Here is a 69,376-nt window from a genome sequence, read left to right on the forward strand (position 1 = left end):
TGCTATGGAAGGAGGGGACCAGAGAACCGTTGGGGCTTACTGGTCACCAGCCTAGCTCCAGGTTCCAGGACAGACTCTGTCTCAAGGGAATGAGGTAGAGAGGAATAAAGTAGGACACCGTATGTCCTCCTCTGGCCTCTACATTGCACAAGTGCCATGCACACATACAGAGACAGACAGACAGACAGACAGACAGACAGACAGACACACACACACACACACACACACACACACACACTGGTTCATTTGATACACTGTTTATTTCACCAGGCCCTAAAGAAGCTTCTCAGAGTTTCCACTCTCCCACCTGGTCCAGCCTATGCTAATGTCCCGGGATCTAGGCCCAGGCTGTGGCCCCATACAAGAAATATCCAATGATGCACGTGCCATAGCCAAGTCACTATTGTGATTTCAGTGTGAAATGTCCCCCATGCCCATTTGAATTACTTGCTCTCCAGTGGGTGGAGCTGTTTAGCAAGACTGTGGAAGCTTTAGGAGGAAGCGAGCCCCAGGAGTGGACCTTGAGATTTTGTATCTCAATCCTATTTCCTGCCTGCCCCTTTTCTGCTTCTTGTCTGTAGATACAATGTGACCAGCCAGCCACCATGCTTCCTATACCAGGATGGACTATACTCTCTGAAATGTAAATCGCCCCCCAGTCTTCCCTCCCTCCCTCCCTCCCTCCCTCCCTCCCTCCCTCCCTCCCTCCCTCCCTCCCTCCCTTCCTCCCTCCCTCCTGTGGCTTCTTGTCAGGTATCTCATTACAACAGCAACGGGAACAACAACTAAGACCTCTGAGATCTACAGTCACTTTCCATTACCTGTTAGAGGTTAGGTTGTGGACTCTTCTTGCCCCCAAGTCAGTCTGGTTCAATGCCTAAGCTGGAACAGTAAGCAAGAATCTGAGACAAATCTCAAGGTCCAGGGGGACAGGTTCATTTCTGAGCACACAGTAGGAACAATGCTTAGAAGTCACATAAAAAAAATTTTTTTTTCACTGCTGGGGATAGAACTCAGGGCCTTGCATATGCTCATCAAAGGGCAATGCCCTCGGACCCTCACTGGGGGCAAGGTGGTTCTAGGCAGGCTCTGTACTATTCTGTGGACCTACCCTTTTTACTTTTTATGGCAATATAAGGTTTCAGTAAGTTGCCTAGTCTGACCTTGAACTCCCTCTGAAGTCCAGGCTGCTCTTGAACTTGTGACCTCCTCAATCAGCCTACTGAGTATCTTGGGATGACAGTCTTCCACCACCAAGCTGGGCTGAGATTTCCAGACAGCCCTGTCTATGCCCACGTCTTGAGCAGAGGTGGTGATCTATCCTGTAGGGCTCAGTTTGTAGTGTATACTGTCACACAGAGCCCCTGCACACAGTAGGACTAACCGAGGTGCCTAGGCCGTAGGAACTTTTTATTTTTTTTTTACTTTGTATAAGTGTGTGTATGAGAGGCTGTATGTACGCAAGAGTGCAGAAACAGCAGGTCAGAAAAGGCCACCAGATCTCCAGGAGCTGGAGCTACAGCCAGCTGTGAGCCACTTGGGACGGGTGCTAGGAGTCCAACTCAGCTCCTCCGCAAGAGCTGGCCATTTTGTGCCCCTTCTTTAGTGGCTGTGGGAATTCAATAGGGAAACTAAGGGATACCTGAGTCATTCTGGGAGCATCTACAAGCCAGGCAAGAAGGGACTGTCTTGTCGGGCGCCAGCATGCGGTGGACCCACATGCGAGTTGCCACTGCAGTGGGAGAAGTTACAGGCACTTTCAGATTCCACCCTGCATGCTGAACAATGTGGTGAAGAGCCCCTGAAACCCAAATAAAGGCCCCGGCTGCTTCCAAAGGGTAATAGTTTATTAGGGGTTAGGTACAATAGTTGGTCAAAGGTCATCAGTGCAGTTCTGCCCTCCCTTCCGGGATGGCAAGTCAGTCCAGTGTGTGGGCCTTGGAGCCAAGGGGGAAGGGCCCAGGGAGTGTCACAGTATAGCAGCAGGAATAGGGGTGTGAGCTCCCCCTCAGGCCCACCCTCATCCTGGTCCAGAAACAGGGGTCCCCAGTCAAGGTCCTCAGGCATCTGCTACCGAGCTGGGGGTCTCCTGAGGCAGGAAGCGTCGCTGCCGGAGCACGGACTTCTCCTCCTCCTGTAGAGACAGGCATGTTATCCAGACAGGGTGAATGCCACCCACTTTGTGGCATCTACATGACAGTCACAAATAAAACTGCCCAACCCTCACCACTCAAAACCAGTTTCATCCTGGGTCTTGCTTGATACATGTCACCTCGGAGACAACTCACTGCCTGTCCCAGGGACACTAACACTCTCTGATGGTTAATTTTATTTGTCGACTTGACACAATCTGGAATACCCTGGGAATGGAGAGTCTCAATAAGGAAGTATCTAAACCAAGTTGTCGTGGGAAGAGGTGTCTACTGTAGGGGGCACCATTCCCTAGTCAGGGCTACACAGTGGGGAGAGTGAGCTGAGTGCAAGCACGCATATGCCTATTGCTGTCTTCTGACTGCAGACCTAATGTCATCATAATTTCATCAGCTCTGCCAAGCTCCTGCCTCCTTGTCTCCCCTGCAAAGACTGAACGTAACCTTGAATTGTGCGATAAGTAAACACTTTGGAGAAGTATTCTGACATAGCAACAGACCTGAAGCCAATGTGGGTTTAGTCTATCAGTTCCAAGGCATGAGTCTTCAAACTTGTGCTCTCATGCCACCCAGCACCACCCTCTGATGTGGGACTCCCCTCTGTATGCTGTGAATACCATTGGTTAATAAAGGAACTGCTTTGGGCCTATAGCAGAGCTATAAGGGAACAGAGCTAGGTGGGGAAAACTAAACAGAATGCTGGGAGGAAGAAGAGCAGAGTCAGAGAGAAGCCATGTAGCCTCCTACGGAGACAGACATGCTGAAACTTTACCCGATAAGTCACAGCCACGTGGTGATACACAGATTAATGGAAAAGGGTTAAATTAATATGTAAGAGTTAGCCAATAAGAAGCTAGAGCTAATGGGCCAAGCAGTGATTTAATTAATACAGTTTCTGTGTGATTATTTTGGGGCTAAGGGGCCGGGGACCAACAAGCGACCTCCTTACTACAACCCTCCAAGACTTCCATCATACTCTCCAAGCAGTGGCACATGTGACCTGCTGGGGACTGTCCATTCTTACCACCTCTGAGGCAGTGCTAGGGCTGGCACCCTCTGGGGAGCCCCCTTCATCCCTTGAGCAGTCAGGTCCTGCATCTTCCTCATACTCGGTCAAGCAATCCGATTCCTCCCCTGGGGTGGGAAACGCAGGGTACAGGTAAGGAGACACGGACTCTGGGCTGGTATTTCCAGTCACGCATGCTTCCCATCTCCAGGCCCAGCAAAGCCCTCACCATCAGCACAGCCATCAGAGACATAGCTTGTTGGAGGCTCAATCCGGGACACGATTTCGGCCAAGTCAGTGAAGCCAGAGCTTGGGAAGGCGAGTATCTGTGGGGCAGGGTGGGTGAGGCTTTGGAAGTGGGGGTGATCTGCGGAGTCTAAAGAACTCAGAGGGGAACCCGGAGGTAGTCCCTGAGACTCGGATGTACTGGATCATCTGAGGTTTCCAGAATAGAGGGGCTAGGGGTTCTGGAATCTCTGAATAAGATTGGCCTCAGCAAAAGCATCGAAAGCTTACATCTGCACGGCGACTTTCATTAAGGTCTGTAGACCGCCGGTCTGTGAGCATTTTCTCAATGACTTCACCTCGGGTCCAGCCTCCAAACACAGCCTTCCCATATTGGTAACCCACATCCTGTAAGACACAAGGAGGCTAGGACTATATCTGATACCATTCCCTGCCCCTGCATCTACACACAGCTTCCTTCAACATGCCTTAAGTGCTTGAGTTCTGGGAGAGCAGACATGTGGATTAAGTCTATCACGGAGAGACAGGTAGCATGCCTGCCCATAGATTTCCAGTTGTATCCCTGTCAGACATTACCAGTCAACCTCTTCACAGTCTTTCCCACTCAGCCCCATGCGGCATTTCAAGTATCCACTCACACCAGACGGCAACGTACAAAATTATTTTCAAGGTCTGCAAATATGGAGTCTATTTGTGAATAGTGTCATGTCCCATGTCCACGGTAGACATTAGTCCATTACGGTACACCCTTCCAGCGATCACAGCAGGGTATCAGACATTTTAACATGGGGCCTCTGGGAGCAACTACTGATCAATTTCAAGTGATGTGAGCTAGTATACAACATACTGCTACATCTCTCTCCAGACCCATGGCAGACATTACTAACCGATCACTGCTTTCATTCTCCACTCTGGCATTAGAAACCACTCCACAGTGCTTCAGGGAATGTAGCTACCATAGAATACACGCAGCCATATCCACATTGCATCTACTGCAGACATTCCCGTTCAATCGCCGATCAGCTTCCCACAGCCCACCTACTCACATAGATCTGGTCAAACTTTCCAAAGTCCATGGTCTTGAAGCAGTCGATGGATGGGCGCAGGTACTCGCAATAGGAGCTGGACTTGACAACTTCCAGCTGCCGCACACACGACACATATGCCAGGCGGGACTGGATCTCAGCCATGTCTGGAACCTTCACCTTGTCTGCCCAGGGATTTAGCCGTTTCCACAGCAACCACCAGCCAGACAGGCTGTCCCCATAGGTGCTGAGATCTGTCTCATCCTGGCTTCCCACGTCGATGGCAATGACTGTTTTGGCCCCCATGCTGCGGGCGATGTCCGCTGTGGAGCCAAGAGGTCAGCAGCCCAGGGTAGGGATGTCCAACCCAGTCCCACAGATACCACAATATAATACTAGGGTGAGGTGTGGGAGGGTGCATGCAAATGGCATGGTGTCATGCAAATGACATGGACATTTATGCAAATGAAGCCAGGGGGAGAAGATGGTTCGGTGAGGATGGCGGTTATGTCTGTGGCTGTCTATCTGCATGTCTGTGTACTCCAGAGACTGTCTAGTAGGCAATCTCAGCCCAAGGAAATTCCTGACTGTCTATTCAGAGTTTGTTTCTGGGTATGCATGTCACCTGCCCCTCTAGCCTGAGTACTTGTTGGAAGCAGTATGTCTGTCTCCTGCCTGCATCTCTGGCTAGGACTGTCTGAATGCATGTCAGCAAATGTCCATCTGTGTGTGTGCTTTGTGCAGGCTGGAGGTCAACACTGAGTGTCTTCCTCTTGGTACCTTAAAAATAAAAAAGATTAGGCCGGGCACATTAGTGGGGGCACATGTCTTTAATCCCAGCACTTGGAAGGCAGAGACAGGTGGATCTCTGAGTTCAAGGCCAGGCTGGACTACAGAGCGAGTTCCAGGTCAGCCAGGGCTGTTACACAGAGAAACCCTGTCTCAAAAAAAACCAAACAAACAAAAAGTTAAAAAAGAGTTATGTGTGTATGTGTGCACCTGTGTGTGTTTATGTGTATTTGTGTACAGTGCCCCCAGAGGCCAGGGAGGTGTGAAGTCCCTGGAGATGGACTTCCAGGCAGTTGTGAGGATGTGGGTGCTGGGAACAGAATTCAGGTCCTCCACAGGGGCAGTGCACACTAACTGCCAAGCCCTCTATCCAGACCTGTACCTTCTTTCTTGAGTCAAGGTCTCCCACTGAGCCTGGAACTCACTCATTTCACTAGATTGGCCAGCGAGCAAGCCCTAGGAAAGCCTCCTGTCTGCTTCCACCCCACAGTGCTGGGGTTATGGATGTCCACCACTGCACCCATCTTTTTTGTATCGATACTGGGATGAAGCTCACGTAATTATGTTTGTATCATCAACAATCATTTTTCCAGCCCATATGTGTCTGCACATCCAAGTGTGCTGGTCTCCTGTAGGTCTGTTAACATGTGCTCCACGCCAAGGGGTTGTGGTCGTATTTATGTGTCTAGCACACTTACAGCACTGGCCACTGTTAACACGTGCTCCATGTGAGGGTTGTGGTCGTATTTATGTGTCTAGCACACTTACAGCACTGGCCACTGTTGACACGTGCTCCATGTGAGGGTTTGTGGCAGTGTTTATGTGTCTAGCACAATTACAGCACTGGCCACTGTTAACACGTGCTCCATGTGAGGGTTGTGGTCGTATTTATGTGTCTAGCACACTTACAGCACTGGCCACTGTTAACACGTGCTCCATGTGAGGGTTTGTGCCAGTGTTTATGTGTCTAGCACAATTACAGCACAGGACCATGAGAAAATGATTTCAGTCCTGCCCTGAGTTTTACCCTTGTACTACGACAGAAACTGCAGAGAAGAGGTAGATCAAGGGGCATGGCTCTTCCAATAAAAGCTTAGTTTAAGCCAGGCTCCTACCTATAACCCTAGCACTTAGAAAGTGGATGTAGGAAGACTATAAGTTCAAGATCATCCTCAGTTATGCGGTAAGTTGAAGGCCAGTTTAGGTTTAACAACAACAACAAGCAGGCCCAATAAACTGGCTCAGCAGGTAGGGACATTTATTAAACCATGATGAGCAGAGTCCAACTCCCAGGACCCACCTGATGGAATGAGAAAACTAACTTCTCTAAGTTTGTCCTCTGACCACCACATGTGCTGTGGTATGTGTGTGCATGCTCACACACAAATAAATAATATGTAGTTATAAAAAAATCCTTTATTTATAAAGCCAAGTGTGGGCCCAGAAGCAATTTGTGTGCTGTAGCTGGCCAGCTCCTGGTCTATGAGACTGGAGTGTACATTTTGAGAGTGATTTTTTTATTTCATTCATTCATTCTTTTTTGTTTATGTTTTTTGAGACAGGATTTCTCTGTATAGCCATGGCTGTCCTGGGAACTCACTCTGTAGATCTACTCAGCCTTACAAGTGCTGGGATTGAAGGGGTGTACAACCACCACCCGACCAGAGAGTGGGCTGTTTTTTCAGAGCAGCACACTCATTCACTTCCCGTCTTTCCTTGCGAAGTCAGTGGGCATGCTGGGATGCAGCCTGCCTAGTGCCGTGTCTGCACAGCACAAAGGAAGCCCTGGGTTCCATCCCTAGCACCATGTCACTTGGGCATGGTAGAGCACATTTGGCATTCCAGCAGCCCAGAGGTGGAGGCAGGAAGATCAGAAGTTCAAGATCATCCTTGACTACCTATCAAGTTTGAGGCCTGTCTAAAAGAAGAAAAAAATTAAGTTGGTGGATATGAAAAATTCTTGTTTGGTCACATAGACACCTTACTCTATCTGCATGTCTATACACACATATTCCATAGAGTGTGCAAGACAGGTGTGAATGAATATACGGGTCAGTGTGGATAAATTACATCTCAAGCATATGTTTATTCATATATGTGCATGTGTTCTACCTATGTAAGCACCTGAGAGAGCAGGCGTGTGGGGGGAGCTGGTGTGCATATGTAGAAGTGCATCCTATACATATTTGCACGTGGAACTGTGCATCAGTCCTTGTTCCTCGTGGGCACACCTCTCTGTGTCCACTGTAATACCTGAGGATGGAGAGGCACTTCATTTGTCTATTTGTTTACACACAGGCTTGTCTGGAACTTGCTTTGTAGGTGAGAATGGCCTCTGATTCCTGATGCTCCTGAGTCCTGGAAAGACGGGTGTGCAGCATCACGCCTGGTTTGTGTAAGCAGGGGGTAGAACGTAGAGCTCTCCTCACACTGGGCAAGTTCTCTACCAACCGAGCTATAGCCCGCCTTTAACAATGTGTGCATATGCTGAGTGTGGGTCTCATGTAGCCCAGGTTGGCCTCAAATTCGCTATATAGCTAAGGATAGCCTTGAATTTCTTTTTTCTTTCTCTTTTTGTTTTATTTTGTTTGTTTGTTTGTTTTTCCAGACAGGGTTTTTCTGTGTAGCCCTGGTTTTCCTGGAACCTGTTTTGTAGATTAGGCTGGCCTCAAACTCAGAGATTCACCTGCCTCTGCCTTCTTAGTGTGTCATTGTTGCTAGGTGGGCTTGAACTTCTTCTTCTTTTTTTTTTTTTTTAAAGATTTATTTATTCATTATGTATACAGTGTTCTGCAGGTCAGAAGAGGGCACCAGATCTTACTACAGATGGTTGTGAGCTACCATGTGGTTGCTGGGAATTGAACTCAGGACCTCTGGAACAGCAGGCAGTGTTCTTAACTGCTGAGCCATCTCTCCAGCCCTGGGCTTGAACTTCTATCATCCTGCCTCAGCCTTCCAAGTGCTGGGATCACAAGTGTGTTCTAACATGCCTGATGTGTGTACTTTTTAAATGTTCATGTTCCTGCCCACATACACTCACCTATCTGTTTGTATGTATGAGTATACGCATGCATGTGTGTTAGTCTGCATCTCCGTGCAGGCTGTGTGTCCTCCTGAGCTTGTCCATCCACAGGTTTCAGCCCCTTCAAGCCTGCATGTGCAGGAGTCAGCGTGGGCATGTGCCTGGTGACAAACACCCATGCAGAGTGAGTGGGCAGCCACTTGCCTGGCAGGTTGTTGATGTAGCCACCGTCCATGAGCAGGTGCCCATCCTTCGGGTCGCACAGCGGGGGCAGGTAGCCTGAGAGCGTCATGCTGGCACGCACATACCGCCACAGGGAGCCTGCCCGGTGGGATACACAGACACAGACACGCACAGACACGCTCAGACACACTTGGAGGCCCGGCCAGCCCGTGGGCTCGCTGACCTGGAACGTTGTTAACGTAACACCCGTCCACCAGCAGGTGACCGTCCTTGGGGTCGCACAGCGGGGGCAGGTAGGGACAGTAGGAGGCACTGGCCCGGACGTAACGCCACACGCAGCCTGTGGGGGATGGCGGGAAGGGGTGAGGTGCCCGACAAATCTCCCAACTCCCCACCCCTGGAAATGGACATACCTGGGGCCTTCGGGACATTAGTGGGTGATGGTTAGTGGTCGTGGACAGACCCAGGTGGACGGTCACTTGTGTTAACAACGTCTCAGATGCTCAGCTGCCCCTCCCCTACAGCCCACCCACACACAGCTGGCCAGCATGGCTGTAGCAGGGCCAGGCAGGATGGCACCCACCATCTTTGTGGACACGCATGGCTGAGGCAGTGATGTCTGTGGTCACATTGAAGTAAGGCAGCCACAGGTCCTAGGAAGGGGCAAAAACTGAGGTAGAAGTGGGTAGAAAACCCATGGGAAGAGACACGCAGGGCCAGGTGTGGGGGATGGACATACCTCAATCTGCTTATCCTGGAAAACACGGTGGATACTTCGATTAAAGGCTGAGCCAGTGAACATGGAAGTCACAGGATAGGTGAGGTCCAATACGGGCTCCAGTACAGAAGTCATGCTCTATGGATCAAATGGTCAGAACGATTTGCTTAGAATCACAGAGACATTACTGCTCCAGGAACAGTCAGGTACACACAGGGATTATGAGTGTTACTTGGTACCATGATGGCTCTAGGTAGAGTGTGGGATTAGAGTCATTGGCTAAGAAGTCACGGAAGGGTCATCCGAGGTCCCAGTGATGTTTCTGAAAGGATCTAGCCAGAATCTCCAGAGCACGGAAACCTGCCCACACTACCAGATCAGGCTATGGCATCCATCATCGCAGGTCTCCCTGCCCTTGGGGCACCGAAACCCCATCTCCTTATACCCATAAAACACACCTTGGCCCACTCCCGGGCTCGTTGTTTAGTACGGCTGGCACTGCGCTCCTCCGCATACAGGGCTCCGATGAACGAGCCGATAGATGTGCCACCCACAAGGTCGACTGGTACCCCTGCCTCCTCTAATGCCTTCAGCACCCCAATATGTGAGCAGCCTCTGCAGAATGGAGGGAACCCAGTGACAAACTGGGGATCTGCTAGGGCCTATCCCGAGGAATTCTGCTCCCACTTCCCGTCCTGGCAAAGAAAACTATGACCAGCTAGCTACCAGGCTATGGGGTCTCTCCCAGGTAATAGGCTCCACCCACTGGGAATCCTGGCCCCGCCCCTTAGGATTCCCCAGTAAGGAAGCTGTGTTTTTGAACAGGACCCTGTCCCTTACCTGGCTCCGCCCCCACCCAGCACCAGGGCAATCGTGTTTCCTGTTAGCACCCGTGCTAAGCGGGAGAAGTCGCTGTGGCGGTCCGCACGCCTGGAGAAAACCTTCTCATACAGCTCATGCTGGGATCCAAGAGAGAATAAAGATGCATTAGACTTGGGTAACAGTGACCAGGTCTAGGGGATCACTCAGGCACATGCTGATCTTTGCTATCTATCCCCTCCTTGGTCCAGACTCTGTCTTAGCTCCCTAAGTCCTGCTTCTAGACAGAGGAGGGTGTGCCTCCTAGGGCCCTCTCAAGGCCCTGCCCACGCCCTTACCCTGCCAGAGCCCTGGTCAGTTATGAAGCACGCTGTACCCCTAAACTTCAACCTTAGGCAGATGAGACCTGGCCCCAAACTTCACCCATAAGCAGAAGAGGGCATGACATCAAGCTAGCCCACAGGTGAAGGGCTGTGTCCCCAAACCTCAACCCGAAGCAGCAGAGGGCATACCATTGAGGGCCCTTTTCCAAGCCATGCCCAAACCCCAACCCCAGATAGAGAGCAGTTACCCTCAAGTTCTAGCCCTGCTGGAAAGGAAAGTAGCCCCCAAACTATACCTGCAAGAAGAAGGTGTACTTCCTAAGGCTCTTATTCACACCACTCCCAAGCCCCACCCCTTTTTCAGGTTCCAGCCCTCACCAGTTTAGCTGGGCTTCGGCGTGAGAAAAGGCGGCGAGGGCAGCGCAGGTGCAGGTGCCCCGAGCACCAGCTGCGCATGTTGAGCCACTCCACTGTGCGCGTGGGACCCGGGCCTTCCTCCCGGTGCAGCAAAACCAACTGCTTCAAGGCACGCACGGCAGTGTTCTCCAGCATCTGCTCCAGCTGTGGAAGACAGAGACAAGTGGAGGTCGTGGATTCCTTCTCTACCCTCGCTTGTAAACTGAGTTCCCTCACAGAACAACACTGTGAGAGTGTACATGGACTTATACAGGCCCAGAAGGGAAAGGGACGGATCCAGAGGGAAGGATGGGGGTGCGTATTACTATACATAGATGCCAGACCTGACCAACGGTGGGTTCCTGGTCACCCAGGCCCACAATGAGGATGCAGTCGGCCTGGCGCAGACAACGCACAGTCCAGGGAGTCAGTGATGTGTCAGTTTGGTAGAGCACAATGCGGTGGGCATCTTCCTGCTGGGCCAGCCACCCTGACAGCCGGAATTCCTGAATGCTGGGATGAGATGAGTGAGTGTCAGCTAGGAGCTGGCCTGGGGACCCACAGCCTCTCCCAATAAACAGATAGTGTAATCCTACTGCTGGGAAGAGTTAGACAATCCAAGGTTCTGGCAATTAAAATTCATGCCAAAATGGGGATGGAGGGTGTCAAAATCGGGACTCAGATGTTGCAAGGGCATCCGTATGTTTGTTTTCACATATTTGTTTTGCATTACTTTGCTATGTGACATCATCTACAAAAATGCTAAGAACCATGTAATCAAGTTACAAATAATAACAATAATAAACCACTCATAATTAAGTATGCTTTGAGCCACACTATAGCTATGAGGGCTACATATGGCCCCAGGGTTTCTGGTTGGACACCCCTGCTACAAAGAGGATTTGCTCACATCGTCTCCCTACTGAGGCCACAGATGGGACACCTCGTTCATTAGCCCAGCATTCCAACCCAATCAGGAAGGATCTCCAATCTATACCTTCCACCCTTCCAGCCTCACTCCCCAGACCCCACACACCTATCCAGTGCTGAAGCCCCCAGGCGTGCCCGAATGATGTCGCTGTTAAGGAGGAGCGTGGGACCTAGTGGTAGTTGAGGAATGGAAATCAGGAACCCAGTTCAACATTTGGGAGGCCTCTCCTAGAACAGATACTTGTCACCCATCGCTGTGGCTCAGGATCTTCTTCCATCCCTCTTACCACCCACTCACCAACCAGGGTACATCACGGACGGGTGCATATACTGGACAGACTTCCCACTCACCAATAGCCTGCAAAGCATGCTGCAGTTCCAGAGTAAAGGCCATCATGGGCACCTCAGCACACACGGGGAGGATGGCTACAGTGGACAGATTGCTGGCTGGGTTGGTCAGTTCTGAGTGTTGTGGAACACTGAGCCCAGAGCCTGTTGAAACACCAATAGCAGACTGGCTGAGCAACTCTGTTTGAAGCAGTAGATGTCTTCTTCCCCCATTCTATCCCTACTTCCTTATCTGCCTTCTCCATCTCCTTTTCCACCCCCCAGCTCCTCTACTTCCTCTTCATCCTCCACCCTCTCTTCTACCCCTCCTACCTTATCTCCCTTCTCCATCTCCTTCCCTACCTCCCCTCCACCTCCTCACTTCCTCCTCTATATCTGCTCTTTGTCCCCTGCCTATGGCCCTCACTGTTCTCAGCTATAACTGTCACACTGAGGCCATGACTGTGTTACCCAACATACAATTCTATCCTTGGGTGTTTCTTGTTAAGATGCGGCCAGCACCCTTAATCTCAGTGAGACCCGTTATGCAGTTCTGTTGTTGCTGTTATTTTTTTTTTCTGAGACATGGTCTCATACAGCTGAGAATGACCCAGAAATCTGGCCTCCTGCATCCAACCCCCAAGAGCTGGGATAACAGACATGTGCTACTATACCCAGTTACCCATTATGCAATGTTAGAACCATTCAGACTCATTCCACTCTGACTTGGGCTACTGTGTCCCAACATCAAGCTAGACAAGAATCTACTTCTGACTCTCAGCTCACAGCCTAGATGCAGATGTCACTCTCAGCTCTCACCCAGGCCCCGCTTCATATGCACCTCCTGGTTGGTCCTTCTCTCCCATAGGACACACTGTAATGAGCTCAAATACTTTCCAAGGCCCTTTACTCCTGACCCCATCTTTCCCTCTCAAGTTACTCCTTGCAGTGGTTCAAAAGCACCAACCCTGGCTTGGGGCTACTGGTCAGTTAGAGTGTTTGGCTTAGCATGAGCAACACTCGAGATCCAGCCATATCACATAAACCAGATGTGGGAGCATATGTCTGTCATTTAAGCACCCAGGAGGTGGAGGCAAGAGCATCATAAATTCAAGGTCATCCTTGGCTATATAGTGAGTTCAAGCCCAGTCTGGGCAACATGAGACCCTGTCTCAAAACAGAACAAACAAAACAAACAAGAACCCCAAACCACCGAACCTTGTGTGGACCTACCTTTTTCTCACATCTAGCTCTAGGTCAACTGTCAAGGTTCAGCCCATAGGCCTCAGAAATCCTCTGTCCACCCCTCTTTCTCTCTTGCTTTCTGCCTGCAGCCCTGTTAATTGCCTTGCCTAATTTCCTTCTCTGTACTTACCACCTCCTGTCACTGGGATCTTTATGTGTGTTTTTTAAATTATGCCTTTTGTACCTACACGACCTTGACCTTTATTTCCTGAATGTCAATGTTCCTGTGGGGGAAAGGTTAGCAAAAACGTAGACCCTTAGGCCCATTCAGTGGCATGGCTTAAACAGATTGCTCTGTGATCTATTCTAGCTCACAGAAACCACACTCCAGTATATAGAACCACACTTCCTAGCAGGTCAGTTTAACTTCAAAAGCTACTTACCAACGTGCCCTAGTGCCATGTGCCACAAGCTCTCTTGTTATTATATTCTGATTCTTTCCCAAGATGCTCAGACTGCATTCTGTTGGGACCAGGAACCAACCTCCCTGCTGAAGACTCCACCCCTCGGACCTAAGAGATGGCTAACAGGTTGCCTCAAAGTCTGACTGCCTGAGGTGATCCCCGGACCCATACAGTGGAAGGTAGAAAGCTGATTCCTCATCCTCACACATGTTCGGGGACACACACACACACACACACACGATAAATAAGTGTAATAAGAGTGTTGCCCTTATTCAAAAAAGAACCTACCTACTAGTACACTTTAGACCATTCAACAAGCTGCCTGGAAACAAGGGCTATATATAGACGCACGTGTGATAAGGGCAGCCCCCACTGGGACAACTACCGGTCTCAATCCTGCCTCCAGCAAGATTTACAGTCAAATGTGGTTTCCTATCACACTGTTTGATAGAACGCTCAGGGCACAGCAGTCTAAATCCTCCACTATGCCCGGAGGCTGGCAAACTCACCTGGAAAGGGTCCTTGCAACTGCTGCAGATTGCCTAGAATTTTCTGGCTCAGCAGATGAATAAGGCGGGTCACAACCTGTCGCAGGGGATTGGGGGACGGTGAGAATTGTGTCAGTAAGACGGAAGTCCCCCACCTTAGCTTCCTTCGCCTGGGAGGCTAGAAATCCTGTTACTCGGTCTGCACCCTGATTAGGGCAGTCTGGCACAGGGAGGTTCCGCTCCCTGTCCTCCACCTTCCACCTCCCCAACTAGATGTACCTGTGGGTACCGACGTTTGATGTGGCCCAAGGTGCCCTCCGGGAGCTTGGCCAGCTCCGTGTCTCGCACGGCGTGCACAGTGGTGGCTCGTGGCTGCCGGGTCAGAGCCTCCACCTGGGATACAAAATAAGAATTCACCACAGGTGACAATGGGACCTGAAGAGACATACTGAGAGTGGAGTCCAGACTCCTCCCCCACCAGGACTGATTGCTTTTGACTCGCAAGAGCCAGGGAAGCGGCCTCGGTCGGGACTGAAGTTGGGCGTGCAGTCTCCACTTCCATCAGATTACCCGGATGATGAGCATGGAGGTGAAGCTATGCTAGGAGAGAGATGGGAGCTGCCCTTACCACACCAATGAGATCCCCGCGGCCATACTCCCCCACTAGCTCCTTCTTGCCGCTGCCTCGTTGGATGACGCTGCGGAGACGCCCATTGAGTACAATGTACGTGCAATCTGAGCGGTCGCCCTGCCTAGGGTGGATGAAGAGTGGAGAGTCAGGGAAAATTGTAGGTAGGGTCTGAACAGTGAGATGGGATCAGGATGGTACCTGTAGAGTGCACGACCGGCCTCTACAGCAGTCCAGTCGATGGCAAAGTCCATCTGGCGCACAAAGGGGGACATCCTCGCAGCCACCGTGTGCGCTGCGCTCAGCACCACACTGGGCTGTGCACGCATGATCCTGCGAGCAAAAAAAAAAAAAAAAAAGGGATTGTGGAACCAGGCATTCTTAGAACACATTAAAAAGAATGAAGAAAATGGGTGTCGGCTTGGGAGTGAAACAGGAAGGACTCGAACCTGCCCTAGGTGGTGTTGGGAGGTGCTCTCTAGGGGATCTTTCTCGCCCTTCTAGAAATGGGGTAGGGGGGTACTGTCCTGGTCTCTCTCCCCTCTCTTGGAAAAAAAATAAATGGACTGTGGTCATCTGGGTGCCACGCCCACCCCAATCCCAGTCTTACTCATAGAAGTCTGATTTGGAGATCCGCAGGAAGGTACAATCTCTCTGGGCACGCAGTGTGAAGATGAGAGGTTCCCCAGTGAGCACAGCCAGCTGCCCCACCAGCTCTCCTGGCTGTGCCACAAACAGGCACACTTCCTCAGCCTTGTCAATCATGCGTTGGTACACGTGCAGGCAGCCCCAGAGCACGAAGTGCAGGCTCACGTCCTGTTAGGACAGAGGTTGGGCCATGATGTGAGCCAGCCACAGCACCTCTCCCCAAACTCAGATAGTGCGCCTCACAGGAAAGCTTAAAGAAGAAAAGGCTGGGATAGAGCTCCTGTGGTAAATTAAAGGACTGGTCTAGCACACAGGAAGCCCTGGCTTCCATTCCCAGTGCCACATACACAGACATGGTGGTGCACACCTACAATCCCAGCACTACGGAACGCAGAGGCAGAAGTGTGTCAGGACGAAGGAGGGTTCAAGACCACCCTTGACTACAGAGCAAGTCTGGGACCACCCTGGTCTGAGACCTGTCTCAACAACACAAGTAAAAGAAAAAAAGAAAAAAGAGCAAGCAAGCCAAGAGTAGTGTCTTACCTACAATTCTAGCTAGGGCTGTTACTCAGAGAAACCCTGTCTCCAAACACACACAAACACACACAAATATTCACTGGGCTGGAGAGATGGCTCAGTGGTTAAAAGCACTGCCTGCTCTCCCAAAGGTCCTGAGTTCAATTCCCAGCAACCACATCGTGGTTCACAACCATCTATAATAAGATCTGGTGTCCTCTTCAGGGATATATGCAGGCAGAACACTACATATAATAAACAAATAAATATTTATTTAAAAAAAAAAGACCTTTTAAAAAATAGGCAAACCATATGGAGTATGAACTACTACTATTCAAAAATGGGATCCCTCTTGAAAAGATCCTCTTTGGGGTATTTGCACTGGCTCAGAGTAAAGACACTTGCTCCCAAACTCGACATCCAAGTTCAATCCCTGGACCCCACATATGGAAGGAGAGAACTGACTTTGAAAGGCTGTCCTCTGACCAATACATGTATGTTGTGGCACGCATGCCCACGTATATACCCACATACAAAAAAACAAGGATTAAAAAACTTTAAAGTAATAGGATAGGCCCCCTTTGCGCCCGTGTATCCACTCCATTTGCTTCCCAACTGCTTTTGTTTCCTCCACGGAGCATGCATGTTCCTTTCCAAGGTATTTTAAAGCATTTGTCTTTTTTCACCCCCCCCCCAACACACAAGTGCTAGGGATCAAACAGGGCTTCACCAGGTGGGGTGCTGAGGTCAGCACTCAGGAGGCACAGGCAAAAGGGGCCCCTAGACTATACAGTGAATTCCAGGCTAGTCTGGGCTACTTGAGACCTCAGAAAAGAAAAAAAACACGGGCAGGCAAGATATCTCAGCTGTACGTGTGCTTGTTGCCCAGCCTGACTACTTGAGTCAGTCCCAGGTCTCATATGGTGTAGGAAAGAGCGGGCTCTCCCAAGCTGTCCTGACCGTCACACGTGCGCCTTTCATGTACACGTGCGCACACACATACAAACACACTAACACACACAAATAAATGTAATAAAAAAAGAAAAAGACGATACTGGGCGTTCAAAAGCGAGGCGGTGACCCTAGGCCTTTTGCACAACTTGCTCCCTATCTAGACTGGCCTTTCCTCCACCCAACTCATTGCCCCACCCTTCCTCCTTTGCTGGTGGTCACCTCCTTAGAGGCACTGCCCTGCTTAAGCCAGTCTTTGTAGTATCAAGAATGTGACCTTTGTAGCTCTAACCCTCTGAGTTTACAAGGATTTATATGCTCCTCTGCGTGAAGTCCGTCAGAACTGCTGACTCACCAAAGGCATACAGATTTTTTTTTTTTGCCACCTGTCTAGCAAGCAGGACAGGTCCCAGACATGGCAAAGGCTCAGTAAATGGATGTTTCTCTCTTTTGTGGTTAGCCTGACCAGCCAGACACATCCCACCCCACCCCTTTAGAAAAGAGGAATTGAAACCACCTAGAGATGGGAAGATCTTTCTCTGTCCAACACACCAACCTGTCTGATGCCATGCATATATGCTAGGACCTTCTAAGGCAATTTCCAGGTAGTGTTTGGATTACATACAGGCATTATTAAGATCATGCTATTGGGAGGGTGTGTTCTGATGTGGGACTCCCCCCTCTGTATGCTGTGAATGTGTTTTGTTACCATTTGGTTAATAAAGAATCTGCTTTGGGCCTATGGTGGGAATTCCAAGCAGAGATAGAGGAGAAAATAAGGTGGAGTCATGGAGACACCATGTAGCTGCTGAAGGAGACAGATGCCGCAAAACCTTACTGGTAAACCATAAGCCTCATGGTAAAATATAAAATAATAGGAATGGGGTTAATTTAAGATGTACGAGTTAGTTAACAAGAAGCCTAAGCTATGGGCCACGCAGTGTTGTAATTAATATAGTTTCTGTGTGATTACTTAGGGTTTGGGCAGTCGGGAATGAACAAGCAGGTTCATACTACAGAATGGCGCCCAATGTGTTTTGGGTCTGGGCGCCCAGGAATGAACAAGCAATCTCTACTATATTATTCTTCAGGTGCTGTCATCTTTCTGCTGTGATATGAGTGCTGGAATTAAAGGCGTGCGCTACCACTGCCCAGCGGCTCAGTTGTTTTTTAAGACAAGGTTTAACCTTGGGACACAGGGCTTGCTCAGCTTAGACTGGGTGGCTAGCAAGCCCCAGGTCTCCTCCTGCCTTACCTCTGCAAAGGTTACAAACTGACAATACCCTGTTCTTTTCATGTGGGTGCTCGGGATTTGACCTCTGGATCTTAGACTTGCATAGCAAGTATTTTTACCAACTGAGCTGTCATGTTTGCCAGCTCTAGATTAGGAACTTCTTTTTTAGCCAGCTTTTCCAGACAGGGTTTCTCTGTCTCTGTGTAGCCCTGGCTATCATAGAACTTGCTCTGTAGACCAGGCTGGTCTCACCAAGACCCACCTGCCTCTGCCTGCAAGTGCTGGGATTAAAGGAGCTTGCCACCAACACTGAGAAGATTAGGAAAATTTTAGTGCAGGAATTCTCAGGGCCATGAGCATGCTACTGAAATTCACTCAGAATTCCCAAAAAAGGATAAAAGAGCATTTCTCAAAATGTGTTTCACCAGATCCCTTCTTATAATTTGGGCTGAGTATCCCTTATTCATAGTGCTTGGGACTAGAAGTGTGTGGTATTCTGGAATTCTACCACCTGGATTTTGGAATACTTGCAGAAGTAAAATGAGGTATCTTAAAAATAAAAAAAAAACCCACAATAACAAAATGATACAGATCTAAACAGGTGTCACTTCTGTCTCATATACATTCTACATGCACAACCTAAGTCTAATTCTTTTTAGGTTCATTTTTTTTTCCAATTGTTTTTTGAGAAAGGGTTTCTGTGTAGCTTTGGAGCCTATCCTGAAACTCCACTCTGTAGACCAGGCTGGCCTCGAACTCACAGAGATCTGCCTACCTCTGCCTCCCCAGTGCTGGGATTACAGGCAAATACCACGACACTACAGCCTGCATTCTAATGTGGGAATGTGGGGTCTGGAGATCACACTCATGTTCTTGTGCTTGCAGAGCACACACCGTACCAGCTAAGCCACCCTTCCACGCCCCTGAGAGGTAATTTCATACACTATTTTTATTGCTTCTTATTTGACTGTAGTCTGTCCCAGGTCAGGGGTGGACTTCAATATTTATATCATGTTGACACAAGCTTTTAGATTTGGGAGTACTGTTGATTTGAAATTTTCCATGATAGATGCTGACTATGCCTTAGAGATGGTGCAGAGAATGCACATGGGAAGATGCTTGGTACAGCAGGGTTTTTCAGCGTTGACACTATTGATACTTTAGTCTGGATGACTCCTTGCACTGCCTGGGGATTCCAGTATCCTGGTCTGGGGGGCATACACACACTTCCCAAGTCATAACAATCAACAATGTGACAGTTAGGTGGGTGGGGGGCACTAGCAAGATGGCCCAGTGGCTAAGAATACATATTGCTATTGTAGAGGACCCATGCTTGCTTCCAGTTGCTACAGTTACAACTACAACTGCCCATAACCCCAGCTCCAAGGGATCTGATGCCTCTGGATTCCATAGGCACCTGTGCTCACATGCAAATACCAAAACAAATAATTTTAAAAAGTAAAAAAAAAAAAAATTGACACAGAGTATGCTGTGGTTTGAAAGATGGCTCAGTGGTTAAGAGCATTGCTTGCTCTTCCAAAGGTTCTGAGTTCAATTCCCAGCAACCACATGGTGGCTCACAACCATCTGTAATGAGGTCTGGTGCCCTCTTCTGTCCTGCAGACATACATACAGATAGACTATTGTATACATAATAAATAAATATTAAAGAAAAGAAAAGAAAATGGACCCCAAAGGGAGTGGCACTATTGGGAGGTATGGTCTTGTTGGAGTAGGTGTGGCCTTGTTGGAGGAAGTATGTCACTGTAGGGGTGGGCTATGTGGTCTCCTATGCTTAAGTTATGCTCAGTGAGACAGTTCACTTCCTGATGCCTGTGGATCAAGATGCAGAACTCTCAGCTCCTTCTCCATCACTATGTCTGCCTGCACGCTGCCATGAGGATAATGGACTAAACCTCTGAAGCTGTAAGCCATCTTTCCTTTAGAAGAGTTGCTGTGGTCATGGTGTCTCTTCACAGCAATAGAAATCCTATACAGTAGGACAGGCAGATCATGCTGGCCTCACACTCATAGAAATTCACCCGCTTTTGCCTCCCAAGTGCTGAACTAAAGGTGTGTACCACTAACACCCAGTTAAAATAAGTATACCTATTTCTAAAATGCTGGAGTTGGAGAAGGGTGGCTTAGTGGAAGAGCACTTGCTTAGCATGTGCAAAGACCCTGAGTTACATATCACACACACACACTTTTCTTTTTTTCTTCTTCTTCCCTTTTTTTTATTTTATTTTATTTTTTATTTCTTGAGATAGGGTTTCTGTGTGGACAGTCCTGGCTGTCCTAGAACTTGCTTTGTAGACCAGGCTGGCTTCGAACTCACTGAGATCTGCCTGCCTCTGCCTCCCAAGTGCTAGCACTGAGACCTAGAGAATAAGTGAGTTGGTTAAGAGCACTGGCTGCTCTTGCAGAAGACCTGGGTTCAGTTCTCAACACTCATACTAAGAAGCTCACAACCATCTACAACTCTAGACCCAGGTGCTCTAATGCCCTCTTCTGGCCTTCACAGGCACTGCAAACAAATGGTGTGTATACATACACACAGGCAAAACACTCATACACATAAAAATTAATAAAGCTAACTAGGAGGTGGTGGCATACACCTTTAATCCCAGCACTTGGGAGGCAGAGACAATTCGATCTCTGAGTTTGAGTCCAGCCTGGTCTACAGAGTGAGTTCTAGGATGGTTAGGGCTACACAGAAACCCTATCTTAAAAAAAACAAAAAGAAATAAACAGATCCGTTTTTAAAAAGCACTGGTATGAAATGTTAGAGATAGGCAGAACATCACAGCCATTCCCAACAAAGCCAAGAAGACAAACAGAGCAAAGCCTCCTGCAGGGGCTACAGACCAGTCAGGCCTTTCCGCAGGCCAGGACTGGGTTCAACTCAAGCATCTTCCTGATCAGCAAGGCCTTGGAGTGGGGCGGGGCTGTGACTGAACTTCCTCAGCTCATCCACCTGGGGTCACACTAGATTGACATCAGCCTCATCTGACTTCCTCTCCTGAAAGGTGCCTGCACCTGCTATGAGCAGCCAAGGGGATAGTAGAACACCCCCATCACGTGACAGAACACTCCACCTGAACCCCCACCTCCATTCCAGGTTCTCAGTGCCTCTATCCCATTGCTGGCTTCAACCATCACTAGAGACACACTGAGCTACAAGCCCCTGCAAAGCTTTTCCTGGGCCATGGCCTTTGGATCGATGCAAGGAGCTGATGGGCTCTGCTTATTATCTCCATACCCACAGACTGAGGAAGCTGAGGACTTTCTAGGGTCTTTGCCTAGAGTCACACAAAGAATTGGAGACAAAGTGTACTTCAACTCAGGAGTTGGGAACTGGCTCAGATATTAAAACACTTGCTGCTAAAGTGTGACAGTTCAGATCCCCAGAACCTACATAAATGTCAGGTTACGGTATGGCAGACCACCTATAATTCCAGTCTCAGGAGGAGACTGGATCCCCAGCACAGCTAGCCAGAGACTCAGTGTATTGGTAAACTCTAGGTTGGGATGAGAGATGCTGATGGAGGATAATTCCTGACATCAACCATGAACCTGTAAATTCATGTATCCATGTGTACATGCATGCATTCATACATGCATCCACACAAATGAAAAAAGCATGCATATGTATATACACACACAAAAAGAAAGAAACACAAAGGGAAAGGAGATTTCAAGTCTCAACCATTCACCCCAGATTCTCATCTCCACATCTGAATATAAGATCCTAGTCTCACAGCTTCTTCCCTTGGTGAGCCTCAGTTCTCCACACAGAGGAGGGTAGCAGAGGCACTGTCACACCCTGATGTTATCAGGAGGCTCTAAAACAGTGCCTCAGGCTTGCACAGGAGCCACTCCACAAGCGTCTGAATGGATGGAGGCAGAAGACACAATGCAGACAGAGTCGGGGTGTTGCTCAGCCGCAAAGCACTTGCCTAGCATTGTAAAGCGCTGGGCTCAATCCCCAGTGCCAAAATGACTATAAGTAGTAGCAATAATTATGAAGAACGAAAGACCAACCTAGCTCCACGCCAACTACCACAACCACGGCAGACACAATTGATGACTGAACCCTTCCTCTGCATCCTTCTCAACACAGGTGAGAATGTATGGTCTCTGGATCAATTTTACGTACACACAAACACATATACTTCTTGGATTTTGAACTCATGTAGTTGAGGGTGACCCTGAACTTCTGATTCTCCTGCCTCTACCCTCCTGAGTAGTAGGATTACAAGCATGTTTGTTTATGCCAGTTTATGTTGTGCTGGGGGTGAAACCCAAACTTCATGCATGTGAGGAGAGCACTCTACCAATGTGAGTCCTATCCCCAGCCCTATTCCTGCCATTTAATGAGCACCTATCCTATCAGGCAGGCACCAAGGCTGGAAGGGAACAGAACATGGAGATACATCATCAAGGAGGCCTCAAGAGGAGAGAGCTAGAGGTTGGGAATTCCAGGAGGAAAAGTTCAGGCACTAAGGGTGAAGGTTTGGTAGATCAATGGGACTTGAGGTGAAAGTAGAGGGTAGAGATCATACAACCCAAGGATAGGTTATACATGATGACACACACCCTAAATCTCAGCAGTCAGAGGGCAGAGGTAGATCTCTGTGAGTTTGAGGGCAGCCTGGTCTACACAGAGATCCAGGCCAGCCATGGCTACACAGTGAGATACTGTCTCAAAACAGTACAACACGGCCTCCCAGCGTAAGAGGCTAAAAACTTCAGGTATAAGAAGTTGAACTCCAGAGAAGAACAGCAATCACTACTTAAAGGTCAGGGATCAGAGGTCAGAGGAAGAGATCTAGTACCACAGGTCAAAAGTCAGCCTTACCTGGTCCCCCTGGCGGGCTATGATGGTGCCAGCTTTGGCGTGATGGAGCAAGACTCTGCTGTTCAGTAGAGAGGGATCCTGAGAAGGGAGGGGAGTTGAGATGGACCCAGCCAGGCCTTTAACCTGCCTCCCTTATCCCCTGCCTCCCTCCGCCGTCTGCCCACCTCAATCCGCATCAGCTTGGCTAGCTCTCTCTTTGCAGCCTCAAAGATGCTGCTTGTCTGGCGGCCCTGGTAGGGCCCAAAGGGGCAGCCGCCTGTGGCCGACTCATCTTCACAGTAGCTGTATTCACAGGCACCTGCTGGCTGCTCCCGGAGCTCCTGAGTGGGGGTCTGTGGAAGGCAGGGGTGTGTGACTTCCTGCCGACCTCCCAATTGACCTTTTCAAGTGACTCACCAAGACCAGAGGTCGGAAAGGGGGGGTGTGGTGAGATGAGAGAAAAGAGAGGGCCTCACCCTAGCGGATGCTGTCTGAGGTCCTCCAGATGCCTCTTCTTGAAGGGAAACAGATATCCGGCCACGCTCATAGGCCATGTCAAAGTCAGAACGAGGGCCACCTTGTAAGCCTGTGTAGGGTGGAGAGGCAAGAAAGCCTGGAGCTGGGGAGGAACTCAACGATGAAGTATCTGCCTAGAATGTGTAAGGTCCTGGGTTCCACCCCCAGGCCCAAAGTAAATAAGTAAACAGATAAATTAGTGCCCACAGCTATAAGCTATAACCAATCTTAATTCCACACTAACTCTGGAACCACGGCAGACATGACTAATTGATGACCACCCTCTGCATCTTTCTTAACACAGTGGGGAGGAAAACAATCTCAGAGCATACCCACCAAAAATAAGCAAGAAAATAGGATCTATATGCCCATTTTGTAGGTAAGAGAACAAAATCAGGACTGACAAGCAGCATGTCCTGGATTCAAATCTAAACCCCTGACAGTCCTTTCCATACACCCACCCCTTACTTCCCACTACAAGGGCTCCAAACCTGAGATGTCTACTGGCATGGAGATGCAGCGGCTCAGCAGAGGGGCTGAGGGGGCTTCTAGAGATGTGGGCTTCACCGGATCTCCTGGGGAGAAAAATGCTCTGTATCCAGCACTCAGACCCATAGGCCTCAAGCTAGGACTAGAGAGTGAGAAACAGAAGGGGCCTGGGGAGGATGGATTTAAACCTGTAAAACTAGGCTCAGTGAGTAAGGGCATCAAGAGTTCTGGTCCCTGGACTCACATGGTAGAAAGGGAGCACTAACTCTGGCAAGCTGTCCTCTGACCTCCACTGCTTGCTATGGCATGTGTGTAATCCTCTACCCCAAAATAAACACATGTAAAAAACAAAACACACAAAACTGAGGGACCAGAGAGCACAGAGGTGGAGGCAGGGCTGAATGGGCTCAAGTCCCTAGCTGGGAAGAGGAGGAAGGAGTCGCTCAGATACCTACCTACAGGTCCAGGCAGTGGGGCTCCGGTGGGGTCAGGGGGGCGGCCAGAGGTCTCCTTCGAGGCTTCCTCGGCACCCGAGGTGCTGACTACCCGTTTAGAACCACGAACAGGGCTGGTACGGGTTGGAAGGCCAGGGCTGGGGAACAGGCGTAGGGGCTGGATCTCCTGGAGTAGGGGAGTAGAGAATAATTTATGTCTAAGTGTCCCCCCTCATTGTGTCCCCACATCCTCTTGCATCCAACTCACGTGGCTGAAGAGTTCATTTGTCAGACCTAGGTAATTGTGAAGCGCCAGGAAGGTCACTCTCTGCAGCCTCACCATGATGATCTGCAGGAGTGGGGGGCAGGACCGGAAGAGGGGAGCGGTCAGAATCAGCAGCCATCATCAGCAGCCTCCACGGAGGTCTGCTGCTCAGGAGTGATAAGCAACAAGTCTGCCTATCCACCGCCGCACCGATGCCTGGGATAGGTGGGGTGGGTCCAAGGGTGGGGTGCTCTGCCGCCCACGGAGGAGGTGAAGGGCCAGCTGACCTGCACCACTCGCACCAAGCTCTCAGGGTACTTGGTGAAGACAGCCGAGAAGGCTTCCACTGGGAGTCTCAGTACCGTAGAGTCCCGGGCAGCCCTAGCTGACACAGTCCGCTGGGGATGCTGGTGACCCTGGGAGATGGGTGGAAGAAGAAGATCTGTAAGACCACTCACTGTTCCTTGCAACCTTCCTGGTGCAGGTGACCACTAGCAGCATTGGAGCTGATGAAATGGGGCCTCCCACCTCTCTACCCAGCACGGAACTGTCACTCACAGTGATGACGTCAAGGATGCTCAGAAGGCTGTTGACGCTGTCTCCAGGAACCACTTCCTTCACCACACACTCCTTCCCGTCCTGAGACACAGGGACCACTGATCATTGCCAGCCTCCTCCTAGTGGCTGTCATTGGACCTCACCTCTGACTCATCCCAGTAATAACCAACCTCCCAACCAGCTGCTGTTTTCTGCCCATCACTCCTTGCCCATTTGTGTGGACCTCCCCAAACGGTCACTCCATCCTCTGATATTTTTATAGCATTAGAATTAGAACCCAGAGACCCTGCATGTACTGGGCAAGCGCTCACCAGCGAGCACTTCCCTGGGGAATTCTAGGTAGGAGCTCTACCATACCTGTCGCCCCTCACCAGGCAAAGGTTCTACCATTGAGCTCCACATGAAGTCATCATTAACCTGACTTCTGACCACACAAGTCCAAAAGTAGTGTCTAAGTCCAGGAGAGATGTGCAGTGCCCACCCTCCCACGGTGGCTCTGAGAGGTTCACTCACAGGCCCTGGCAGGCAGAGCTCCAGTAGCCCATCTTGAACCACGTAGATGCTGGCATCTGGCTGACCGGGCCGAAAGACGTAGTCGCCCTGGCCAAGACGCTGGAAAACCATGTGCCGGCAGAGCTCCAGGAAGAGCGGCTTCTCAAAGTGACCCAGCACCCTGTAGAATGGGCAGTGGGAGAGGGACGGAGGGGGTCAAAGCAGCCCCAGGCTGTGCAGCAACCTCAAAGCATCCAGACCCCGACACTTACCGAACGTTCTTGAGCATGTAGAGCACCTCAGAGGGGAGGTGGGAATTGGCCAGGTCGCCTTCTGTGAGGTCAGCCTCCAGCACTGAAGGTGGGGGCTCCTTCCGCTGTAGGGTGGGAGTCTCCTTCTGGATACGCAAGATCCTGATGGGAGGAAGGGTTGGGCCAGTGGTTCTCAACCGAACACTACAACCCTTTAATACAGGTCCTCATGTTGTGGCGACCCCAACGATAAAATTATTTTCATTGCTACTTCATAACTGTAATTCTGCTACTGTTATGAATTATAATGTAATATCTGTGCTTTCTGATGGTCTTAGGCGACCCCTGTGAAAGAGTCATTTGACTCCCCAAAGGGGTCTTGAGCAACAGTTTGAGAACTGCTGGGTTAGAGGAATGACAGAAAGCTCAGGCACCCATTTACCCCTTCCCTCTGGTTTATACAGAGCAAATTCCGGCCCATTGTCTAGATCAGGCCCTCTACTTACTTTTATCATTAAAGTTTTATTAGAACACTGCCGTGATAATTCACTCATGTATTACTTATTACCTCTTACTTCAAAGGGAGAGCTGAATAGCCAGCACAGAGACTATATATGTATGCCCCACAAAACCTAAAATGTTTACTATATGACATTTTACAGAAGAAATTCATGGTGCAAATTTCAGGGACTTGCTTCCCCAGTCACAGGGCTCCGGAATGAATCCTCTAATTTGTCAGGGGTTTATTTTATTCATTCACAATTTCACACATCTATCTAATGGACTTTAATCGTACCCTCCATCATCCTCTCTAGACCTCACCTCCTTCTTTTGGGGAAGTTCCCTTCCTACTTTTGTGGGGTGTCTGGTTTATTTTTGTGGCCCTTGGCATTTAACTAGGGGTGCCTGCAGGAGCATGAGTTGGAGGTTATTTACTTGAGCAAGGGCAACTTCCTGATGGCTACACCATTGAGGACTATGGCTCAAAGCATCACTGATAATCCATACTTCCTCAGGAAGGGGTGGAGCCTCATGAACCCCGCCCCCTGGCCTCAGTAGGGTCAATGACCAACTCAGATAGCAATCTGAGATTCAGGCTGCAGGCAGAAAGAGCACTTGCACAGGAGACCTGAAAGTCACTGCAGCTCACAGAGTCCTGAGCAAGCCTCGGACATGAGCGTGCTCTGAAGACCCTGGATACAGACTTCTGTTCTCTGGAAAGACCTTTCTGGGTTTTTGTTTTGTTTTGTTTTCAGGAAGCAGGGGCCAGGGCAAGGGCTCAGTGGAGAGCACCTGTTGTACAAGCAAGAAGACTTGAGTTTAATCCCCCACACCGACGTCCTTTGCCAACCTGGGCCATCTTCCCAACCTGACCAGAACAAACTAGAAACAAATAACCCTTCTACCCAAATCATAGAAAGTTCTGCAACATCATGGTTTGCCACAGAGTCAAGGATGGCCCCTGGAGTTAAATAATACACCCTTGAGAAAGACCTTCAGGTAGACCTCCTGCTGCAAGAAGATCCCAGAAACCATTTCTTAATTTACAGAGATTCCTCTAAGAGCCTTCTCAAAGACACCAACAAACACCTGAGTCAACCTTCCTGTTTCTTTTCCTTTTCCATTCCCTTCCTCCCTCCCTCCCTCCCTCCCTCCCTCCCTCCCTCCCTCCCTCCCTCCCTCCCTCCCTTTCTTCTTTCCTTTTTCTTTCTGGCTTTCTGAGGCAGAGTTTCTCTGTTTAACAGCCCTAGCTGTCCTAGAACTCACTTTGTAGCCCAGGCTGGCCTCAAACTCACAGATATCTGCTTGCCTCTGCCTCCCAAGTGCTGGAATTAAATGTGTGCGCCACCACCATCCAGCTTCTCCCTATGTTTCTAACGCAAAGGAATTACTTTCCTAAAATTTTTAACTTATATTTGTCTATTTATTTGTGTATGCATAGGTCAGAGGATGACTTGCAAGAGTCAGTTCTCTCCTTCCCCCACGTGGGTTCCAGGAATGGAGCTCATGTCTTCAGACTCAGCAGCAAATGCCTTTACCCCCTGTGCTATCTTACTGGCCAACAAAGAAATTCTTTTTTTTTTTTTTTTTTTTTTTTGGTTTTTCGAGACAGGGTTTCTCTGTGGTTTTGGAGCCTGTCCTGGAACTAGCTCTTGTAGACCAGGCTGGTCTCGAACTCACAGAGATCCGCCTGCCTCTGCCTCCCAAGTGCTGGGATTAAAGGCGTGCACCACCATCGCCCGGCTAACAAAGAAATTCTTAAAGATGGCAAACATGATAGGCACAGGACTGTCATGCCAGTTACTCAGGAGGCTGAGACAGAGGGATCACTCATTCAAGGCCTGACTGGGCTACAGAGAAAATTCAAGACCTACCTGGATAAGTTAGCAAGACCTGGTCCCCCCCCCCCCAAAAAAAAAAGTATAGCGCTTGAGTTTGGCTCACTGGTAAAACTGCTTAACTAGCACGGCCAGGTCTCTGAGTTTGATACTATGTAACAATAATTTGATACTGTGCACCAAATTAAATATGCTTAGTAAAACAGAAAAGTAGGGCCAGCAAGATTGCTCGTGGGTAAAGGTACTTTCTGCCAAGTCTTATAACCCGAGTTTCATCCCGGGGATTCACGTGGTGGAAGGAGACAACCAGTTGCCATGCACATGCTATGCCATGTGCACCTCTACATGTGAACACATATGCAATAAATAAACAAATTTTAAGTAAAGTAGGGGCTAGGGATATAGCTCAGTGGCACAATGCTTGCTACAAAAATAAATACAAATGAATGCTTACTGTAAAAATAAATGAATGAATGAATCAATGAATGAATGAACGGGGGTGTGGTTCAATTGGTAGAGTGCAAGGCCTTGGGTTTAATCCCCTGGACCATATAGACAAGGCATGGTGATATATCCAACACAAAGGAGAACCGGAAGTCAATGTGAGTCCTGACTATATAGAAAGTTCCAGGCCAGCCTGGGCTAAATGAGGCCTTGTCTCAAAAACCAAAACAAACCCAAGCAAACAACAACATACACACATACACATGATAGCTCCTAGGGAAAAAGAACTACCCCAGGTGAACAACACAGAGAACTCAAGAGAGATGCTCTCCTGTATGGAAAGAGAGATGCCTGTGGAGAAGAGAATCCTGAAACAGCCCCTCTAGCTAGCCACACAAACATTGAGAAAAAAAAAACAAACTGCAGTACGTCGCCTTCAATAAACTCTCCAATATGGCAAAACACCAGGTGTAGATACCTAAAGACATGGTAGATAGCCTTTGGAACAGGGGAACATTATCGAGACAAGTCTTAAGCCACAGGCTTGCCTACACCGTAAGCATTATGTCTGGGAAAGCAGAACTCTGAGACAGCCGCTGCCAAGTGAAAGCCTTGAGATGGCCCTCTGATGTGGAGCCTCCAACTCTGAGGTACAGGCATGAGCTGACCCCTGTCCACCACTTGATATTGTGCCCAGTGTCAGCCTTACTTCTTGGCAATGTTAAGCATCTTCAGTTTCTTCTTCATGCGGGGCCGGGAAGTGGTGGAGACTGATGTGTCCACCAGGGAAGAAGTGGATTGTGATACCTGGGAGAATTAAGAATATGAGGTCAATTAGAGAAAGAGGAAGGGCAGATCCAACGGGACCTTATATAAGGGCAGAGGTGTCCCCTAGTAAGTGTAAGTAGGAAAAGGGCCGAGTTCCTATGGTCAGCCAGGCCAGCAGGAGGTCCTGGAACTCACCTTCCGCATAATCTTCCGGCCATAGAAAAGCACTTTATCCCGCTTCCGGAACCGATACCGGGGGCCCTCCGGGGCTGGAGTTTCTGGGGATAGGTGGGAGAGAAGGGAGGGTGCTTTGAGCTCCACGCAGGCTCCAGCAAATTCCCCACCCCTGCCCCTTGGGTTCTCCGGGTATTGAAGCTCCCCTTCCATCCCTACAGTCTTTCCCCAGAGGGGCCCTTTGAATCCTCACTTTGCACCCGTAGCCTCCGCACCACCAAGAGGATGAGCACAGCGGTGACCAGCACCGCCACTCCGGCCCCGATCATCACGCCCAGCACCTGCGGAACGAACGGCACAGGCTGGGCACCGCATATCCGTCTCGCCAAGCCCTCCTCCGGGGCCTTTAGAATCACCTCTGCCCCAGAGGAGGTCGTATTCAGCTCGTGACTCGGTGTCCCCATCTGCAGAATGGGTCAATGCCGGCTCCCTTCCCACCTCCACGGGGGAAGCGACTGACTCTTCCCTCAGGCTGGGTATCCCGCGATGCATGCCGGGAAACGTAGTTTCGCCCGCACATTCATCGTTCTCGAAGAGAGAATCCCGCGGCGTATAGCAAGCCCGCCGGGAGTTGTAGTCCTGTGCACAAATTCCCCAACCCTTACCATTCCGGTTTGCAGTGGAGCCTCCATTGGTTGTTTCAGACTAGGTAGCAGGTCTGATAGCCTGCAGTCCTGGAAATCGAGGAACAGAAGGGAGCAGAGGAAGATGTCAATCAAGCCTACCCAGCCCTGATCACAGGCTCTTACCCCAGTTCTACTCACAAACCACGCCCCCTAGATACCTTTGGCCTGGATGACTTCTCCATTCGCCAGGGTTTGGGTGGGAGCGGCTAGAGGGGTTGCTGCTGGACAGAGGGATGCGGGCAAATTGACCTCTCATCCCGGATCTAGGGGTGAGATCAACCCCAGCTCCTTATTTCACCCCCTTGCTTATACATAAGGCTGACCAGACTCCCCAACATATTTATCAGCACCTAATGGCCAACGGGTAGTGGTCCAGTCAACAGCTCCCTGGCAGGTGTCCTTAGGCCATGGTCTCTTCTGAAAGTGGTTCCTTCTTTAGCCTTGGCTTTTCGTGGGTCTGACTAGTCTTGACTAACAAACCCTCAGGCTGGACGCCCTCCTACATCCTGTTAAGACTTGATGTTCCACTCCAGGAAAAGCTAGGACCCATAAGCCAGGAAGCTGAGGCGACAACAGGACTCTGGGCTCCTAACCCAAGCCTGTCCCATCGAGAAGTTTGGGAGCTGGGGCGTTGAACACTGCCATGGACTCTCTTGGAAATGGGACCCTAAGGCCCTCGGGGTGGGATGAGCTCCCAAAGTGTTATAGATTTACGCTTGCAGATCGAACTGTCATGAAACAGGAAAGTTACGGTGCGGAGTATCCCTGGGATCAAAGGAATGATGCAGGCAGTATAACCAGGGACGCCAGAATTGGGGGAGGGTAGGAGGGGCGGCGCACTGGAAAGTTACTGAGAGATCGGGAGATATACATAACTACTATCTAAAAGTCTAGGCGTTGGGAGAGCACCCGAGCTTCCTGGAAGGTACCGAGGGAAGATGGAATGCTACCGGGACTCTTTTGGGACGCTGGAGATCTTTTTGATGCCTTGAACTATTAATGCGAATTTAGAGGGATAGCAGAGCCCTGAGATGCTACCTGGAACATCGTTAGAATAACTACTCCTCTTCTGTACTCCAGGAGGCACCTGGCTATGGAAGCGGAAACACCGGCGCAAGGAACTCGGGAATGGGGGTGGGGTGGGAGCATCAGAAAGTCGGGACCTACCCGGAATCAGAGGACAAACCGATACGGGACAAAGCTGAAGCTTGCTAACGGTCCTCGAAGGGACATCCTTGCTCGGTCGATGGAAACTCGGACCACCCAGGAGCTGCAACCAGTGTTCACCCAGCGTTGGCCAACACCCCTAGCTTTCCGTCCGCAGCCGCGGCACCTTTAAATTATTCCACTGCAAGGCACGCCCCAGCTCCGCCTCCCGCCATGCTTGGAAGGTCGCGCTGCACCAGCCAAGCCGAGTGTGGCGGCCTCTTAAAGGAGCTGACTTGTGGTAAAAGGGCTGCCCTCCCACCCCAGCTACAAATTAGATCATCACGTTTATGTTCCCTTTTATTTAACAGCAACCCTACATGCCCTCCCTTTCCCAGTGTCCGATTCGACAAATCCACAAGGCCTGTCAAAAGCAAATTCGAAAAATAAATAAGCTGGGGTTCCAGCAGTACAGGGGATAAAGTCTATGGCGATGATCCTGGAGTCAGTTCACCAGCAGCGAATGGTCCTCCGGGGAGTCCCTGGAAAAGAGAAGTGGAAAGAAGGGGCTTTGGATCTCTGGCACACACGCCTTCCCCTAGGCTCTATCAACCCACAACCCACACCTGGGGCTCCAACCTTCCACAGCAGCAGAGCAGGCTGCAAGCCGAGCCACTTCCACGCCGGAACTTGCCAGAAGTGGGACTATCTTGGCACTGCTCGATGTAAGCCTGGAGCTCACTCTTCTCTGTGCCAGTACCTCCCGGGTGCTGGGGAGAGACGATGCCCCAAAACAGCATGAAAGTTGGTCCTGACTGCTAAAGCTCTTAAGGTGCAGTCAACTGGGTGCCCCACTATTTCTCCGATGGGACCGCCTTGGTCTCACTTCTGGACCTTTGCCTTGTAGCTTGCTTCACTGTAAAAACCTTTTCCATCCCTGGATGTGGCCACAGGTCTCAATTTTATTGGTTTAGTGCCCTCTGCTGTAGGCCAGGAGCCTACACTGTGTATTTTAGCAATCTATCTTGAAACAAGGCAACTCACAGCTATGAATGTGAGGCCTGAACTCCTACATCCAAAGGTGCTACAGGAGTGTGCTCCAGCAAGACTCAAGGTGGCTGCTTGGGGCCTGGGTGACAGTACTATACTTGTGGGATGGCTACAGATCATCCATGTGGGAGCGGGCACACATCTGCTATCAGTGACATAGAAGGAGGCAGGGTCCCAGGAAAACCTTCTTCTCATGACTTCCTGGGGCCACCACTATTTTTCCAAGCCCTTTCTGGCTACCACGTCTTGAATCTTCCAGTCTTGAAGTATGCTCTCCCTTGGGATTCCATCTCTCCAATCCAGAATTCTTAGGAGTAGAGGGGAATATTCTAAGCAGCCACCTGCCACAAAGGCTTTTTGGATACTTATGTATATTTGCTTCATTTGTACGTGTGTGTGCTTAGCTCCTGTGTCTTCTTGGGTGCTAAGAAAAAGTTGTTTTCCTGCAGGCTGTGGGAGGCTGAATGAGAGGACAGTGGGGTATCAGGGAGGCAGGAATCACACTCAGTGTGGAGTACACTGGGCATCAAGTGGTCACCATCCATCTAGTGCTAATGGGAAATATGAATAGTACATGGATTGATAGCCACTAGCAAGAGGTATAAAAGAAGCATGCAAAGTTACAGAAGGACCCTGATACAGTTGGTATTAGGGTAGGGCTGGAAAAGCTTCTAAGCTGGAAACGTGGCTTAGTTGGAGAGCAATCGCGTAGTGTTCAGGAAGCCCTGGGTGCCATTCCCAGCACCACATACACTTGATGTGGTGCTAAGTATCTATAAGCCCAGCACTCAGGAGGGGGAAGCAGGAGGACAGAAGTTCAAGGCTATTCTCCAAGGGCAGAACTTAACAGGCCTGTAAGATGGTTCAGAGGGTAAATAAAAGTATTTGACACCAACCCTGGTGATTCCACATCATGGAAGAAGAGAACGGACTTCCACAAACAACACTATGCTGTGCACAACCCTCTCCCACCCCCCAAATAAGAAAATGTTTGAAAAAGATCATATGGGAGAGGGAGGAGGCCAGTGAGACAGCTCAGCAGGCCTCGAGCTCAGGTCTATGACTCATGTGGTGAAAGGAGAGACCCAATTCCGGCAGGTTGTCCTCTGACCTCCACACATGTGATGAGATGTGTGTGTAAGGGTGTATGCATACACACACACACACACACTGAGGAGAGAGTAAATAAAATACACGTTTTTGTTTTGTTTTTGTTTAGCAGGACTACAGAAATCTGTCCTTTCCCACCCATCCAGCTGAATGCAGCTGTGATATGCCCTAGGCTTCTCTTTCAGGATGACCCCCACACACAACCCCAACTACCCGCAAATCCAGTTTCAGCCTGCTCTCTCCTCGGACTGTCTTTCCTGCTTGACCTACTGTGACCCCAGGTCAACTCTGTGAAGTCAGGCAGCCCTTGGAACTAATTCAGGAGGAGGGGAAAAGGAAAAAGGATTCCAAGGAAGGGAGGAAGGTAAAGATGGCTGACCTTGATGGTGTCGTAGGCTCCTGTGATTAGTGCAATGAAGAGACTCAGCACCATGTAGATGAAGAGGCTGATGAAGGAGTAGAGGTAGAGCTGGGAGAAGAGCCACACCAGGCTACTGCGACCCTGCTGGGCCTGCATGGCTGCGAATGTCACAAACATGTCGTCCCCGTTGATGAGCGAAAACAGACACTCAGAAACCATGGACAGCGAGCGGAACTGTAGACAGTGAGAGGATAGGTATGGCTGAGGTTGTCAGGCTCACCAGGGGTCAGCGGCACAATGACTGGCAGCTGGCCCATCTGAGGGTCATCATATCAATGGTGAGGTCGGGGAGTTAAAGGTCATAGGCTCAAGGACTGTCAGAGGGGCTGATAGGTGGAGTAACCCAAGTCAAGACAGTCATCAGTGACCACAAGAATGACCTGGTCACAGGGTCAATGTCAGGATCACTGGGGGTCAGAGGGGACAGAATATAAAACTGCTACAGGGTGCAGAGGAGGTGGCTCAGCTGGTAAAGTATGAGATCCCACGTTTGAATCCCAGCATCTACATAAAAAATTGGGTGTGGAAGTGTGCCTGCAATCCCAGAACTGGAGAGGTGAAGACAGGAGGATCCCTTGGGGCTCAGAGGCCAGATAATTGATCCTGATCATGGGTTACAGACCAGTTAGACCCTGTCTCAAAAGAAAAAAACCAAGATATGGCTGGACATGATGACACTCCCAGCATTCTGGAGGCAGAAGCATGCATGCCTGTGAGTTTGAGGCTAGCCTGTTTATATAGTCAGTTCCAGGATAGTCAGGGCTACACTATGAGACCCTGTCTTAAAACAAAACTATTTGGGTGAATTTTTTTTTTTAGAAATGACAGCAAAGGCTGACCTCTGACTTCCATATACATGTGCATACACAGTACATGTATACATGCGCTCACACACACGCACAATTTACTTACACAGATGGTAAAACAAAACCTACAAGTCTGTAGGTATGGTAGCAGAGGTCAAGGTGGGTCTTTCAGGTCATCAGATCAACAACTAAGAGACCAGAGGCTGGGAGAGGGGTGGGAGCCTGGGGCCCTTTGGCAGTTCACAAATACAGCCCCCAATAGCCCATACCTTCACATGGTAGGGCCCCAGGACAATCCAGCCACAGAAGCAATAGCCCAGGTAGATGACAGCCACACAGCAGCAGAAACGCATGACACTGGGCAGTGCCACACGCAGTGTGGCAATCAGGATCTGCAGAGAGGAAACAGAACCACAGTGAAGGCAATGGCCACAACCCAACTAGCTCTCAAATGGCAGGGAGGACCTCACCAATGTGATCAGAGGAGCTGCTGAGTTTAGATAGGGCAGGACCCACCTGGGAGGAGCCTAGGACATACCACAGCTGGATTCAGCTGGACGGGCAGGTAGGGACAGGCTCCCGTGGTCCTGCCCGGGTACAAAGACGCGTATGTCTGTGGTAGGTGGGTATAAGAAAGAGATTTGTGGTTTGGTAATGGAGCTCGGTTGTAGAGTGCCTAATACGCACAGGGCCTTGAGTGTGATCCCTGGCGCTACCAAAAGCCAAGAATGATGGCATACAGCTACCATTCCAGCACTTGGGAGGCAGAAACTGAAAGAACAGGAACTCAAGGTTATCTTCAACTGTGTAGTAAGGCCAGCCTGGGCTACCCAAGACCTTGCCTTTAAAAAAAAATAAAATACAAAGCTGATGGTAGTGGTGCATGCTCTTAATCTCAGCACTCAGGGAAGCAGAAGCAGGAAAATCTCTCAGTTCAAGGCCAATATGGTCAGGACTACACAGAGAAACCGCGTCTCAAAAAAAACCCAAAACCTAAAACTTAAAAATAAAGATGTGGTGGTGCACATCTTTAATCCCAGCACTCAAGAGGCAGAGGCAGGCAGATCTCTGTGAGTTTGAGGCCAGAGCAAGTTCCAGGACAGTCAGGGCTACACAGAGAAACCCTGTCTCAAAAACTTGAAAATAAATAAAAAGATAAATAAAAGGAGAAGAAAGGTGCTTGTGATGGGTCACCGACTGACAAGAATTAGTGACTGCTTTGTGTGCTTGGGTTTGTTTGAGAACTTGGGGCAGATGATACCCAGGGCCGGCTCAGGGGCAGGAGACTTACGTTGTATTTGTGGAAAAAAGTCAGGTAGCGGATGACACCAACCCAGACGAGCAGTGTGGAGGTACCCAAGAGGATGCTGCAGACATCATAGCTAGCTAGGTTCTGTAGGCAGGAGTGAGGGATCAACTCATAGGCATACTCAACAAGGTGGGGGAGGTGGTCCCCAAACAGGCAAAGACACGAAGACAGAGACACAGGACCCCGAGAGCAGGTCACTGGAAGGACTTGTACCTTTGCCTCAATGCCGATCTTCATGACAGTGCCCGAGATGGTAAGCACGTCACTGGTAACCAATAGGATGTACCAGCCATTGACAAACTCGAGCCGCTCCCACAGACTGATTTCCCGACCCCGTCGCCGCCACATGAATGCAACAAACTCCTATGGGAGGAGGCCAGGTGAGGGTCTATCTAGAAACTACTAGGCCATCACCCCCACCATGGCCCCAGGGCTGGGCAAGGCGGGCACCAGCGCTCGTGACACCAGGGCCTCACGTTCTGCAGTAGGAAGCCACGTAGCAGTGAGCGGGCACACAGCAAGAAAGACAGGGAGCAGGTGAGGATGACCACCACATCAAATAGAAGCCGGAAGCTGTTGTCTCCTACAGGAAGGAGGGTGGGTCCCATCAAAATTCACATGGGGCCATAAGAGGTTGGGGCTAGGGGTTGGGCCAAGGAAGGAGTCCTAGAGGAGAGGGTGTGTGTGTGTGTGTGTGTGTGTGTGTGTATGTATGTGTGTATGGCTGGTTTAGGGCCATCAGTAGATTTAGGGATTCCCTAGCATGGAAAGTGTCAAAATTCCTGATGAACACTGATATAGAGCATAAATCTTTTGCAGTGTTAAGTCAAGCCTCTACCACTAAAATACATCCCCACCCTGTTTTGTTTGGTTGTTTGTCTCAAAGACAGGATCTCATATATCCCAGGCTGATCTAATACTTACTATGTAACCAAGGTTGGTCTTGAATTCAGCCTCCAGAATACTAGGATTACAGGAAAGCTAATTTTTTAAAAAAAATAATTTCAAAGCACTGAGAATTGAAGATATGACCTCATATCTGTTAGGAATTACTCTGCTACTGAGCTACATTTCCAGTCCATTTCGTTTTATTTCGAGACAGGGTCTTGCACAGCCCAGAGTAATCTGGGATTCACGACATAGTCAAGGTGACCTTGAACTCCTAACCCTTGTGCTGAGAGTATAGGAAAATATTTATTTACTCATGTATTTATTTGCAGTACTAGTGACTAAATCTAAGCCTTGAGCATGCTAGGCAATAATTGTACCACTGTCATCTTTTTACTTTTTGTTTTAAGGTCTCTAAATTGCCCAGCTGTCTTTGAGTTCACTCTGAAGTCCAGTAGGCCAGGCAGATTTTGAATTTGTGATCATCCTACATCACCCTCCTAAAGAGTTGGAATTAGAGGCCTGCCTACTTGTGGTGGACTTGACTGGGCCCAGGACACTCCCAGGCAGGTTATGGTGCCTGACTGACAGTGGTCTGGGGCTCACAGACAAGGCGTGGAAGGTAAGGACGCTGGACAGTACTATAGGAGGCCCAGGAAACACCTGGGAGTTAGGACTGTTTGGGGGCAGTGTGTGTGCGGGAGTCTGAAGGTAGGAGGGTTTTTACCATGTCTGGAGACGCTGGGATGTTTGCACTCCTGGATGTGGGCCTGGGTCTCCAGGCGGATAGGGATTCGCCCACTGTGTGCTTTATTGTCAAACGTGATCTGAAGGGGTAAGGCAGAGTAAGCCTGAGCAGCCCCAAGTACCAGCTCCCAACCCCCATGACAGATGGCCCAGGTCCTAGCCTCTACCCCATCACTCTCATACCATCTTGTTGAAAGCTCTCTGATGCCCCCTAACCAGGCAGAGGGTGCATGGGAGTCAATCTGCTCACCAGGACACTGAAGGTGTAACAGTCTGGGATCTCATTGTTGATGAGGCTCTGCAGGTTAATCGTCTTCAGCTGGAAGTGGATGGTGACGTTGATCAGCCTATTGGGGGAGGCTTAGGTGAGGGTCAAGGGCTCAATGTCAGTCACTATCCTGTGCTGACTCTGCAGCTAGCAGAGGAAACAGCTGTGGTGGCTCCAGCCCCCCAACAAACTCCATGAAAATGGCTTCAGATCCAGATGTCTGGACTCTTGCCACCTCCACCCACCCCATCCTCAGCTGGGCCCTTGAGCCCCTCAAGGAATCAATCCCCTCAAGAGAAAATGGTAATACTTGTGGAATTTCAGTGTGAGGTTCTTGTAACTGGTGCTGCTATCCAAGAGCTCCAAGTCCTCACTGGGGATGTCGGGGGGTCTGTCAGGAGGATCCACCTGGATACAGTCTGAAGACAGGTAGTCACGTCACGGAAAGGACTCAGGGCGCTGGGGAGACCCAGGCCAGTTTCCCACAGTTCTGTCAGGCCTTCTTCACTGTTTCAGCTCCCACTTTATGCTTTATTGCTTTTTTCCAGCACTAGGGATCAAGCCTAGAATTTGCGTGCTAGGCCAGAGTTCACCAGAGCTATACCTTCAGCCCTCCCTTCACACTTGACCTTTTGCTGCCTCCACCCAAACCAGGGTTATGATCTACCTTATGCTCTACAGAGACCACAGCGTCCCACGGGCTCTCTGAAAGCTCAGTGAGTGGATGGCATTCAAAACAATGCCTGGCTCTTCCTGCGGTGTGCATTCCAGTAAGCACCCCGCACACGTCAAATTGTTCATGATTATACAATCTGATCACACAGACAGACAGCTGACAAGGGCAGGATTTTACACACTTTTTCCTTTTTCTCTATTTCCCTTTCTTCCACAGCCTCACCTTTAGCCTCTCACTGGGGCATTCTAGGCAGGCTCTCTAGTGCTAAGACATATCTGTAGCCCCTAGGTCAGGATTTTAATCCTGGAAACCTAAAATCCCCAAAATTAGGCCCTGCCCTGGCTACTCACCAGTGACTACCCTTGGGTCAATGTCAAAAGTATCATTGGCTGGGTCCACATGGCCACGGTGGTAGTACCGCTGGCAGAGAGCCAGAGCAGAGCCATTGGCCCAAGGACCACCCCCACCACGGACGTAGGCATACCGGCCCAGGGATATGTCAGGCAGGATCAGGTACTGTGAATAGAGAGAAGAGGGCCTGTCAGCCCCACCTGTGCTGCACAGTACTCCTGCAACCCTCTCACACCCCCTACCTGGTCCACAGCGTAGAAGATGGCTTGGTAGAGCTGTTCCCGTGTGTAGGCAGCAAAGGTGTCATCAGCGCCATCAGAGTAGCCCAGCAGGAAGAGATGTCGGAAGGCGATGGTGTTCTCTTCCCGGAATGTCACCACCAGCTGATTGCTGAGCCCAAAGAGAATGAGCTGCCAAGAAGGAGCCAGAGGTTGACGAGGAAGAAAAAAAGAATCCAAGAGATGTTCCCTGGGAGAGACAAGGCCCTACTGGCACTGCAGGGGGAGCCTGTAATTTGCTATTCAGTCAAAGATAACCTTGACCCTGACCTTCCTGGCTCTACCTCCCAAGTGCTGGGATAACAGGTGTACACCACCACACCTGGTTTATGCAGTACCAGGGATGAAACCTAGGGCTTCATGCACACCAGGCAAGTGCTCTACCAGCTGAGCTATATCCCCAGCTGTCTTGGGGTTACTACTGTGATGAAACAGCATGACCAAAAGCAACTTGGGGAGGAAAGGGTTTATTTGGCTTACACTTTCACATCTCAGTTCATCACTGAAAGAAGTCAGGACAGGCACTCAAACAGGGCAGGAGCCTGGAGGCAGGAGCCGATGCAGAGGCCATAGAGGGGTGCTGCTTACTAGCTTGCTCTATATGGCTTGCTCAGCCTGCTTTCTTATAGAACCCAGGACCACCAGCCCAGGGGTAGCCCCTTCCACAATGGGCTGGGCCCTCTCTCATCGATCATGAATTAGGAAAATACCCAACAGCTTGTTTACCACCAGATCTTATGGAGGCATTTTCTCAATTGAGGTTTCCTCCTGTCCGATGACTTTAGCTTGTGTCAGCATATAAAAACCACCAGCTCCTTGTACTTCTTCTTCTTTGCCTTGAGTAACATGGCGCTCTTCACTTCTCATTCCTTAAGTTCCATGCTACGCCCATAAAAGCATCCCCAGTACACAGCAGAAGATGGATACTGGTAAACCTCACAGCAGTCGAGTATGGTCAATATGTTTACTGATTGGCAGGTGGTGTGCTAAACCCAAGCCTCCAGGATAAGTACTGTAGGTCTACTTTTGCTGAGAGGAAATCAGGATAGCATCAGATTAACTGGATTCAAATGCTGTCTACCCAGTGCTCAGTCATGACTCTTAACCTGTGTGAGCCTCAAGGGCATTTAGGTATACAATGGAGGGAAGAGTATGGCCAGTGCTTCTGGGAAGCTACAAGGAGTTCTTGAGCACAAATCTCAGATTCCTTCCTAACTGGTAATACTACTGTCATCGTTGTTATGAGGCAGCAAGGGGCCCCTCTGAGATGAGAACAGTGGGCTGTGGTGGTTTTGGTAACATTTGGCAGAAGCCCTGCCTGACTGGTCTCACCTGCACAGTGACCACCAAGATCTTGACCACCTGCAGCATCAGCTTGCAGGGCTTACGGCCTTTGGCTCGGAACTTGTCACAGGGACTCATAAAGAAGTACTTGAGGCGGCGGCGGAGGTCTTCCTCTTCTGGGGGCGTTGTTGGGACTGGTGAAGTCCCCACCTGGGTCCCATACCCAGGATTGGGGGTCAGCAGTCTCTCAGTTTCTAAAAGAATGGAAAAAGATAGTAGAAGATGAGGGATGGACAATGCCCTTTGCGTCCTTCGCCAGCAAGTCCCACCAATCCTACAGGCAAGGGCGAATGTAGGACAAAGACTAGAGCGAGAGCCTGTAAAACAGCTCAGTAGGTAAGGGGTTTACCTCAGAGCCTGACAACCTGACTTTGATCTTCTGAACCCACGTGGTGGAAGGAGAGAACCCACCAACTCATCACACGTGCACACATACACAATAAGTAAATGTAATAAGAAGTATTTTATAAAAAAAAAAAAAGAAAAACCAGGGCTGGGATGTAACTCAGCTGTCAGAGTGTTTGTCTAGGAAGCGCAAAGCTCGGAGTCTGATCCCAGCGTAAGAGAAAGTGAGCATGGTGGTGCGCACCTGAACTCCCAGCTCTCGGGAGCTAGAAGCAGGAGGATCAGGAGATCAAGTACATCTTTGGCTATCCAGTAAGTCTGAAGCCAGCTTGAGCTACATGAGCCCCTGGTGAGAAAGGAAAGGCAAGTGGGGAGGATGGAGGTAGGAAGGGAAGAAGGCACAAACGTAATCTGAACACTGGAAAGTCGAGGCAGGAGGATTACAAGCTCTAGGCCAGCATTGGGCCACACAGTGAAAGAAAAAGAAACCTGGCAAGGCACAGGCCTATAATCCAGCACTTGGGAAGTCGAAGTGTGAGGATCAGGAGTTCAAGGTAGCCACAAGTCTGGGGCCAGCCTGGGGTTCTGTCTCAAGGAGAAAGGGGCGGGGGCGTAGGCAGTAAGATGGCTCAGAGAGTGAAGATGTTTGCTACCAAGCTTGGCAGTCTAAATTTATTCTCCTCCCTGAGCCTCAGCCTCATCTTCCAAAAGAAGTAGCCACAATCCTCCATAAATGGAGCACTCGATACTTATAAAGCTTTTATCTCAGAGCCTGGATTGAGGCTAGCCAGAAAAATCCACCAGTTTTCTTGTGGGCTGGGGAGAAGAAGGATCAGCTTGGTCTATGCTGGCTTCTTGGAGAGCTTGGCAAGGCCCCTATACTTATCCCTACTCTAGTCTACAGGTAATTAGCACATAGCAGAGCCCACATTCCAGAGTTCTCAGGACAAATCCCACAAGAATAACCTTTGAACCCATTAGAAACCAGCCCATCCCAGGTCACAGGTCTGGGCCTAACAATAAAAAAGGCTGGCATAATGACTCATGTCTGTAAACCCAGCAGAGGTGAAAGTTCAAGTTTTCCCTGAACTACATACCGAAACACAGGCCAGCTTGGGTTAGAACCTGACCCAGAAGAACCCGAAAACTGGGGCTGGCTTATTAAGTAGGTAAAGTAGGTGACTCATTACGTAGGTGACAACCTGAGTTCAATCCCGGAACCCACATGGTGGAAGAGACAGGCTGCCCCGTGCAACCAACTCACTTATCATCCCTCAGGGGACCACACAGCCAAGAGCCAAATTCCAGCCTCGGTTCGCCTCCCCCAACTCTTCCAGAAACCATTTTCCCCTAAGGCTGAGATCCTGAAACTGCTTTGAGAATCCTGCTAGATCCAGCAGGGAAGAGCCCGTTCTTCAGTGCACAGCTAGGTCTGTGCATAGCTAGGGCACAGCATGGGGCTCACACCTGCCAGGCAAACACTTGAGAGTTGGAGGCGAGAGAGCTATGAGTCGTCGTAGGCCAGTGTGGGAGAGTCAACTACGAGCACAAAAACAAAGTTCCCAGGCGGCAGCAACTGTTGGAGTCCCCACCAGTCCTGGTTCCTGGTAGCCTAGACTTGTCTCTAACAGCCTAGTCACCTCCACTGGAAGACCTTTCAGGTCTCAGTTGGTCTTTCTCATTCTCTCTCTCTCTCTCTCTCTCTCTCTCTCTCTCTCTCTCTCTCTGGAACAAAACAAACAAACAAACAAACAACAACAACAACAACAACAAACAGATGTAGTCCCAGGTGGCTTCAACTCATAGAATTGAAGATGGCCTTAAACTCCTGATTCTCCTGCCTCCACCGCCCACATGCTGGATGCTGGGATTGCAGGCATGCCTCTGCTCCTGGCTTTCATCCTCTATCTAACAAAGCTATGTAGATTTCCCCGCTTTAAGACAGGGTGTCACTGGCTGGCTTGAACTCACGGGAATCCACCTGCCTTTGCCTCTTGGGCCTCAGTGCTGGGATTAAAGGCATACACAACCAGGCCTGGTGAAAACAGATTCATTTGTGCTGCTGGTGATGGAACACAAGCGTTCTATCTGTGAGCCATTCTTCCAGCACTAAGCCTGCCAGGATGAAGCTGGCCCATGTCACTACCTGTGGTTCTTCAGGTCTGGACCTGGCCCCTCCCTATTTAATCTAGGTGAGCTTGTTTACAAGCTAGTAGGGGAAAGCCAGAGGCAGGCTGTTACTCCCCAGCTAAGATCACAGCTAACCTATCCCAGACACTACTGGCCAGGCCTCCCACAGGAGTGTCTGAAGTCAGAACACAGTGGGGATCAACATGAGACTTCACCCCAGATTTCCCCATGGCAGGTCTGGAAGCTGGGAACATACAATCTCAGTTTAGGAAGGCAAGACCGCATGTGTTGTAATTAAGATTCATGGAGGCCATCCCGCTAGCTCCCTTCCTCCCTGCATTTAGGGAAGCTGAGCATTTGAACATTGGCTGCCAGAAGCGAAGCCTTGAGTCTCATGTGAAAGTTACTGAGTTTCAGTAAACTGAGCAACTGGACCTTTACAGCTGGGGACATAGCTCTGTGGTAGTGTGTTTGCTTAGTAAGCGTGTCCCTAGGTTCAATCCAGAGAGAGAAGAGGCAGAGGAGGACTACTTGTCTAGGCCTGTAATCCCGGTGCTCAGAGGTCGAGAAAGGAGGATCGCATATTCAGGTCTGGTGTGATGGTGCACACATGTAATTCTAGCGCTGTGGAGGCAGAGGACGGCACATCTCAGAGTTCCAGGACTGCCAGGGCTACACAGAAAGACTGTCTCAAAACAACCGAAAACAAAAGCAAAGCAGGTTGAAGTCTTGCCTACAGAATAAAACACTGATCCCAAACAAAACAAAAGCATCACTAACAAAATCCTTGGGTTTCAACTACTGTCCTAATAGGAGAAGCTGGCTGCTGTCTGTGTTCACAAACTGAGCAGAGACTAGGTGCTAAAGGTAACACTCTCATAGGTCACATACTACCTGGAAAGAAATGCTCCAGAATAACAATAATAAAGCCATCCATGATGACCCATGCCTATAATCCCAGCACAAGGGAGGTGGAGGCTGGGGTTATAAGGAGTCCTGCCCTTTGAAGTTGGAGAAGTTTATGCCCACCCACAGTCAGAGTTCTCGGTACTATCTGCCTCTCTCTCATAAGACTGGCCTTCAGGATGAACCAAAAAAAAAAAAAAAAGCTCTCTGCCAGAGGTTTGAAAGGCCAGTGCCCATCCACCGGTCCTAGGAACTATCTGCCCATGTCTCCTCCATAGGGCAGCTAAGAAGTCTGCACCAGACTTAAGGGGAAAAACTGAAAGCTTAGTGTCAGCTGTTGGGAAAGACGGTGGTCACCCACCACCCAGTTCTAAGAGCTGTGGAAGCTCACTGCTTGAGGCCAAGCGATGCTGGTACCCTTCTACAACCTAGGTTCTGGGAACTATGCAAGCTCTCCACCTAAGTTAGAAATGTTGGTACCCACCCACCACCCAGATTCCCATGGGGATTCTGGGGAACTTCAGAGCTGGAAACTGGGAGCTCATCCCCCAAGTTCTCTGAGCCTTCTGCCCTTCCCTTCCCAACAGAGCAGCAGAGAAAGTCCGCACTAGACTTGAACGCGAAGCTGGGCGCTCACCGCCCAAGGTCGAGGATGTTGATGCACACACGCTGCCCAGGTTCTAGGAGGCATCTGTCAATCTCTCTCCCATAGGAATGCAGAGAAGACCTCAGAGAACTTCAGAACGTTAAGCTCGCCGCTCGCCGCCCAAGGTCAGGTATGTTGATACCCACCAGACACCCAGATTCTAGGATCTGTGGAAGCTCTCCGCCTGAGGTCGGAGATGCTGGTGCCCACCCGCCGCCCAGGTTCCAGAAACCCAATGCCCATTTCTCCCGCACTAGACTTGAGGAGCGGAGGGCTGGGCGCTCGCCTTCCCAGATCAAGGAGCCGGACGCTCCCTCCCGCTGCCCGCGCTCACCTGAGCCGCGCCGGCCCGCCGCGGTGGCCATGGCCGCACGGTGAGCGCGGGCGCGGGCGGGTCCGAGCGCGCGCCGCGGTCACTGCGGCCTCGCTCCCTCCCGGCGTCGCTTCAAACCCTCTCGCGTCAGCTGACAGGAGCCTCGGTCACGTGAGCGGGACGCCAGCGCTGAACACGTGACGAATTCTGACCCAGCCTAGGAGGCCAGGGCAGTGCTTCCCCTCCGTCCCTCCATTCCCGCAGTGCGCATGCGCCTCCTCGGTGGCGACGTGCCGGCTAAGGGCAGTCGCGCGGTCCTAGCACCGACTAGCAAGGCTAATAGGTCTGGGAAACTTGATTTCTAGCGTGTGGCAGGGACTGGTTCCGATCTGGCTCCGTGTCAGCCTCTTGACTTCTATGTCTACACTGTTACCATTCATGATGTCCGGTGATGACCCTACGTCCTAAGCCGAAAGTACCCTCCCCTCAACTCCCAGAAACTTTTCCGGTCTCCCATCCAAGTTACAAGCAAACTGTACTTTCTAAGCCAAATAAAACCATTTTCTACCAGCCCAAACACACCGGCCTTTCTGCACTCAGTCCTGCCTTTTACTGCCAATCTCCGCCTACGAGCAGCCTGAAGGACCTCCATAGAATTTGTCTCTACTAGAACCTCCTAGTGGTTTCCCGTGGCTTTGCAAAGACCTGAAAACTTCGCGCTCAAACGGAGACTCCACCTCTTTATGGCCTCAGGACGTTTGCGGTCTTAGGTTGTAAAGATAGGTTCTGTGTAAGACAAGTAGTTTAAATACGAGTTTGAATCCAAGCACTTCTAACCATCACTTCAAAACTTTCCAGAGTGCCTTAAACTATGCGATCTATTTCTTTCTATTATTAATAATAATAAATTAAAATCTTGCTGGGCGTGGTGGTTTATGCCTTTAATCCTGGCAAGTGGAGCTGAGTTCAAGGTCAGCCACAAAGCAATTTCCAGGACAGCCAGGGCTACAAAGAGAAACCCTGTCTTGGAAAAAAACCAAAAACAACAAAAATTTCTCCTCCTTTGTAAAATGGGAATCACCCACAGTTACCTGCCTCTCAGAGCGGTACAAGACCATTTTCCCAGTGTTGAGGCCGTCACCCAGTTGGTAGGGTGCTTGTTCAGCATGCACAAACTGGGATCCGTCCCCAGCACTGCAGAAACAAGGCATGATGACCAGTGCAGTCAGTAATATTGGTAAACATAGTAAGACGCCCTCAAAAGCCAGGCATGGAGGCTGGTGAGATAGCTTAGTGGCCCAAGTGCTTGTTTATATGAGTTCGGGACTTGAATTCAAGTCCCTAGATTTCATATAAAAACCTTGGCCTGGTACCTGCAATCCCAGCATTGAGGAGGCAAAGATGAGAGGATCCCTGAGGCCCAGGGTCAGGTGCCAGGCATTCTAGTAAATCTGTGAGCTCCGGGATAAAACACATAAGGGGCTGGAGATATGGCATAGCAGTTAGGAGCACCGGGTCTTGCAGAGGATTAGAGTTCAGTTCCCAGCATGGCAGCTCACAACCATCCCTAACTCCATTTCCAGTATATACTGACCTCCAAAGTTACCAGTGACAGTGAACACTTACCTGGAAGCAAAATACTCATAGATCTCTAATAAAAATAAAAAAAAAATGAAGAGTAAAAAAGAAGACATCAACCTGGATTCCTTACCTTCATGTGTACACACAAACAGGCCACACATCCACACCCACAATTACAACACACACTCATACACACACACAAGCAGGCACTCACATCCACACCCACAATTACAACACACACTCATACACACACACACAAGCAGGCATGTTGCGTCATGTAGAAGATGGTTTTTGAAACCACAGCAAGGTCTGTGTAGTGATACCCTACCCCTAAAACAAAATAAAACAAACATAAAACTCTTCCTCAGGAAAAGTGATCCCTCCATCTAAATCAGAAACCTTGCTATGCTTTAGAATGCTCCACCCTCTGTACTTAGCTTTATAAGTGTCCAAACTGTGCTGGTCTTGCTTCCTGCTGAGACCTCAATGAGCATTAGATGTTTATTGAGGCATGATGGTTTATAGCTATGCATCCAGGAAACTGAGGCAAGCCTGGACTACATCAAGTTCCAGGCTAGCATGAGGTACAAAATGAGACTTTATCTCAATAAACAAACAAATCAAGAGAAGAGATCTTTCGATGTTAATCCTGGGTCAGTACCCAGGACCCACATGGCAGTTCATAACTGCCCATAGCTGCAGTCCAGGGCATCCAGCACCACTCTGGCCTCTCTGGTATGCACCAGGTATGCACTTGATGCAATTTGTATGCAGGCAAAACACTCATACACACGAAATAAAAATAAAACTTTTAAATAAAATAAAGAAGGCTGGTAGAAGGCACTTGCTGCCAAGCCTGATGGGTTCAGTCCCCAGAACCTTCATGGTAGGAGAACCGGCTCCTGAAAGTTACCTTGCCTCCACACAAAATGAATGCATATGATGGCTCAGTGGGTAAGAGCATTACTGCTCTTACAGAGGCCCTGGGTTCAATTCCCAGCGCCAAGATCATGGTTCATAACCAGCTGTAACTCCAGTTCTAGGGGATCCAGCGTCCTCTTCTGGCCCATGTGGGCATTCCATGCACATACTACACAGATATACACACAGGCAAAACGTTTATACACATCAAATAAAAACAGATATTTTAATATAGAAATAAGCAACAATCACCAAGTAATAGCCTAGCCTTTTGGGACAGAGTCTCACTACATAGCCCAGTCCTCCTGCTACCACCTCCAGAGTGCTGGGGTGACAGGCCTGCACCCCTACACAGGCTAAGAGATGTTTGTTAAGCACATAAGAGAAACCTCTGCTCCTCCAGTGGCTTTTCAAGGACAAGGAGGTTAGCTCAAGGATCCCATGGATCCTTTAGTAGCCCACTAGAACATCAGCATGCCTGAAATTCCAGCACTGGAAAACACCCACAGAGGTTGAGTGACTGATCACAGTGGCCAGACCCAGGAGAACCGTGGCATGATGAGTGGGAAGCTAGGAAGCCTAGAGGGTGTGCTTCCACCGACCTGGGCTGACCACACCCTCCACCCCTACCGCAGTAGGAGAAAGCGCAAAAGGCAAGCAACACACAGAGTCAGGAGGCAGGAGGATTTTACTATGAATATAACAGACACTTTCCCCAAACCACCATAGATGCCAGTGCCCCCTTTATCCATCGGGCCCCAGCAGTGCCCCTTCCTCCTTTACCCACTTGGGACTCTCTCCAGTTGGAAGGGCTGGGCTGGGACTGTCGTGAGTAGGAGAGCAGGGATTCATTTGGGACTTGGGGTTGGGGTCAGGACTGGGGACAAGATCGGGGGTTGAGCTGGGATCAGATTCTTGGTCAGGACTGGGTACCACATCAGGGTCAGCATCATGGGCTGGTTTAGGGTCAGAAGACAGAACAAGATCGGGACTGGAGACGGATCCTGAGTGGGTCTGGAGGATGGGATTTCTGAGTGAACCCAGCACAGAAGTAGGATCAGGACTTCGAGCAGAGCTGGCATTAGAACTGAGGTCCAGGCCAGATTCCAGCACAGAAACAGCATCGGGACCTAGAAAAGAGATCTGCCCTGGCCTCACCATAGAAACTGGGCTCAAGCCTGGCCCGAGGCCCAGCCCAGCTGCTGCCGCTGCAGCAGCTGCAGCTGCAGCTCCCTCGTGCACCCGCTTATGCTTGGTGAGGCTAGAGGCTTGGCCAAAGGCCTTGCCACAGAGCTGACAACGGTAGGGGCGCTCGCCAGAATGCACGTGGAGGTGTTGCAGGAGCGCCGAGCTCTGCCCAAAGGCCTTGGAGCAGTGTGGGCAGGCATAAGGTCGCTCACCAGTGTGGATGCGGAGATGGTGCTGCAAGTTGGAGCTCTGCCCAAAGGCCTTGCCACAGTGGGGACAGCGGTAGGGACGCTCAGCCGTGTGCGTGCGCTGATGCTGGAGCAAGGCTGAGCTCTGCCCAAAGGCCTTGCCGCACTGCGGGCATGGGTAAGGACGCTCGCCAGTGTGGGTGCGCAGGTGTTTAAGCAGCGCAGAACCCTGCCCAAAGCCCTTGGCACACACCGGGCACTTGTGGGGACGAGGGCCACCATGTGTGCGCAGGTGTTGGGCCAGCAACGAGCCATGACCAAAGGCCTTGCCACACACCGGGCAGTGGTGTGGCTTCTCCCCGCTGTGGCTGCTGCGATGTTTGAGCAGTGTGGACCGCCAGCCGAAGGCCTTGCCGCAGGCAGCACACTGGTAGGGCCTCGCACCCGTGTGGATGCCTCGATGCTGAGCCAGTGTGGCGCCGTGGCTGAATGACTTGCCACAGTCGGGACAGCGGTAAGGCTTCTCTCCACTGTGGGTGCGCCGGTGCTGGCTCAACCCAGAGCTGCGACGGAAGGCTCGCCCACAATCGGGACAGGAGAACGGACGAGGTGGACTTGCGGGGGCGGGAAGTACTGCTGGGTTTGTGGCCAAGATTTCAGGGGTGGCAGTGAGGCCAGAGGGAAGGGGATCCACATCTGGAGCAGCCGGGCTGAGGGTGTCACTGCTTGGGTCCAGAACCAGGGGCACCGGGCCAATGACATCAGGATCAAGGTCAAAACTTGAAGACGTGGGATCCAAATCTTGGGAATCCGAGTCTGGCTTCCCCAAAATGGATTGCTGAGCTTCTTCTGTCTCAGGGTCCAGATCTTCAAAGCTGGCGTCCCCATCTTCTGAGACAGTGTTGAGGTCTTCTGGCTCCTGCTCGGGGCTTTCAGAAATAGGGTCTGGATCTTTGGGACTGGGGTCCAGGTCTTCTGGGTCTGAATGGAGGTCTCCATAAAGTGGCCTAAGGCTCTTGTGGCCCGGATTCCTAACCAGGACTGAGCGCCTCATCCTAGAAGTGCAACTGCTTGCGGCTTCTGGCACAGAATCTGCAGTATGAGCACAGGAGATTGATGGAGGGAGGTGGGGGGGGGGGAGAAGGGGAAAGTGACTGGCCCATGCCACACAAAAGTCCTTGCTAACTACATACAGATTTTGTTTTTGTTTTTAACCACAGGAAGAGTTCTAACTGGTGTCCTACCTAGAATTTGGAGGACAGGGACCCTAGTGGGACATGCTGATAGCCTCCGTTTTCAGCTTAAACCTGGAGGGGATAAGAGGCCATCTTGGGATTTTGTTTTTTTTAAGCAAGGTCTTGTGTAGCCTGAGTTGTCTTTCAACTCATATGTAACCAAGGATAACCTTAAATTTCTTATCCTTCTGCCTCAACCTCCTGAGTGCAGAACTGTAGGCTGTGCACGAGCACATTCGGCTTAGGTAGTCCTGGAATTCAAACCCAGGGTTTCCTGCACGATAGGTGAGCGACATTTCCAGCCCCATCCTGAGATCTTGTAGAAAGGGAGCTTGGGTCTTATAGAAGACAGTTCTAAGGTCTGACACCCTTCATCTGGGGAAAAGGATGTCAGGGTTCTTTGTTCCTCATGAGGTCATGGTCTGAATTCTTGCCCCACCTTAGAAAGTGGTAGATCAGGATGTTCCTGATAGAGAGGGGAACTTGTGTGGTTTGTCCTGCAGAAGCAGAATGGGTGGTGGTAATGCTGAGAAGTTAATGATAGCTGGTACCCCTTCTGTGTCCCAGTGAAGAATTCTAGACCTCCCAGCTTGGGTGGGATATATTATCTCCTAGACAGAAGATCTTTGGTGTCCATTTCCTAAGCTAGAGGACACGGGAGAGGAGACCTGAGCTAGCTGCTCAGTACACACCTGTAATCCCAGCATTTGGGATGCTAAGGCTGGAAGATCTGCACAATTCAAGGGCAACCTGGGCTACAAAGTAACAGTTTTCAGAATTAAGGAGAGTGAATAAATACATGGGTCTTTCCTGGGGAAGGGAGTGCCGGGGGCACTAAGAACTCCATAGCCAGAAGGGAGGAGAGAGCAGTTAAGATTGTGCATTTAACCCCTTGGTGAAAACAATAGCTGGGCACTGTGGGGTGATGGAGAAAACTGGGGGTGGAGGGGGCGACAGGAGAAGGGAGAGGAGGAATGTCTCCAGGAAACTGAATGCCTGAGCCCCAGACTCAATGATTAGGGTATGAAGACTGTGCTAAGGGGAAAGCTAGGGGGGCAGATTGGGAGAAAGTAAGAGAGCTCTACCTTGGGGCTGAGGGAACTCTTTGTTTGTTGGGCTGGGTTCCTGGGGATTAGGAAAATCTACCCAGCCCCAGCCTCACAGCCAGGAGACTTACACAGAGGGGTGCTGAGTTCCCCTAAAAACTTCTCTACCCAGGCCCCACTGTTGGAGATTAGCGGGCAATACTCCCGGGGGAGTCCTCCCAGATTTCTGAGAGACAGGGGACTTTTAGATTGTTTCAAAGGAAGCAGTTTCATGAACTCCCATCTTGGATGGAAACTCCCATCTCTTAGACGAGGGAGAAGGCAGGTGCACCCGGATCACCTCTTGGGAAAAGGGGCTTCAAAGAACTCCCAAGACTGGGAGGTGGGAGATAACAATTGGGATTTTTTTCCTGGGACCCTTGAGGTAATAGTATACCTCCCCGCTGCACACACACACACACACACACACACACACACACACACACACACACACACACACACACACACACACACACTATGGAGTAAAAGGCCTTTCTTAAGTCCCACATAGGAAGAACAATACCCCAGGCTTTTCTTGGTTTCCAGAAAGAAAGAACCTCCACCCACCCACCATCACCTCCTGAAGCAAGGAGGCGTCCTGCGCTGCAGGACCTCAGAGCTAGCGGGCGCCTCCACCCACCCCAATCTCAGGCTCACAGTGGGGGGGGGGTGCGGGTGGTCCCGGGGGTGGCGGTTTAAATGCACTAGGCCTGAGCTTCTTGGGGATCCCCCGTCTTCCACCGCGTCTGCCACCCTGACTACCTAGCTCGAGAGCTGGCACCACGCACTCGGCGAGGGGTGCATATAAGTAGCCCAGAGCCGCGCCCCGCACCCTGCTCTTAGTGTGGGGGCCTCCTCCCAGCCACCTCCCCCTTTTGCCGAGTCTTTCCCAGTCTGCCCGATCCGCTCTCGGGGTCACTCACCCGATGCCCCTCGCCCCTGCCCGGCCCAGCTGCACCCGCGCTGGCCAGACGGCGTCTCCCCGCCCCAGGCTCGCAGGAAACCCCACCGCCCACCAGCCCCGCCGGCGGCCCCCTCGGCCCAGCGGCCCCGCCAGGCGCTCCCGGGGAGCGAGAGGGGCCGGCCGAGGGCCGCTGCGGGAGCTGCTGGGACTTGTAGTTCGCCCGCGCCCTCGGCGGCCGGCGCCATCGCTGCCCCCGCCCCCCCGGGCCAAGTCTTTGTCCCGGCCCGGGCCACCCCGGCCAGCGCACGTCTAGTCTTTGTCTGCGTCCTACCAACCCGCGCCATCCTGGCACGATCCCTCCATTCACCCATGTGCCTCTTTCCACCCCTTCTCCGACTCTGATCTTGACACTCTCCATCTGTATCCCTGTCTGTGTCTCCATCTGTACATCTCTCTTCTATTCTGTCCGCTCCTCTCTGTCTTTTTGCCTTCACTCCCTTAAAAAAAATTATTTGATTTAGTGTGTATTAGTGCCGTATTGCTTATGGGAAAGGAAGTTGGAGGACAACTTGCAGGAGTCGACTCTCTCCTTCCACCTTATAGATCCCAGGGACGGAACCATGGTTAACCTGTATTTGGTGAAACAATTCTTTCTCTGTTCCTACCAGGCTCTCTCTTTTTCATCTTTCAATTTCTTTGCCTCTGGCCCGGTCATTTTCTGTGCCTTTGCCCTGCTTTGTTTCTGCCGGCCTTTGTCTTGGTCTTTTGCCCATTTTTCTATCTTAGTTCAAACAACAGCTATCATGATTTCCAACCACATAGGCAAAGGGAGGCTCTGAGAAGCCCTGCAATTTAAAGTGTTTGTCTTTGCTTCATCCAGTATTATCTCAAAAAGTTTAGGGCTGTCCAAACAGTTCAGTGGGTGAAGGTCTGTGGTGCGACTGATGGGGACAGAGAGGTGACCCAGTCCGTAAACTGCACGTTGCAGAAGCTTAGGGACTTCAAACCCTCTGGCAATGATGTGGAAAGACAGACTTAGTGGAGGGCAACCACAATCCTAGATTTGAGGTGGCAGAGAGGCAAGAGGATCTAGGGACTCACGGGCCAGTCTAGCTGAATTAGTGGTTCTGGTTTCGTTGAGGAACTCTGTCTCAAAAAGTAAAGTCAGACGGCCAACAAGGCGTTTCAGTGGGTAAAGGTATTGGCTCAAGGGCCCTTAGACCTGAGTTAGATTCCCTCGTCCCCACATGGTGGAAGGAGAGAACTGTCTCCTACAAGATGTCCTCTGTCCTCCACCTGCAAGCCACACATACCCCACCACATAAGTAAGTAAGTACATAATTGTAATCTAAAAAAAAAATCAAGATAGCCTGGCTGTGGTGGTACACTCCTTTAATCCCAGCACTTGGGAGGCAGATGCAGGCGGATCTCTGAATTTTGAGGATGACCTGGTTTACAGAGCTAGTTCCAGGACAGTCAGGGCTACACAGAGAACCCTTATCTTGATAAAACAAAAAAAAAAACACAAATATAATAAACAAACAAACAAATAAATAAATTCCATATAAATAAGGAGGTGCACAATTGAGGACGACACCTGAAGTCAACCACTGTACTCCACACACATGTATGTGTGCAGCCCCCTCCCCCCCACACACACTGTACTCCACACACATGTATGTGTGCAGCCCCCCCCACACTGTACTCCACACACACTGTACTCCACACACATGTATGTGTGCACCCCCCCACACACACTGTACTCCACACACATGTATGTGTGCAGCCCCCTCCATACACACTGTACTCCACACACATGTATGTGTGCAGCCCCCTCCACACACACTGTACTCCACACACATGTATGTGTGCAGCCCCCCCACTGTACTCCACACACATGTATGTGTGCAGCCCCCTCCACACACACTGTACTCCACACACATGTATGTGTGCAGCCCCCTCCCCCCCACACTGTACTCCACACACATGTATGTGTGCAGCCCCCTCCACACACACTGTACTCCACACACATGTATGTGTGCAGCCCCCTCCCCCCCCACACTGTACTCCACACACATGTATGTGTGCAGCCCCCTCCCCCCACACACTGTACTCCACACACATGTATGTGTGCAGCCCCCTCCCCCCACACACTGTACTCCACACACATGTATGTGTGCAGCCCCCTCCCACACACACTGTACTCCACACACATGTATGTGTGCAGCCCCCTCCACACACTGTACTCCACACACATGTATGTGTGCAGCCCCCCACACACACACTGTACTCCACACACATGTATGTGTGCAGCCCCCCACACACACACTGTACTCCACACACATGTATGTGTGCAGCCCCCCCCACTGTACTCCACACACATGTATGTGTGCAGCCCCCCCCCACACACTGTACTCCACACACATGTATGTGTGCAGCCCCCCCCCCACACTGTACTCCACACACACTGTACTCCACACACATGTATGTGTGCAGCCCCCTCCCCCTCCCCACACTGTACTCCACACACATGTATGTGTGCAGCCCCCTCCACACACACTGTACTCCACACACATGTATGTGTGCAGCCCCCTCCCCCCCACACTGTACTCCACACACATGTATGTGTGCAGCCCCCTCCACACACACTGTACTCCACACACATGTATGTGTGCAGCCCCCTCCACACACACTGTACTCCACACACATGTATGTGTGCAGCCCCCCCCACACACTGTACTCCACACACACTGTACTCCACACACATGTATGTGTGCAGCCCCCTCCACACACACTGTACTCCACACACATGTATGTGTGCAGCCCCCCCCACACACTGTACTCCACACACACTGTACTCCACACACATGTATGTGTGCAGCCCCCTCCACACACACTGTACTCCACACACATGTATGTGTGCAGCCCCCTCCACACACACTGTACTCCACACACATGTATGTGTGCAGCCCCCCACACACTGTACTCCACACACATGTATGTGTGCAGCCCCCCCACACTGTACTCCACACGCATATATGTGTGCAGCCCCCTCCCCCCCCACACAATTGTTTGTTCATAGAATCCTTCACTACCTTTAGGAAACTCTTTCATCCCCTGTCCCCAGTAATAAAGTCTGAAACTTCCATCTTCTCAGCCTCCTATTCTAATGGCAGGTCAAGAAGCTGGAGAAAGTGCTGATTTTGGGAACACTGACATTGACTGTCAGCCAGGATTAAAGAAGGCTATAGGGCAAATTTTCCGACTTAGACACACCTCCCTCCACCATAGAGAATGAAAACAAGCCCTGGGTGGCTGGCAGCGGGACACAGACCTAAGCATAAACGATGGGGTACAGCAAGGCCACCCTCTGACCATATCTGAACTAAGATAGACGTAATATAGGCTGAAACCAAAACAATGACCACACATCTCTCCTTTTCCCCATAACACAAATGATTGCCCCTGTCTGCCAGCCACAGCCCACATTCCATTTTCAATCCTCCCACAGCTCTGAAATAAGAGTTGCTGGAATCCCAGACACAGACTGTACCAACCATAACTGCTTCAATTTCCCCTAAAGCCACCAGGCGCAAGTTCATGCCCCTCCCCCAGAAGTCTCCCAACATCCTCTGCTAAAAAGAGTTGTCTTTCAACTTGGGATCTTTCTCACTGAACACAGAAGCTTGTGTCCCTCCCTGCTTTTCTCCCTCCCTTCCTCTACATGTAGCTCAGGCTGACCTCAAACTCACTATATAGTTGAGGAAGGCTATCCTGGGCTAAATGAGACCCTTTTTCAAGAATATAGAAGCAAAACAAGACAGACAGAAAGAAACTAAAAACAAAATGCCCCCCCAAAGAAAACCAAAATAACAGGAATCACCCCTCGGAAAGAAGAGGACATTGAAATGTGGAGCTCTCTCCCTCCACCATGTGGGTTCTCAGGGTGGAACTCAGGTCTCTCCAGTTGGCCACAAATTGGACCTGCTGGGCCCAACTCACAGGCCCTTTCAATCTTATGTCTTAAAAGACATATAAGATTCTTTTTTTGAAATATTTTATTTATTTATTATGTATACAATATTCTGTGTGTTTGCCTGCAGGCCAGAAGAGGGCATCAGATCTCATTTTTAGATGGTTGTGAGCCACCATTTGGTTGCTGGGAATTGAACTCAGGACCTTTGGAAGAGCAGGCAATGCTCTTAACCACTGGGCCATCTCTCCAGCCCTGACATATAAGATCTTACACACATTTTTTTGACAAAGAAGAGATTGTTTCTACTCCATGTGAAATTGGTGAGCTGAATTCTCTGTCCACACCAAATGATGAAGGTAATGAGGTAGAGATAAAACTGGCATTATCAGAGATAATCGAGGTGGATTCTAGCTGCCCCTTTCTCCTGACCGATTAAGTACTCCCTGTCCACAGACCCTAAGTATTCCTTTCAGTAGTGAGAGCTCACTACAGGCTTTAATTTACCCTCGTTAGGTTATGACTTTCAACTAGATAGATGGTCTGGGCAGACATAGGTCTATTGCTAGGAGACAAGAACCAGTAATATTAGGCCCCAGAGGGAAAAGATTGTGGTGTGGCCAAGCATATGGTGTATACCTTTAACCCCAACACTCAGAAGGCAGAAGCAGGCAGATCTTTATGAGTTCAAGACTGGCCTGGTCTACTCTAGGCCAGCCAAGGCTATAGAGTGAGATCCTGCCTCCAAATAAACAAACAAAAACACAACAAAAACATACAGTGAGAGCCAGAAGGATGGCTTTGTGGGTAAAGTGCTTGCTGCCAAGCCTGAGTTTAGTCTCCCCCCTCACCCACATTGTGGAAGGAGAAAATCAACTCCTACAAGCTGTCTTCTGACCTCTACCCAAGCAACACAGCACTTGTTCCCCACAACAACCTGCACTAAGTAAATGAATGTAAAAAAAAACAAACAAGCAAAACCCCAAACCATTGAAACTTTAAAAAGACTGGCATGCTGGTACCCGCCTTTAATTCCAACACTCAGGAAGCAGAAGAAGGCAGATCTCTATGAATTTGAGAACATCCTGGTCTACATAGATAATTCCAAGTCAATCAGGGCTACGTAGTGAGATATTGTCTCTAAAAGGAAGGGGTGGTGGCCTCTGAAGAAATGGCTTAGCAGTTAAATGCATTTGCTGCTCTTACAGAGGACCAGAGTTCAATTCCCGGCATCCACATAGAGTAATTCACAAATACCTGTACCTCTAGGACAGGATGCCCTCTTCTGGTTTCTGTGGACATAACAAAGATGCATATAAATAAAATAAATATTTTTTAAAATTAAAAAAAATTAAGACCTGAAGGAGTCTGGACTGATACTGTCCCGGAGTCCAGGACTCTTCACCACACTCAATGTTCCTGCCCAAAGCCTTTGTATGGCACTAGCCATTTTCTCTTCTTTAAAGACTTTCTAAAAAAGATTTAGTCATTTTCTCCTTTTTCTATTAACTACTTTAAAGACTTTCTTTAAAAGATTTAGTCATTTTTATATGTATGGGTGTTTCGTCAGCATGTATGTATGTGCTCCACAAAGAAGCAAGTGCCATAAGGGCCCAGCAGAGGGCATCAGAACTGAAGTTAAAGATAGCTTAGGCAACATATGGGCTCTGGGAGCTGAGCCCAGGTCCTCTGGAAGAGCAGCCAGTGCTCTTAACTGTTGAGCTATTTCTTTTCTTTTTTGGTTTTCAAGACAGGGCTTCTCTGTGTAGCCCTGCTGTCCTGAAAAACTCACTCTGTAGACCAGGCTGGCCTTGACTCAGAGATCCGCCTGCCTGTGTTTGCCAAGTGCTGGGATTAAAGGAGTGCACCACCACTGCCTGGCTGATTTTTAACTTTTTTTTTTTTTTTGGTTTTTCGAGACAGGGTTTCTCTGTAGCTTTGGAGCCTGTCCTGGAACTAGCTCTTGTAGCCCAGGCTGGTCTCGAACTCACAGAGATCCGCCTGCCTCTGCCTCCCAAGTGCTGGGATTAAAGGCGTGCGCCACCATCGCCCGGCTTTAACTTTTTTAATTATGTGTCTACATGCATATCTGTGTGTGTATGAGAGAGAGAGAGAGAGAGAGAGAGAGAGAGAAAGAGAGAGAGAGAGAGAGAGAGAGAGAGTTCAGTGCATTCAGAAGTCAGAAGCTGGGGCACTGGGGCTGAACTCACAGGTGGTTGTGAGCCTCTAGACGTGGGTGCTGGGAATAAAACTCAGGTTATCTGCAAGAGCAGCCAGGGCTCTTAACCACTGAGTCATCTCCAGACCCACTATTCATATTCTGTGTCATTCAAACATCAGAAGAGCTGGACGTTGGTGGTGCATGTCTTTAATCCCAGGAGTCAGAGGCAGGTGGATCTCTGAGTTCAAGGCCAGCCTGATGTGCAGAGAGAGTTCGAGGACTACCAGGGCTACACTGAGAAGCCCTGTCTCAAAAACAACAAAAAATCAAAAGAACCTGCTCAAGTGTCTTTTTTTCCCCATGCTTGGGTCTTGTTCTGTAAAACTGGTACTCACCATGGAGTTCATGAGGCTCACACTCTCCATCCTCTTGCCTGAGTCTCCAGGTGTGCTCCACACACACAGCTGCTCAGGTGTGTCTTGGTGACATCATTCTCTCCAGCACAACCCTCTGTATTCGTTACTTGTCTCATCACTTGAGAAACTATCTGATAGAAGCTCACAGTTCAGGGTTGTGGAGATGGCTCAGCGTTAAGAGCACCCACTGCCTTCCATAAGACCGGGATTTAAATCCCAGAACCTACATGGTGGCCCACAACCATCTGTAACTCCACTTCCAAGGGAGCCAATGTCCACTTCTGGCTTCCACAGGCACCAGGATGTCCATGGTGTGCAGACATACACGTAAGCAAAATATCACATACTCTAAGAAAAAAAGAAAGGAAGGAAGTAAGGAAGGAAGGAAGGAAGGAAGGAAGGAAGGAAGGAAGAAAGGAAGGAAACTTCACAGTTTGAGGGCGCGGTTCATCACGATGGGATGGTAAACTGACAGGAGCTAAGGCAGCTGGTCACATTGCCTCCACAGTCAGGAGGCGGCTGGCAGTGAAGAATGCTGGAGCTTAGGACACTTACTCCTTGTTCAGGCTGGAACCCTAGACCATGAAATTGTGCCACCTACATTTAGGGTCTTCTTGCCTTACTTAACCTAATCTAGAAACTCTCACGTAGACATGCTCAGTGGTTGGTTTTCACGATGATTCTAAATTCTGTTCAGGGCAGTGAAGATGGCTCAGCAAACAGAGGCCTTGCCACAAAGCTTGGTCCTTGGGGACCTGAGATGGTGAAAGGAGAGAACCAATTCTTGCAAGTTGCCTTCTGACATCCGTCCCCCACTGTGGCAAATGCTCAAACACAAATCAATGTTTAAAAAAAAAAGTGAAGATAAAGCCTGTCAAGTTGACAATCAAGTGATATTTATTGCTGGCTCAGGCAAGGATACAATGGGAGTTGGGGGCTCAGAGGGTCTACTTTCTGTCTCCAGCAGCCCACGTTTTGAGGCGTGCCCAGTGGCACATGGCTCTCCTGGATGTTACTTAGCTTCAGTACCAGCGGGCCCTGGTACTTGAAAGGAAACTGGTCTTGAAAATGGGTGGAGAAGAAGCGCTGTCCACCCAGAGGGGGCTCTATGTGGCTGTATTTGCACTGTGAAGTCAAGGTAGGTGATTTGTCAGACAGCCTTGTGCTTGCTGACCCTGGCCACCTCTACATCTCTCTGGGGAGGGCATTGGAGGGCGAGAAGTCGCTCAGCACTGTACCCTATGTGGGAGGACCTGCATTCCATCCCTGGGGCCTACATGGTAGAAGAGAATTGACTACCGCAAGTATCCTCTGACCTTCCCATGTATACCAAGGCATGTGTGTGCCCATGCATTCACATACATGCACACACACACACACACACACACACTAAAATGTCATAAAAATTAAATGATCGGAGGCTGGAGAGATGGCTCAGAGATTAAGAGCACTAACTGCTCTTCCGGAGGCCCTGAGTTCAATTCCCAGCAACCACATGGTGGCTCACAACCATCTAGAATGAGATCTGGTGCCCTCCTCTGGCCTATAGGTATACAGGCAGACAGAACACTGTATATATAATAAATAAATAATAAATCATAAACAATTAAATAAATAAAACCATTTGTTAGTCCCTAGAATGACCCCAGGACTTTGGATGGTCTTAGGTGGCCTCTAAATGAACCCTTCTTTTGAGATTTAAACCAACCTGTCTGATAATAAATGTATCTGAGTTGGTGTAGACTTGAGGGTTGGGAGAAGCTAGGGCTAACCTCGAAGCTGGGCTGTCATTAACATGACCTCTGAATTCTGAGTGGTAGTGCATGTGTGCCTGCAACCTCAGCCCTGGGGAGATGGAGGGAGGGGGTCATCTCAAAAAAAAAAAAAAGAAGACTCTTAGCTTGATCCTCAGCACTGACAAAATTACTTTCAGCACAGGTTGACCCTAGCCGACTTGACTGTGATTCTGAGACTGGGGTTGACATTCGTCTGAGGGGTGCTGATGAGGGGATGTATCCCCTCCCTCTGACTCACCTTCTGTAACAATTCTTCGGTGATAGTGGCTCGAACTATTCCATGCTGCTTCATCATCTTTTGGTTCGTGGTTAAAAAGTCAAATTCTGGAGATTTGGGTTTGGGGAAGTTGGGGAGCAGAGGAAACGAATGAGTCAGGGTATGAGGGACTAAGGGTGGAAGATTCAGAGTTCAGGAACCTATGTTGAACTGAGGCAAAGACAGTGTGGAGTGTGAGCAGGATTAAACCAGAGGAGTCTGAAGGGCGGGGCCAGGGAAGGCACTGTGCGTAGCCAGCGTCTAACAGAGGAGGAGGGCTTAGGGATGGATGGGGAGAATATGGGGGAAGGGCCTTGCCCAGACTATAGGATTGGAATTACACATAGTTCGCATAGTCCAGGAGATGAGAGTTGTCAATCCAAGGTGGCGTCAGTTCGAGGTAGGTGGTGGTAGGCACTTTGAGGGGCGGAACTTTGGGAATGGGGCGGGGCTTTAGGAAGGGGGATGAACTTGGGGGATGCGGATGTGGCTTCCAGGGAGTTATGAGTCCAGCCATCGGCAGGTCTTTGAAGATAGAGTAAGATTTCTAGACATAAGAGGTAAGTATTTGATGGCACACGACTTTAATTCCAGCACTCTGGAGTCTGAGTTCGAGGCCATCCTAGTCTAAAAAGCGAGTTCCAGGACAGCCAAGGCTACACAAGGCTACTCAGAGAAACCTGTCTGGGGAGGTGGGATCGGGGAAGAGAAGCAAGTATTTGGAGGTAGGGATGGGTTTCCAGGATCGGAGCTTTCATTTATGGGTCGGGCCCATGGGAACATGAGCATGTCCTTGGAGATGGAGAGTGGACTTCAGGGAATGGGCAGGTGTATAGGAATGAACAGGGAAATGGGGCTGGGGGTGTCTTTAGTACTGGAGCTGTGCTTTCATATGCCGAGGGGGGGGTCTTTAAGAATGAGGTGATGTTTTCAGCAATGGACAAATCTTCCAGGGACAGAAGCAGATCTTTAGAGTTGGAGGAGGGGGTGGAGTGAGAGGCGGGGCGTCAGGAAGGGACGGTTTTTTAGTGAGGTGAAGCTTTCAGTGATGGACCGTGCTTCCAGGAACCAGGGAGGATCTTGGGGATGGGGCGGGGTTCTCAGGGATGGGTAGACCACACTCACCACCTGTGCCCTCAGGCAAGTTACTCCGCAAGAAAAAAAAGTTTTTCTTTTTTTGTTTTGGGCTGGTGTCCGGAGGGCAGTAGGTGGAGCCCGTGGAGGTTTGGAAGAAGTCTCGGAGCAGCTTTTCTTCTCCCAGGATCACGTGATGCTTCAATTTCTCATGGGACACGTGTCTCCCTGGAGGCTGAGTCACAGGAGGCGGCTGTAGGAATACAAGCTTCTAGGGATCTCTGGTTCAGGGGCCCCAGCACCGAGAAGCAGTCGCGTGGCGTGGGTAGCTCCCACCCTCTGGGTTCCAGATGGGCTTAGATTTAATTCGGTTATTGTATTTTACAGACAGAACCATTGTGGCTGATACTGGTGCGTGAGTGCGTGCGTGCGTGCGTGCGTGCGTGTGTGTGTGTGTGTGTGTGTGTGTGTGTGTGTGTGTGTGTTTGAATCCCAGGGCCTGTGGTCTACATTGAGCTTCACCTCTTTGTTCTGCCTTTGAGACCCGCTTCCCCCCCATGAGAGCACACTGGCACCTTCTCCCTCTTCCTGCTGACCTCACCATAGAAGAACTTTGTGGAGGTAGCAAGGCTGCCAGGGCCAGGGCACCGGTTTCCTTCCAGGATGTGCGACTCTGGGGTCTTATCATGGTGAAGGACAAAAGGCTCTGCTGGGGAGAGGTGTGTCAGTGGTAGGCAGCACACAAAAAGAAGCCAGGGATGGAGTACACACACCAGTTCTCACCTGGCTTTCGGGGGTAGAAGTGGTCGTTCATGGCGGTCCTGTCATAGAACATGCCGTCTCCAGGACCAATGCTCACCCGGTGGATGTGGGCTGCAGTCTGGGCCTTGTCGTACCTCAGGCAAAGCAAGTTAGGATCAAGGTAGGTCCTCAGAATTTCCAGGAAAAGTGATAGGGGCAGGTGAACCAAGGCTGAGCCTGGGGTGCGTCAATGTTTGTATAAGTTTGTGAGACAGTCTCAATCTGTAGTCCCGGCTGGCCTGGAACTCAGAGATTTGCCTGCCTCTGCCTCAGGAGTTGTGTTGGTTAGTGGCCAACTAAAGACAAACTGAATCACTCTGAAAGAGGTCCCCTCAACCTGGGAATTGTCTCCATCAAATTCCTGTTCTTGTGGTGTCTGTCTGAGGGGATTTTTTTTTAGGGCGTTTTCTTCATTAATGATCGATGTGGGAAGGGCTGGCCCCTGTGGGTGGTGTCACCCCTGGACTGATGATTCTAGGTGGCTTACAAAAGCATGCTAAACCAGCCCTGGAGAACAAGCCAGTGAACAGCATTTCTCCAGGGCCTCTGCTTCAGTTTCTGCCTCTGAGAGCTTCCTCCTTGACTTTCCTTGGCTTTCCTCAACGATGGACTGGAACCTACAAACCAAACACTTTCCTTCCAAGATTGCTTTTGGCCTCTGTGTTTATTGGAGCTGCAGAAGCCTAAGCAGGATAGGAGTGCCAGGATTAAAGGCATGCGCCACTCTGCTCAGCCTTTTTATTTTTATTAATTATTAATTTTATTTATGTTTTTTGGAGACAGAGTTTCACCATATAGCCCTGGCTGTCCTGAAACTCACTCTGTAGACCAGGCTGGTTTGTCTCTGCCTCCCGAGTTCTGGGATTAAAGGTGTGTGCTGCTGCCGCCGCCGCTGCCATCACCTGGCTATTTTTTGGGGGGGCAGGGAGGTGGTTCAAGACAGTGTTTCTCTGTAGCTTTGGAGCCTGTCCTGGAACTAGCTCTTGTAGACCAGGCTGGTCTCGAACTCATAGAGATCCACCTGCCTCTGTCTCCCAAGTGCTGGGATTAAAGGTATGTGCCACTACAGTCTGGTCTTGTTTTTTTTTTTTTAAACAAAAACAAAAAAACAGGGTTTCTCACTAGCTATGGAGCCAGTCTGGGAACTTGCTTTGTAGGCTAGGCTAGCCTCAAACTCACAGAGATCCATCCACCTGACTCTGCCTCCTAAGTGCTGGGATTAAAGGTGTGCGTCACCACTGCCCAGCAACACCTGGCTATTTTTAAAGATGATTGTTTTATGTGTATGAGTGCTTGCCTGTATATATGTAAGTGTTCCTGGTGTTTCTGATGCCCATGAAAGCCAGAAGATCTCCTTGAACGGGGATTACAGATAGTTGGGAGCCACCATGTGTGTACAAGAAATCAAATTCGGGTCTCCTGCCAGAGCAGCAAGTACTGCTGAGCCATCTCTCCAGCCCTTATTTATTTATTTTAATTTACTTATTTTGAGGCAGGGTTTTAGTATGTGACCTTGGCTGATCCAGAACTATGTAGACCAGGCTGGCATTGACTTTACAGTGAACCCCCATTCTCTGGCCCCCAAGTTCTGGGATTCAGGGCATTCTCCTGCATACTCAGTTTCCCATTTTAAAAAGAATTTTTTAAATTAAATGTGTATGGGTATTTTTGCCTGCATGTATATCTTTGCACCGCATTCATACCTGCTGCCTAAGGAGACAAGAAGGCATCAGGTCCCCAGGAACTGGAGTTACCAACAGTCGAGAGTTGCCATGTGGGTGCTGGGAATCAAACTTGGGTCCTCTGGAAGAGCAGCCAATGCTGTTCGCCAGTGAACAGACCACCCTCCCTGTTTTTCAAGACAGAGTTTCTTTGTGTACTCTGGCTGTCCCTGGAACTTGGTCTGCAGACCACGCTGGCCTCAAACTCATAGATATCAACCTGTCTCTACCTCTCGAGTGCTGGGACTAAAGGTGTGCGCCTCACTGCCTAGCTCTTTCCATTTGTTTGTTTGTTTTTAAAGATGTATATTTCATTTTTATATTACATGCATGTGCATGTGTCACATGTGTGTGGAGGCTGGCAGAGGCCAGAAGGTGATGTTGGATCTCCAGGAACTGAAGTCATAGGCTGTTGAGAGCTACCACGTGGGTGCTGAGAACCAAACTCTGGTCTTCTTCATAAGAACAAGAGCTCAGCTGTGGAAACATCTTTCCTTCTCCTTATTTATTTTGGTGTGTGTGCTGCTGTCCGTGTGTTGTGCATATACAGGCTGTGTGCAAGTGTGAGCCTGACTGTGTGTGTGTGTGTGTGTGTGTGTGTGTGTGTGTACCTGTGCTTCTTCCATGGTGCACATGTGGGGGTCAGAGAAGAAATTATGGAAATCAGTTCCCTCCTTTCGCTATGTAGATCCTAGGGATTGAACTCAGGTCATCAGGCTTGGTGGCAAGCACTTTAATCACTGAACCATCTCATTGGCCCCTGCCTTATTCTTTTGAGAGCGAGTTTCACTGATCCTAGAGTTAGGCTGACAGCTGACACACCCCAATGATTGCCCTGTCTGTGTGTACCACACCCTGGGGATGATGGGCACATGGCCACAGGCAGCTTTTTAGGTAGGCGCTGAGGATTTGAACTCATGTCCTCAGGCTCATGCTGCAAACATTTTTCCATAGTGAGCCGTCTCCCCAGCCTCCCACAGGGTGCTGACAGCCAACTGTGAGCAAACTGTGGCCTTTCCTACCTGTGTGGTGGTAGCTCCTGAGGGGTGTAGGTCTGTTTCACATATGAGCACAGGGTGCTGTAGCCAACCTTGCTGTCTCCTAGGTTCACACTGGAGGAGGCCTATGGGCAAAGAAGGGTGGAAAGGTGGAAACCACCCTAGCTGCCATAGCTGTACCCTCCCCCCACCCCAGCAAAGCCAGAACCACATTGATTTACCCTCTTACACATCAAGGCAGGTGGGCCTGGGAGGGCCTGGAACTGATTCTGGTAGGAGGTGCCTTCCTTTCCCTTGTAGTTCCACTTCAGGGGATTGGGGCCCCCTAAGAAAAAAGAGGAAGGTAGTGGGAGAGAATGGGGCTGATTCTCTGCAGCCTTAAGGCCTTCTGGGATTGTAGCCACAGGAAGGTAGTCTGAGCAGCTCTGAACATTCTAGACTGAAGGATATCTGCAAACTATCCCCCAAAAATAATAAAAAAAGGGGGGCTGTTGAGATGGTTTGGTGGGTAAAGGTGCTTGCTACCAAGCTGGAAGACCTGGGTTAGAGCTCCAGGTTTCACCTGGTGAAAGAAAAGTATCTCCTGCAAGCTGTCCTCTGACCTCGTACTTGAACCCTGGAACATGTGCACATGCATATAAACACAAGAAACATAAGATAAAATAACTACCAAGGCTTAGGACAGGCACCTTGCTAGGCTAAGTTCATTTCCCTTCGGGTCTCATGTAGTCTGGTCTCAAACGTCACACAGTCGAATATGGCCTTGAGCTGACTCTCCTGCTCTTGCCTCTGGCCACCATGCCTGGGATCCTCTTTCCTTTCTTCTAAATATTTTTGTTTTGTTTCAGGGTGTGTGTGTGTGTGTGTGTGTATTGAGAGAGTGTAGGAACTCGCAGTTCTCAGCCTTCTGAGTGCTGGGGTCACGCTCCCAGCTCAGGCTGAATTGGACCTGGTATTCTCTCACACTCCTCTTATACCCTCGTGGTGCAGAGACTGGAAGTGGCCGGATAGAGAAGAGGAGCACGGAGTCTGGACAGTGGCAGAGTACATGCCCGGTATGTGTGAGACCCAGGAAAAAGAAAAGGCTGGGGAGATGCAGTAAAACATTTGTTTCCACAACCGTGAGGACCCGGGTTGGGACCTCCAGAATTTGCATAAAAAGTCAGAAATGGTGGCACAAGTCTGTAGTCTCAGCACTAGGGAGGCGGCTCCCAGGTGCTTGCCTGCCAGCCAGAGCAGCTTATTTGAGGACTTTCCAGGTCAATGCCAGACCCTAAGTTCTGGAAGTCAGGTTCCCTCTCTCATTTAGACCTGAGAGTGTACATCTTCAAGTGTTCTCCATGGCCCGTTGTCCAAGGGTGGGCTGTCCCCTCCAACTCTGTGACAAGGAGGCAAGAAAACAGCAAAACAATCCAAGAATGAAAACATCATGTACTTGAGAACAGCTGGAAGGCGAGCCACTTGAAACAAACAGTACTACTGCTTATCCCATGACATAAAAGCCCCTGGGCGGGAAAGGGAGGACATTCCGCCCTGGGAAGCTCACTGCAAGGAGACACTTCCCTTCCTGACACCCCCCTCTCCTCTGTAGACTAGGCTGTCCTGGAGTTTGCTCTGTAGACCAGGCTGGCCTAGAACTCACAGAGATTTGCCTGCCTCTGACTCCTGAGGGTTGAGATTAAAGGCGTGCGCCACCATGACGTCAGTTTTGCTGCATGTTTGAGCTCCTGTTCTGATGTCATTTCTATCTGCTCTTTTTTCATTTGGAAGCCTCCCCTGTGAGCAGAGCCTCACTGCTTTGCCCCAGGAACAAGGGGGCTTTCCCAGGTGGTCTCTGAGGGATGCTCTGAACACCCAATAGGAGAATGTTGTACGAGATAAGGCTGGTTTCTACTGTGTCATCACTTGGTTTGTTTTTTTCCTGTTATTTTGTCTTGCTATATACTAATAAACTCATTCATTCAAAACCGAAAGTATGGCTATCGTAGCTCATTCTCTTAACCCATAAAACACCCTGTTCCAAAGTAAAAGATGAAGATGCCCGAGCTCTGATACTCAAGGTTGTCCTCTAAATGACATGGTTGCACCCAAATCCCAGAATCCCAAAGCCCAACTCAAAGGGTATCCTCTTACAACTACGGTTGTACTGGAGTCATTGCCAGACAATTCCAAAACAAAACAAAAGTAAAAAAGAAAAACCTAGGGCGTCATACACACTAGTCCAGTGTTCTACCACTGAGGTATGTTCTCAACCTTTTTTCTTTGGGGAAACTCACCAATCTCTCAGGCTAGACTTGAACTCATGCTGTAGCCAAAGCTGGTCTTGAACTTCTCTCAGCCTCTTAAGTGCTTATATTACAGGCATGAAAAATCATGCTCGACTTTTTGTTTGTGTGTGTGTGTGTTTTGTGTGTGTGTGTGTGTGATGTGTAGGTTTGAGAACAACTTGCAGGAATGAGTCCTCTTCTTCTACCATGTGGGACCTAGGAATTGAACTCAGGTCATTAGACTTGGCTGCCTGTGCCCTTTCCCAGTGAGCTGTCTCATAGTCCCTGGTACCTAAATTTCCTTGATATTTGGAACTGGCTGATTCTTTTGTGGGGTAGTGCTGCTGCTGTGCATGGTAGAATCTGGGGAGTGAGTCAAAAATTTGCAGCAATCCCTTCCCTTAGCTCCTGAGTGCTGGGGTTGCAGACATGAGCCACCAAGCGAACTGTGGGGTTTTTTTGTTTTGTGTGTTCATGTGTGTGGGTGCATGAGAATGCACATGCATGTGGAGGTCAGAGGTTGATGTCAGGTGTCTTCCTCAATTGCTCTCCGTCTTATATTTTTGAGACAGGGTCTCTCACTGAACCTGGAGCTCTCTGATTCAGTTAGACTGGCCAGCAAATGGGGAGGGGTGTGTGTGTGTGTGTGTGTGTGTGTGTGTGAGAGAGAGAGAGAGAGAGAGAGAGAGAGAGAGAGAGAGAGAGAGAGAGATACTCCTATCTCTTTCTCCCAACCATGCATAACGTAGGTATTAGGGGTGGAACTTGGGTTCTCATGCTTGCCCATCAACCAGTGTACTGACTGAGTCGTCTTGCAAGCCTTGTTTTATTTTTTGGAGACAGGGTCCCAGGCTAATCTTGAACTCACTATGTAGCAAAGCTGAACTCCTGAGTGAGCCTTTACTTCCCCAGTGCTGGGATGATAGGTGTTGGCCATCATGCCTAGTTTATATAGTGCTCAGGTCGCAAACCAGAGCTTCATGAATGCTAGGTAAATACACTACCAACTGAGTAGTGTATTCTCAGCCCTGGCGGTTTTAGCAGCAGCATCTTTGGTCTCTACTGGGTGGCAACTAGAAGCGTTTTCCTGCTTCAAGATGACAAGTGGCCATTTGGGGTGTGGACGGGGTGTGGGGGTGTAGTTTGTGAGGAGTCCCTGAGCGACCTTAGGTGCACTTGGCCAGAGCGCGCGCTCACCCAGGTGGCTGCTGGGCACACGGGGCTGAGGGGTGTCGTCGTGTGGCGGGTAGTGTGCCTGGTAGGAGGTGGGAGGGATGCCGAGCTGCTCCCTGTCGCCTAAGGGCACCGAGTCGCGATCGAAGATGAGGCGCGCGCCTCGGATATCCTCAGGGGCGTGCGGCGGCAGCTCAGGCCAGCGGTAGTCAGAACGTGCAGTGGACAGTTTGAGACCGGTGCGCGCGTCCGCGTGCACGTGCAGGTTGCTGATCTGCATGGCTCGCGCGCGCTCCATTTTCTGCTCCCGCCGCTCTTCCGGCGACAGCACCTCGGGCGGCGACGAGAACGCGCGGCGCACCTCTGACACACGCTTCTGGGCCGCCCAATGCGCTTCCATTTGCAAGACGTTGGGGTGCGGTGGCGAAGCTGGGGGCCGTGCCGGGGTGACGGAGGAATAGGCCGGGAAGTCCCGGTGCGTCGTGCACTGCATAGTATCATCGTGCAGCCGCGGATCTGGGCCCAGAGCGAAGTGTGAGGCTTTGAGGAACTCCAGGGACGTCGGGCACACAGGCATCGTGAGGCTCCCCCGGCGCCACC

The 69,376-nt window shown here is 50.1% G+C and overlaps 4 protein-coding genes across 12 annotated transcripts; all 4 read right to left on the reverse strand.

Annotated features, from left to right (window-relative positions):
• Window positions 1-1,833: 1,833 nt before the first annotated feature.
• Pnpla6 (patatin like domain 6, lysophospholipase) lies at window positions 1,834-31,726 on the reverse strand. 8 transcript variants are annotated; one of them, XM_075971188.1, is made up of 35 exons: window positions 31,472-31,641; window positions 30,463-30,525; window positions 30,284-30,352; window positions 29,872-29,959; window positions 29,640-29,722; window positions 29,386-29,483; window positions 25,915-26,055; window positions 25,664-25,823; window positions 25,151-25,231; window positions 24,880-25,008; window positions 24,596-24,676; window positions 24,349-24,514; window positions 23,896-23,979; window positions 23,365-23,474; window positions 23,074-23,241; window positions 22,910-22,987; window positions 15,310-15,515; window positions 14,901-15,032; window positions 14,700-14,823; window positions 14,351-14,464; window positions 14,093-14,168; window positions 11,959-12,099; window positions 11,714-11,777; window positions 11,022-11,190; window positions 10,660-10,842; window positions 9,980-10,098; window positions 9,598-9,754; window positions 9,161-9,277; window positions 9,005-9,074; window positions 8,443-8,559; window positions 4,449-4,750; window positions 3,673-3,789; window positions 3,386-3,482; window positions 3,175-3,284; window positions 1,834-2,134 (listed from the first exon to the last, which is right to left on the reverse strand). In XM_075971188.1, the coding sequence occupies exons 2-35, from the start codon at window positions 30,484-30,486 to the stop codon at window positions 2,060-2,062; spliced, it is 4,050 nt and encodes a 1,349-aa protein (XP_075827303.1). In that variant the 5' UTR covers window positions 30,487-30,525; window positions 31,472-31,641; the 3' UTR covers window positions 1,834-2,059. The 8 variants fall into 8 exon arrangements, with proteins under 8 accessions (XP_075827303.1, XP_075827309.1, XP_075827306.1 ...); XM_075971194.1 differs by lacking the exon at window positions 8,443-8,559 and adding an exon at window positions 8,645-8,761; XM_075971191.1 differs by having other exon boundaries at window positions 30,463-30,522; window positions 31,472-31,606.
• A 66-nt stretch (window positions 31,727-31,792) lies between these two features.
• Mcoln1 (mucolipin TRP cation channel 1) lies at window positions 31,793-45,214 on the reverse strand. 2 transcript variants are annotated; one of them, XM_075971199.1, is made up of 15 exons: window positions 45,060-45,214; window positions 40,687-40,892; window positions 39,319-39,486; window positions 39,076-39,241; window positions 38,360-38,468; window positions 38,032-38,128; window positions 37,762-37,861; window positions 36,623-36,729; window positions 36,360-36,509; window positions 36,129-36,230; window positions 35,376-35,450; window positions 35,107-35,229; window positions 33,990-34,205; window positions 32,090-32,220; window positions 31,793-31,992 (listed from the first exon to the last, which is right to left on the reverse strand). In XM_075971199.1, exons 1-15 carry the CDS (start codon window positions 45,088-45,090, stop codon window positions 31,956-31,958), a joined length of 1,818 nt encoding a protein of 605 aa, XP_075827314.1. In that variant the 5' UTR covers window positions 45,091-45,214; the 3' UTR covers window positions 31,793-31,955. The 2 variants fall into 2 exon arrangements, with proteins under 2 accessions (XP_075827314.1, XP_075827315.1); XM_075971200.1 differs by lacking the exon at window positions 35,376-35,450.
• Window positions 45,215-48,210: 2,996 nt separating this feature from the next.
• Window positions 48,211-52,312, reverse strand: Znf358 (zinc finger protein 358). The gene is made up of 2 exons (XM_075971234.1): window positions 52,160-52,312; window positions 48,211-50,008 (listed from the first exon to the last, which is right to left on the reverse strand). The coding sequence occupies exon 2, from the start codon at window positions 49,968-49,970 to the stop codon at window positions 48,285-48,287; it is 1,686 nt and encodes a 561-aa protein (XP_075827349.1). The 5' UTR covers window positions 49,971-50,008; window positions 52,160-52,312; the 3' UTR covers window positions 48,211-48,284.
• A 7,275-nt stretch (window positions 52,313-59,587) lies between these two features.
• Window positions 59,588-69,353, reverse strand: Saxo5 (stabilizer of axonemal microtubules 5). The gene is made up of 8 exons (XM_075956551.1): window positions 68,801-69,353; window positions 65,558-65,661; window positions 65,361-65,461; window positions 62,600-62,712; window positions 62,413-62,522; window positions 61,868-62,069; window positions 60,725-60,810; window positions 59,588-59,815 (listed from the first exon to the last, which is right to left on the reverse strand). Exons 1-8 carry the CDS (start codon window positions 69,351-69,353, stop codon window positions 59,588-59,590), a joined length of 1,497 nt encoding a protein of 498 aa, XP_075812666.1.
• Between the last annotated feature and the right edge of the window lie 23 nt (window positions 69,354-69,376).

This window comes from Microtus pennsylvanicus, chromosome 1 (genome assembly GCF_037038515.1).
Source record: "Microtus pennsylvanicus isolate mMicPen1 chromosome 1, mMicPen1.hap1, whole genome shotgun sequence".
Classification (NCBI taxonomy): domain Eukaryota; kingdom Metazoa; phylum Chordata; class Mammalia; order Rodentia; family Cricetidae; genus Microtus; species Microtus pennsylvanicus.

Coding starts and splice junctions, on each gene's coding strand:
- Znf358 (XM_075971234.1), bottom strand. CDS start 49,970: ATGAGGCGCTCAGTCCTGGTTAGGAATCCGGGCCACAAGAGCCTTAGG.
- Pnpla6 (XM_075971198.1), bottom strand. CDS start 30,170: ATGCATCGCGGGATACCCAGCCTGAGGGAAGAGTCAGTCGCTTCCCCC. Junction 25,824..25,914: donor TACATGCTCAAGAACGTTCG/GTAAGTGTCGGG, acceptor CCCATTCTACAG/GGTGCTGGGTCACTTTGAGA. Junction 3,285..3,385: donor CTCTGATGGCTGTGCTGATG/GTGAGGGCTTTG, acceptor TTCCCACCCCAG/GGGAGGAATCGGATTGCTTG.
- Mcoln1 (XM_075971199.1), bottom strand. CDS start 45,090: ATGGCCACCGCGGCGGGCCGGCGCGGCTCAG. Junction 39,487..40,686: donor TCTTGGTGGTCACTGTGCAG/GTGAGACCAGTC, acceptor CCTTCTTGGCAG/CTCATTCTCTTTGGGCTCAG. Junction 37,862..38,031: donor GTTACACCTTCAGTGTCCTG/GTGAGCAGATTG, acceptor TTACCCCTTCAG/ATCACGTTTGACAATAAAGC.
- Saxo5 (XM_075956551.1), bottom strand. CDS start 69,353: ATGCCTGTGTGCCCGACGTCCCTGGAGTTCCTCAAAGCCTCACACTTC. Junction 62,713..65,360: donor CAGGAGCTACCACCACACAG/GTAGGAAAGGCC, acceptor GCTTTGCCTGAG/GTACGACAAGGCCCAGACTG. Junction 59,816..60,724: donor CCGAAGAATTGTTACAGAAG/GTGAGTCAGAGG, acceptor TTGACTTCACAG/TGCAAATACAGCCACATAGA.